Below are 63,172 nucleotides of genomic sequence, written 5' to 3'. Positions count from 1 at the left end.
CTCTATTTTATAATCATTATATGCTGGTTTAAGAGATCCATTAAACTGAAAAATGATGTGCATGGTTGGCGGTACGGATATCTTTTCCAACTTTCATCCTTGTTCAATTCGGTAGCTTACTTGAGAAAAGACAATAAAAAGAATATGGAGAGTTAATCATAGATTATGGTTATCTCATTCTGTTTAGGTAATACGTTTTTATTCCAATAACCTAAGCTAAGTGTTTTGGGTTAGGCAATTCTCCCACAGCTGCCCTGTATGCGTAAAAGAAATTGTAGCCGAATGAACTAACTTTCAGTTGCTTAGCATTTCCTTGGTCTAGGCAAAAATTAATAAATATGGATTTTGGCTGTGGAAAAATATGAAGATTGAGAGGAGAATATTAGCATTTCCTTGGCATTCAGTTTGCTGGAATTTTGACAGAATATTGATAGCTAGTGCAACCAAGTGCAGGATTTACTCATGAATTTAAGGCTGGAAATTTCGAAACTCTATAAATGTTCCCCTAAAAACATTTATAAAAAGGAAATCTTACCAAGCTTAAAATACATACACAAACATATTTAGGCTTTCATAACACTAACCTTTTTATAGGGATATCCAAGTCAGCAATATAATGGAGTGTAAAACTGATAAATTCCTGCACATTTTCAATCCATCAGGACAAGGAATTGATAAATATAGTATGCTAGAAAATGTTTTGTACAGAGTTTTAGTCTACCATACAACTCTATAACCTACACCCATAGCCATTCTCACTATCCATTATTACTATAGGCTCGCAGAAGAACAACTAATAAGATGCTTTACGAGCCACAAGACCATTCTCAGAAAATACATAATCGTAGTCATCAATAACTGCAAAGAGAAAAGAGACACTTAATAGTATAGTCATGTACATATGAAAAATTGTGAAGTAGACAACTGCATTTGGCCCTAATTTTGAGAACTATTGAAAACCAATCAGATAATGCTTATAAAGGTTAGACTTGAAACTCATTTATAATCCATAGAAAACATAATGCTTGATTGTCAAGGTTCATGACGAATATTCACATGAAAAATACATTTGAAAGCTAAGAACCAAAGTATATTTTTAGATCATGTTGAAACAAATGGAATAATCAAACAGATTTTGGGTTCCTAGCTCTTATAGCTAAGCAATTACCTTTCGAAGTTCCCGCATGAATTCTAACAGCATTGGAGTGACCACCTAGCATTTGAGTGGAAAAAGTTGCATCAAAGACAATTTCAAGCGGATACATGGAAATGTTACTTCCATGCAATAAATCTAAGAAATAACAACTTGCTTACATATATCCTATGCTGCTGTGACCATAATAATATAAACAATACAATGGAACAAAATTAGCAAGCAAAATGAATCAGAGAAGAAAATCGGTACCTTTCTTGGAGCAGTAAGGGTCCCATCCACAATATCACAACATCAAAATTATGTAAGACACCACCATTATACCACTAAAACTTTAATAACTAGACAACTAACCATATCCACAATAGATGACCAAAACACATAAGACCCAACTTATTCTAAAGCCAGCGCACCATCCCAAATAAAAAAAAAAAAAAAAAAATTAAAAATTAAAAATGCATCTTCTCCACTGTCACACCACCAAAACAAGCTTTAGCCAAAAAGCTAAAAAAATTCAACACAATCACTCAAAAAACCATAGCCTCATGTATGTTTAGTGTACATAGTTTTTATTAGATGCATTCTCTTGCTAGCGGCAGCTGAAATTAGCTCACAGTACAATTACCAAATGGGAATTTCAAGAAATGGGCATTGTGCTGAAAAAAGAGGAGCAAATTCTCAAAGGGACTGATTGGGAAATCAAGACTCGAGTAATGCGTGCAGGGAAATTCAAGAAATCTGAAATAAATAGGGATCTGTGTTGTAGATCGGGGCTTCAAGATAGAATTCTATGTAAATAAAGCTGTTAATCAGTTTGATTTGAAGGAGTCTCTAATGTCTTTGTAGTTTGTTGTTTGTCTGTAGAAGGTGGTCTCAGTTTGTAACAGTAGTAAATTTGTGCGCAGTAGCAGTAGGTAGTTGTGTCTCATAGGCGGTAAGTTTGTTTTAGTAAAATGATGCTCATTCATCCAAAAACAAATTTCTACAAATGGGGTTTATACAAGAAAAAAGAGAACATGGCAGAGGACAAGAAAAGGCAGAAATTTGAAGATGAAAAATCTCATAGAACAAGAACCCAAAAACTTAAATACAAAAACAGAGAAAAATAAAAATAACAGAGAGTGAGAGAGAGACTTGATCACCAGAAGACTGATGAACGGCAGTGCGGCAGATATTGCCGGCCTTCTTACCGGGGCACACGGCATCAACAGAGACTCCAAATGCCTGCAACGCTTGAAAAGGAACCATCGCCTGCAATCAAAAATCACACTGCAAGACATTAATCACATACATCGATTCAAAGGTGCGCCGGAGAGAGAGCTGTCGGAGAGAGCTTAGTGCGCCGGAGTGAGAGAGAGAGAGAGAGAGAGAGATTGAGAGTGAGAGTGATGAGGGAGGTGAGTGAGAGGGAGAGAGAGGCAGAAATTTCAGAAATTTGAGGGATTTTGGTGTTTTTGAGGTTTGGGGGGAAAAAAACACAGTGTCTGAAATTTTTGGTTCGAAAATTTCAAATTCTAAGCATAAATAAGCATTTATTCACACAATAAACTATGCATGCATAAGGAAACTTTCACTGGTTAGGTGAGCTGATCAGGGGTTCCATTTTCTTTTGTATTTCCTCAGTTTTCTCAGCAACCAAACAGAGAATTACAGAACCGGACAAAGCACAGCCTCAATAAACTTCAAAATAAGTGCCAGAATTTTCAGTATCAAAAATCCAGAAAAATTCACCTCAAAATACCGCAAATATAATTTCACCACAAAACATCTCCAATAAGATGTAGTTCAAATGGCACCCAAAATAAAATCCCATATCAAGAAACACACAAAATCAAATCAAGAAATTATCCCAAAATCAAAACAACACCCACCATTAGCGTTGACCCAATAATCCTCAAATTCCACATACTAGGGGCTTCTACAAAAAACAAATAGGGGCGGGCTTCTACAATTTTTCATCCCCAAATCCAAAATTAGCAAAATACTCTCAAATCATCCGTAGGTATGCCAACATGAAGCGTAAATTTCAGAAATATGCACCAAGATTCGAAATTAAACCAAAGCATGAGAAAACAGGGTTCCGACGAGAGAGAATTTCGGACAGTTACGAAAAGAGAGAAGACGAAGAGGAAGAAAATTTACCTGAAGCTCTTCTTTCTTCCTTGCTAAAATATATTTTCTCCAAAAATCTTTGAACATACTTGAATTAAGCTCTTCCTTAATTACTTAATTTCATACTAAACCATAAGTTATAACTCTATACAAAAGTTACATGTCTTTACTATATACAACAGTTACATACAAAAATTTTCAAGTTTGCTATTCACATGTACAAATTTTTTTTAACAAAAAAAAAAAAAAAAAGGAAAACTTCACTTAAACCCTTTAAACTTTCGATTCATTATATTGCTTTTACAATTTCTCTTTAGAAGTTCAAAAACTCTTAATTTAATGAATTAAACTTTTAAAAATTTGCAATCTCACCATTTCCATTAGTGTTTGAGGTTAAATTAGATGGTTAATGATGAAATGACCATTATACCCCTGTAAACTTTATGTAATTACAAAACTCTCTTAGATTACAATTAAAGTTTTTTTTTTAATTTATTTATTTTTATTTTTTAAATTAAAATAAAATGGTATTTTGGGAATTCCTCACCCCCTCTATTAAGATCTGACAAAAAATCTTAACAAAGGACTGAGATGGTGAATTTTTTAAAGTTTGATACAATAATTGAGAGTTTGTGACCTTTTTGGGTGAGGGGGGACGAGATTGAAAAAGCAATGAAGAATTTGGCATCGCCTTAGAATTATGTTTGACGACGATGTTTCATGGAATAAAGTTCATCTATTATATTTTTCGTAATAAAATATTTAGCAATTTATTCCTCAATCTTAACAATCTTTAGCAATTTCTTGAGAAAGCTAAAAATATCATCATTGCTGGAACCAATTATCATTGCTGGTACCATAGTAAAGAAAATTATATTTTTATAAGGACCTTAAATTTTTTTTTTTTTTTTTCAGGGTTGCCAAGAACCCTACTAAGCTAAGGGTATGTTTGCCCCTGGTTGTCTATAGGATTGAGGTAGCCGCTACCCATCTGTTCCACTGATAGTAGTCGCGTGGTCACTTTTTTATTTTTTTTTTATGGGAAAAACTCCACTTAATTCCCTGAATTTTCAACATTTTTGCAATAATTCCCTAGAATTTAAAGCTCTCAATTTAGTGTATCTGGCTTAAAAAAATTTGCAATGTGACCCCTATCACTAGGGTTTTGAGTTAATCAGAGAGTATAGTGAAATGACCATTATACCCCTGAATTCAAAAAATATTTAATTTTTTATATAATTAAAAATTCTATGAAAAACATGTAAAGCGGTGGGTGCCCGATAACAAATTTTTTTCTCTTAATTTTTTTTTTAATTATTTTTAAACAGGGCTATTCTGGGTATTTTTAGTGCTTGTTTCTTTGAAAACACAAAATATTTTTTATAAAGTTGACCAAACAATTTTCTTATGTTAACCCCATATGAAACACTTTTTCAAATGTTGATCATACTAAAAAACACTTTTCAAAACACGTGACTAAAAAAATTGAGATAAATTGTTTTTATACTAAAAAATAAAATTTAAACTCTGGATGAAGGGATCGAGCAAAATTGTCAAAGAAAAATTTAGTTATTTCATATGTTTTGCCATCAATTAAGTTAAACGGCTAATTTGGATGGAGGGATCGAGCAAACTGACATCTAAACTTTTAAAATAAGTTTGAGTTGCACTGAACTAAAGTTTTAAGGAGGTAAGTAATATATGAATGGTAAATTTAGTACATATATATTACAAACAAAATAGTCCATTAGAACCATCATGGATGGTTCATTTGAAGTACATTATGCACTAACAAAAAAAGTACAGGAAGTGAAAAATGTTCAAGGAGTGAGTTAAGTACTCAAATTCATGTTGATAATTTCAATAAAATCAATTGTTTCGTCCTTATGGCCCTCCAGCTTCCTGCGAGCCAATTCAAGTGACAAACACTCATTTAGTATGTCCACTACTTGAATCATAGTTGGCCTTTTTGTAGATGTTGGAGATAAACAATCCAATGCTATTTCGACAGCTTTCCAAGCAGAGTTGATGTTGAAATATTCATGCAACCTTGGATCAACAATACCTTTTATATTACCTTTCTCAAGCTCGGAACTCAGCCATTGACTTATGTGAGTCCTTTCTCGAGATCTTTCTATTGCATGCCGACTTGTGATTATTTCTAAAAGAACAACACCAAAGCTATAAATATCAGTTTTCTCCGTTAACTTGTTTGATATGTAGTACCTGCAAGTCAAAACATGTTACTTTTTAATAATTGTATCGAAGTTATTCTTGACAAAGCTTGTAATTTCCTTGATTTTAAATATATTAATGTTTGAGTTCGTTTTTAATTGTCTCATGGATCAAAATAAACATGTCACGTAAGGCCTAAATTCAATACATTTAATCTTATTTATCGACATATCATTTGTATTTCCTTTTCGTTTCGTAATGGGTCACATCTTTGTGGAATATAAATGTCACTCTTTTATTGGCATAGAAAATGAATGTCAAAGATCTTAAGTAAAATAATAATAGAAATACTCACTCGGGGTCTTGGTACCCAGGGTTGCCAACAACATTAGTTGACACATGGGTGCCATCATCATTGAGGAAAATTTTGGATAGGCTACAATCCGCTAATTTGGCACATAAATTTTCAGTTAACAAGATGTTTGTAGGCTTCACATCTCCGTGAATTATAGGTGGCTTACAACCATGGTGCAAATACTCCAATCCTACAAATTCATGACCACATCACTTGTAGAAAACGAGGGAAAAAAAAATGACGTTCAAAAGAAAGAATTATACAAATAAGCTCATTGCTAACCTTGTGCTGCATCTAACGCTATTCGGAGTCTATCTTCCCAATTTAAGATATTTGCCTTCTCACCTACATCCATTAATAAAATGCGTAAACCTTGATCTGTTTTGTTATTCAAATAAATTAATGTTGATTACATATATAGTACTGATCAATGTAATAAAATTTTTCTAATTCTATAATTAACTATAAAAAATTTCTTCTATAAGAAGGGTAAGATTTAATAAGCTTAACACTAGAGTACTTTTTGCTTAATATTTCAATTACGCCCATATATACCTGAAAGGTGTGCTTTTAAGTCTCCATAGGCCATGTACTCATAAATGAGTCCCATGTTAGTTCCTTCATAGCAGTACCCAACAAGGCTAGTTAAGTTTCTATGATGAAGCCCCATAAGAAGTTTAACCTGTAATTACAAATTATTACCTTGATTTTAATATACAAGTCCGATCATATATATTAATGATCATAAATATTTTATAAGAGTTACAATTACGTGCCTCTGATTGAAATTGCTGAAACCCTTGAACATATGAAGGAGAGAGTATCTTCACTGCTACTTGACGATGATCTAAGTTGCCGTGGTAAACTATTCCCACTCCGCCTTTACCAAGAATCCGCTCAAAGTTGTTGGTAATTTTTAAGAGCTCAGAATATGTAAATTGTCCTTGTATTGACTCCAATGTTGCATTTTGAATGTTGGATTTAGTATCTATCATTACAACTAGTAAAATCATCATGAGCATGGTAAGTGTGTATCTAAAGATTTTTTTGTGTGTGTGTGTGTGAATTTGAATCTTATGATTAGAATTTTACCTTTAGTCTCATCTTGATGTTTTCTCCTTCTATGTCCCAACAAGGTAGCAGCAACAATTAATGAGACGATCAACAATCCACCAAGTGATGCAACTATTGGAACAACAAAATTGTTCTTCTTCTTTTTGCACGAACGAGATCCACTTAGATTTGGATTGTCACACACACTAATAATGATAGTGTTGACGGTGTTAAAATAAGGCATGCAATTAAAAGTCAAAATAAATTTTTGGGGTTTCATTAGTAGTTGTGCGTAATTAACCGATGCTTTAGGTTTTCTTTTCTTTCTTTTTTTTTTATTAAATTTTTTTTAATTTTTTTTATTTCTTCAGATATTTGATAAATTTTTTATTTGATGAAATTTGGAGTGAATAAAAATCATATGGGAAACTATACATTTACCCATTCTAACTACTACTCCCAATCTAACATTAGAGTTACATTTTGTTTTTGTTTTTGTTTTCTAATTATTTTGGAAGCTGAACCGACATCACAACCCAATGGGGGATATCGAAGAGAATTAAAAACTTAAAAGAGAAATGCTAGATACTATATTTTATGCAACAAGTATACCACAATGCAGATGTGGCTCGACCAATCCTTTGATTTTTTTTCTAATAAAAAAATAATGATTAGTTTAAGGGTTGGTTGAGACTGTCACGTCAGTGTTGTGAGATATTTGTTGAATAAAATTAAATATAGTATCTAGTCTTGTCCAAATGAAGATATTGGGGAACATTGCAAATATGGTATTGGTAGTTTTTTTTTTTTTTAGGTATTGGTAGTTAGAGGGGATTGGGGGAGAAAATGCAATTTTCCTAAAATTATAATAGTAAGGGATATGTTGTATTTGACAAAAATCATACCTTAATGATAATGAACCATTCTCTGATCTTGCAATTAGATCAGTTGGAACTACACCGGACAACTGGTTTCGTTCTAAGTTTCTGCATGCAAATATAGAAAGGATATTTTTTTTCAACCAAGAATTTTGTAGCATGTGTCTTAAAATAAAATGTAACTTACAAGACCCTTAAGTATTGTAATTGAGATAGGAAATCAGGCACGGGTCCAGTTAAGCTGTTGTTAGATAGATCCCTGAAATAAGCGAATCACTTATATTTAATGTTGGGTTTTTGGCAATCATCATCATGTTTCTAAATTAATTATCTGATCATGTAAATTGTTGATACTTACAAATACTGTAACATTACGAGATTTGATATGTTGGTAGATATCTCTCCAACCAATCCACTTGAGGACAAGGTCCTGAGGAATTGAAGTTGTACAATAAGTTAAATTAAGAGTACTCAAGTTAAGTTGGAAAGTCATAAAGCTTATACGAAGGCATATATAGACTTACAAGGATGTGATTCTAGGAGGAGTATGATCACTATCGTAGCTACAATTCAGACCTTCCCACGGGTATCCTTTAGGGGCACACGGATCTCCTTGCCAAATTCTCTTTATTCCATACGTTGACTTGATTTTTGCAATGGCATCAACTAAAATTTCACATGCATCAATCCACTCATTCAAATATATTCGAACCAGGACATATAGTGAAAAACATATATATAAGTAATGTATGGAACAACGTACCATCTCCTCGGTAAGTTTCTGATTTAAAGAGATATTTCACCGAATATATTTCAATTGCATTGATGATAGGTGGAAGTGTTGAATTTTTCGTTTTGAAGAATGAAACTTCATATTTGGCTAATCCATTTTTGGCCCGTGTGCTATTCTGAGTGGTTGTCGATAAGTTCTGAGGAGAAATGGGTCCACCCCAATACTTCCCGTTGAGGGTAATGCTGAATGATCTGTACTGGTTGCGTTGGAGCTTTTCCACTTCAGTAAAATGCATGTACACATAATATTCAGTAGAATTATCTGAGTCCCAGGTGAAATTTAAAGGAGTGTTATCATCTGCCGGTTTGGCGGCAATACTCATGACAGTAGATGGTGGTTGATAATCATTGTGACTTTGGGAGTCAACAGTGGTAGAATTGGTACTTAAAGTTTTCCAGCTAGAGTTGTTATAGGGTACCCAAAAGCGATCATGAACATCGTCTGGATACCTAAATAAGACAGGAGGAAATTGAGTTTATGTTCTACAGAAAGACTTTAAATTGGACCTTTAAACTGACTCAGCTAGGCGGCTCACAGCTCAACCTTTTTTTTTTTTTTTTTTTTTTTTCCTTTTTTGATGAATAACTTAATTCACAGCGAGTATTGAAAATGAAAATAATTTTATTGTTTTTAGTAATGCAAATGACTTAATATCATATACAATATTGACTCACCTGTATGATTGATTTGATCCAGCATCCCAGCGAGAAACAAGTGCCAATGATCCAGATTTTGTCTTATAGGATGTATTTTTCAATGGTCTTAACTCTATTGCTGATATAAATGGTGTCCCGAGGCCCGTGTTTACGAGACAGACATGTATATAATTTAGAGACGGGACATGTATGAGCTCCTTGGTGACATTAATCGATGAGTTCTCCAATTTGATCGTGTCCCACATATTTGCTCCAAGATATAGATCAAATTGTGGTAAATTACCATTTTCATCATAATTCCCATGTAAGAAGGTTGTCCTGATCAAGTATCTAGTGCCTGCTACGACGTTTATGGTGTAGCAGTTGCGGATTCCTTGAGGAAAGCTTCTGAGATTCCGTAAGGATCGTTGATGGTAACCTTTGATTCCATCTGATATTTTCTTCCTCTTACCTGTGTCTATGAAGGTCGCGTCTGAAGTGTAATTAATTCTTGTTGTCTTCTCCGTAAAGCTATTATTCCTTGCTAACCCACAAGCTATGCTTATGAAGCCTGGGACCGCAGATAAGAAGGAATAATAATCGAAACAAATGTGATATATTCAAAGATTATAATCTTTGAACAGCAAGTATAAGATGATGATGATGATGATGATATATATATATATATATATATATATACATACCTGATTTATCCTGAGCATGAACAGCAAGTACAAGACCCAAACCAGCGAGCAATGCAAAGAAGAAATGTTTGAACCTCATCCCCATCTAACCTTCCTCTTCTTAATTAATTTACTGGAACAAGACCGCCAGCCGGCGATATACAAAAAAGAAATAACTATATGGTTTATACAGTTGCTTCAACCATATATACCTATCTTAGATATTACAGTTGCTTCAACCAATCATGAATCATTCAACTTGCAATGATTTGTCTTTTTCATTTCTTGTTAATTTCAATTTGACCGTTGTCATTTTTTCTATCATGACCCCATGGTACTATGACCTGTCCTACTAACCTATGTGAGCCCCAGATAGGAAATTATAAATGTATCTAATGTACAAACAAATAGGATTGTCTTCATTAAAATGGAGAAGATTCATTTTATAGTTAAGACTTTATTACATTGCATTTAACAAAATGTATTAATTGTGTCACTTAATTCATTTAACAAATAATAATTTACATTCATAATTTTGCTGGGGGGGGGGTTGGGAAAATTAGTTTTAGAAACTAGATAAATTTTATTTATATATGAATAATACCCTAAAAATATTATTCACCGTTAATTAACTCCTGTATAAGAGTTTATTATATAACCCAATTTTGTACCTAATACGAATCTAATGCGGAATTCAATGGGCAGCACATATAGATTCTTAATTTTATTTTCTTTCGTTTTGTACGTATGTTGAGATGATCAAAAAAAAATAAGGGTTATGATCTTAAGAACTCTTCCCTCCCTAGAGTTATCTTAAAAGAATTACAAGATCTCGACCCTGATATTCTATATTTATGATGGTTTAATTTGTTGTACTCATCAATTAATATGTTAAGCCTTATTAACACAGCAAGAAAAAACAAATATCTTCATTAATTGTATGGGCTTTGGTTTTTAATTTTTGACTCAATAATCTTTCACGAATCAAATATTGTAATGGGTCCGAATATATGATCACTGGAAGAAAATTAATCGCCAAATCCCATTCAAATGTTCTTTTTTCCATGTTTGATCCAGAAAATTCTTCCATTGATGTACCAATCAAAATAAATTGATCTTTTTGTCTATTTAGGCTGATGGTCGTAGTGCATATTTTCTCTGCCTCATCTTCCTTAAAAATCTGCTCAGACAGATTCCACCGGCTAATATTTGCGTCAATTTGCAGGCCCCAGGGATACGCGTTTTCCCACGTCCATTTCTACTTCATGGTTGGTTCCAAGAAATTGGCTTTCAGGGAAGGAATCTCAATACCAAGACAATTCCAGTCGTCTCTTTCTATCCAGAATTAACCTTTTTTTCTTGGGCTAGGCGTACGTCTAGAAAACGTTTTATAGAAAGAAATAAAAATCAACCCCGTTAAAGTTCTTTGATGTGAATTTGTACATTGCATGTTATATAAAGACAACTTTAATTTCAAGTAATGACATGTACCACGTGGGCATTATAAGATTGTAGGGCTTGAGAATAGCCTAAAGGCCCATGGCCCGAATGGCCTGGTTCGAATAGGTGCCAGACCATCAGCTCATGGAACACCGTGTACAAATAGCGAAGGGGAACCCAATGTACAATCTCTCTAATCGCCATCATCTTTTCGTCATCAATGGTGGGGATATGAGAATTCATATTAGGAGGAGCGGAACTAAAATAATACTTTTTAAAAAGTTTTTGAAAGGACGGGAGGAAGAGGAGGAGTAGAGGTTAGGTTAAGAAAACTAAAAAAATACATTACCCTTAGAAGAAAAAAAAATTCAAAAATTTTTGGAGGGGCGGCTGCCCTGTCTGCCCCCCCTTTATATCTGCCACTAAGTTGTCATTTATGACTTACACACTCTACCTTTTCCCTGCTAACTTGAGTGTCGGAAGGCTTCATAGGCAAGCGCTAGTGAACCACTCTAATCGTTCTTTCTTCTTGCTGGTCATACCCTTTAGCTAGCCGGCGTGGAGCTAGTGTGGTATGAGACACTAACAAAAAAAGTGATGTGACATATATAGTATTACAGCATTACTCTTAAATTTCAAAATTTGCATTTAATTATGATTTTTATATGAATATAGGAAAAAATATTAAAAAGGCCTCTCAACTAACGGCCATTTTTGAAAAAAACTCTTATGAAGTTTAAAGTGTGCCTAAAGTGATACATCAAACTATACCAATGTCTGCCAAAATATTAAAGAAACATTTTTTTTATTATATTTCTATAATACTCTTATTCTCTTAAAAACTAAAATAAAAAATTAATAAAATAAAAAACTAAATTAAGCTATTTTTTAATGCTATATATATATATATATATATATATATATATAAACGATAAAAAATTAAAAATTAAAAATTAAAAAATAAAACATTTTTATTGTTTATAGAATTTGTTTTATTATATTCCTATAACAGTACCGTTATTCCTAGAACAAAACAATATTTGCCAAAGGGGGAAAAAGATACTTTAATTAATACATTAGTCATCGTCCAAGTCAAAGGCAGGCCTCATTTTCCTAAAAAAAAGAATACTTGCTATAGGAGAAAGAAGAAAAAAATATCATTAAACTTGTATTTTCAGTAATAAACATTTCGATTCCACCCCTTTCCTTTCTTCCCTTATTTTTATTTGAATAAAAAAAAATAATTATTTTATTTTATTTTTATTTTTTTGAGAAAAATTGTACTTGTTATATAATATAAATCAAAAGAGGGAGTAGACTAATCCATCAAAATAATGTTACATATACAATATGCAATATCCTATTTATGACTTGTTTTGTTGTCGCCTTTGCCAAAACATGTGCCGCGATTGCAAGACCTTCCTCTGCGTATCCTCCACTAGCTAGGTCACTAAACCGACTTGAATTCCTTTCCTTGGATGTCACTGCATGCTTCATCACTTCCATCCTGTCTCCCCCCTAAATGAGATTATGCAATCCTAGTTCTTTGCAAAAATTAGCAGCATAAAAAGGAAGCTAATGCCTCCCCCTTTGTCGGCTCTAGTATACCAAACTTTGTGAGACTCTTTACCGCAATTACATATCCTTCATGGTAAATTTGTCAAAGTAAATTTAGTTATTTGTAGGGGTGCAAAGGCGGTTAGTAGCGAAATAGATAACCGCCCGCTAACCGCTTTTTCTAAAATTGGGCTTTTTTTTATCCTCATTTTTTTTTTCTTGTATTTTTAATATCTTCTTGGGTCCAATTGCTATAAAAATAGCCCATATTGAAAAATCAAAAATATTTGACCCAAAATTTACATTTACTTGTATTTTAAAAAAATTTCTTTAAATATTAAATTATAACCGGTTAACTTTTTTTTTTTTTAAAAAAAAAAAATCAACATAACATACAAAAAAAAGTTCAAAATTCAGACAACTGTCATGGACTCACAGTGAGAGACTGAGAGTTTGAGACTTGAGAGAGGCTGCTCAGGCGCTCAGCAACTTTGAGCGAGTGATTTTGAGATTTCGTGAGATTTAGGGTTGGGAAGAAAGAGATGAATATATACAGGTGCAAAACGACGTAGTTTTGCCTTCTATATAATTTTTTTTTTTTTTAAAAAAAAAAAAAGGTTAAAGGATAAAACTATTAACTATCAATGATTCAATTTTTAAAAAATTGTTACAAATGGTTCAAAAAATTCAAAATTGTTCAAAAAATGGTTAATTTTCTTTTCTTTTTTTTTGTTGCAAAAAATGCTTAAATTTCTTTTTCTAAAAAATGTTCAAAAAATACATTAATACTTCAATTGTGATTATAAGTAACACATTGTTGAATCTAATGTCAATTACTTAATTTGATATTATATAATCATATAGTCTCATTAAATTATATCATATGATTAATTATTTAAATTCTTATCATATTTACTTATAATCTTTTTTCTTTGAATTGAACTTAATATCTAATGGTAAATGGTAATGTTCAAACTCCTAAATCCTAAATTTCAAAAGTATCTAATAATGCTTTAATTAAATTGTAGACTTGTAGTTATAAGTAATATATTGTTTAATTCAATTAAATCAATTGTGATTATCATTGTACATGAATCATATGATTAACTTGTAGACTTATGACTTATGAGTTATGTCATATTAGAGCATCTCCAGCAGTGTAGCTAAAAGGGAGATATTAGCTATATTTAACTATTTTTGTCATTTTTTTTGCTCCAACAAAATAGCTTCATATTAGCTATTATACCTTAACTGCTACAGTGAATAGCTTCATATTGCTATTCACTGTAGCAAACTAGATTGTTGAATATAATATTAATTTCCACATTATTTTCTCTCTTCTCTCTCCCTCAACATTTCTCTCTCTTCTCTCTAACTCCCTCAATGTTTCTCTCTCTTCTTTCTTCTCTATTCATGAATTTATGATACAAATTCAAGTCTTTTGAATCCCTAAAAAAAAAAAAAAAAAAAAAAGAATAGCATGCATATAATTGGCAAATTAAAAATGGAAAAATAAAAATAACACACAGATATGCTGCCTGAATCAATTCTATTGCAATTTACAAGATGATGCAAAAGCGGTCGCGGATCCATAAAAAAAAAAAAAAAAGATTAAAAAATAATATTTAAAAAATAGATAGTGAAATAACGAATCTGTTGGAGTTGGTATTAAAAAATGAGTAGCTAAAATAGAGAATTGTGCTTTTTGGCTAGGTAGAATACCTCTTACTGCTGGAGATGCTCTTATATATGTATTATTTATTATTATATAATTCTATGATTTAATGATCAAGTCATCATGTGAATTAATCATATCAATTATAGTGATAATATATAAATTACTAAAATTATAATGATAATACATTAATACTTAAATTGTGTTTATAAGTAACACATTGATCATTGTTTAATCCAATGTCAATTATTTAATTTGATATTATACGAATCATATCATCATTGTACATTAATAATATGATTCACTTGAAGTCTTGAATAAAGTATTTGAATTGTCATTGAATCATATGATTAAGTATTGATATTATATATTTATATTATTCATATACATATATAGACTTATAACATATATAGACTTATAAGTTTATAACATACATTGGAAATAAGTCTCTAGATATTTAATTGTTGTATTAGTATGAATTGGTATACTTATGAGTTATGTCATATTATATATGTATAATTTGTTATTATATAATCAAATGATTTAATGATCAATTGATCATGTGATATAATCATATAAATTATAGTGATAATATATTAATACTCAAATTATGATTTAATTATATTTTTTAAAAAAATTGTGATTTAATAATCAAGTGATTATGTTATATGTATAAATATTTTTATAATTATAATTATAAAAATATATTATATAAAAAGGCGGTTAGCGGTTAGCGGTTACGGTTAGTAAACCCAATAACCGCTAACCGCTAACCGTTAGGTGGTTATAGCAGTTAGGCGGTTAACGGTTAATACGGTTAAGCGGTTAGAGCGGTTAGCGGTTAACGGTTAGAGCGGTTAGCAAAAAACGCCCGCCTTTGCACCCCTAGTTATTTGATATGTTTTGCCATCAAGTTAAACACCTAATTTGGACGATGGCAGCAAATCGACATCTAAATTTTAAAATAAGTTTCGAGTTGCAATGAATTAAAATTTAAGGATGTGAGTAATATATGAGTGGTAGTGAGAGTAAAGTATAACTTATTCTTTTTTTTTTTTTTTTTGGAAAAGATATTTTAACAATGAAGATAAATTTAGTACATATTACAAAAGAAATAGTTCATTAGAACCATCATGGATGATTCATTTGAAGTACAATATGCACTGACAAAAAATTAAAAAGAAAAGGAAAAAAAAAGTAAAAAAGGTTGAAGATCCAACATGCGCAATTTTCATTTTTTACAATGTTTTATCGTACTAAAGGAATGAGTTCAGTAGTTAGATTCATGTTGATCATTTTAATTGAATCTGTTGTTTTGCGCTCATAGCTGTCCTTCGTGTGAGCCAATTCAGTTGCCAAAGACTCCTTTAGTTGGGCCACCACCTGAATCATGGTTAGCCTTTTAGCTGAAGTTTGAAAAAACATTAATGGAGCTAATATGAAAAAAAGGCCACCACTTTTTGGTATTTTTAGATTTTCTGCCTTTTTGTTTAAATTTTTAATAATTTTAATTTATTTCAAAAGGTAATTTTTAAATAACTTCAAGGACATTTTGACATGCGGTGCTCAGCTGTGTAGTTCAGGGGCTCAGATATCCACAAAACAATACTTGCCAAAAGGGGAAAAAGATACTTTAATTAATACATTAGTCATCGTCCAAGACAAAGGCGGGCCTCATTTTCCTAAAACGAAACAATACTTGCTAAAGGGAAAATAAGGAAAAAAAAAAAAAACAAAAAAAAAAAACTTTAAACTTGTATTTTTGGTAATAACCAATTTAGGAGTGGGCAGATTAACCGGTTACCGATTACCGGCCGTGTACCGGTTTCGACCGAACCAATATTAACCGTAACCGATATACCGATATCCTTATTGGTTAATTTTTTTATACCGGTATGCTTATCGGTTCGGTTCAGTTCGGTTAGAAATTTCATATCGGTTAACCGTTTAACCGATATAAACCGTTAAGTAGGGATGCCAAAATGACATAGTTTTGGGATTATATATATACCTATGTAATCTTATCTTAATTTGGGTTTGGGTAGGTTTGATTTTTTTTTTAGTGATGGCATTGGATGAAATTTCTTTGCCTTTCGTGAAAGCATTTTTCATTAACTAGTTTTGTTAGTCTAATTAGCATTCATAATGTTAATTAGTCCATTTGCTTTGGAAAAATGTATTTTATAATATAAAAAAAAAGTTCTGGTAGATCAATATAAAAAAGCTTCAATTTTTAGGTCAAAAAACAAATATTTGGGTCGCAACAAAAAATATTTGGGCCCTAAAACAACTCATTTTTAATAAGTTATTTTAGCCCAACAAAAAGTATTTGGGCTCTCAAAAGTCAAAAAAACTCATTTTTTGCCCAACAAAATAAATCAATATAAAGCCCACGGTTAAATCGGTTAACCAGTTTAACCGTGTACCGTTATAACCGATAATTTCGGTTAAAATTCTTATTGGTTCGGTATCGGTTAATAAACCGTTTAACCGAAAATTATCGGTTAATAACCGATAAGAGCCAAAACCGGACCGTTTTGACCGATACCCAGGCCTAATAACCATTTATATTCCACCCCTTTCCTTTCTTCCTTATTTGAATAAAAAAATCATTTCATTTTGTTTTTTTGTTTTTAGAAAAATTGTAGTTACTATATATCAATCAAAAGAGGAAGGGAGCAAATTGACATCTAAATTTTAAAATAAGGTCCGATTTGCAATGAATTGAAATTTAAGGATGTAAGTAATATATGAGAGGTAGTGAGAGGAAAGTATAACTTATTCGTTTTTTTCTTTTATTTTTTTTGGAAAAAGATGTGTTGACAATGAAGACAAATTTAGTACCTATCACAAAAGAAATAGTCCATTAGAACCATCATGGATGATTCCTTTGAATTACAATATGCACTGACTGAAAATTACAAAAAGTAAAAAGGGTTCAACATTTGACATGCACGATTTCAAGTATTGACAATGTTCTATCGTGCTAAAGGAATGAGTTCTGTTGTCAGATTCACATCAATCATTTCAATTGAATCTGTTGTTTTGACCGCATGACCCTCCTTCATGTGAGCCAATTCAGATGCGAAAGATTGCTTTAGCTCGACCACTACCTGACTCATGGTTGGCCTTTTAGCAGAAGTTGGAGATACACAGGCCATTGCTATTTCGACAGCTTTCCACGCAGAATTGACGTTAAAATTTCTTTGCAACCTTGTATCAACAATACTTTTTATATCCCCTTTAGCTAGCATTAACCTCACCCATTGACTTATGTGAGTCATTTCCTTAGATTTTTCTATTGCAGGCCGACTTGTAATTATCTCTAAAAGAACGACTCCAAAACTATAAACATCACTTTTTTCAGCTAGCCGGTTTGACATGTAGTACCTGCATGTCAAAGAATGTTAAATATTTCATATTTGTAGAAAAGGCATTCTTGAAAAAGTTTATAACTCCATTGATTTCAAATATCTTAACATTTTTAATTGTCTTATAGATCAAAATAAACATGTCACGTATGGCCAAAATCAATACATTTTGTCTTTATTATTGCTAGATCATTTGTATTTCATTTTCATTTTATCATGGGTCACATATTTGTGGACTATAAATGTCAATATTGTATTGGCAAAGAAAATGAGTTTTGAAGATAATTGCAAGTAAACAAAATAATAATAAAAATACTCACTCGGGGTCCAAATACCCAGGGGTGCCAGCAACAACGGTTGACACGTGGCTGCCACCATCGGTGGGAAAAATTTTGGATAGTCCAAAATCAGCTAGTTTGGCATGAAAATTGCGATTTAACAAGATGTTTGTAGGCTTCACATCTCTGTGAATTATAGGTGGTCTGCAACCATGGTGCAAATACTCCAATCCTACAAATTTATAAGCACATCTCATTGATTAAAAAAAAAAAAAAAAAAAAAAAAAAAGGAGAGAGAGGCAAGTTAACTCATTGCTAACCTTGTGCTGCATCTGTCGCTATCCGGATTCTATCTTCCCAATTTAAGATGTTTGCCTTCTCACCTGCATTCGTTAGAAAATGCATAAACTTGATCCGATCTTTTTAGTTATTCAATTAAATTAAGGTGATCACATACTACTTGATCTAAAGGACTTTTTGCTTAATATTTCAATTACGCCCAAACCTGAAAGATGTGCTTCTAAGTCTCTGTTGGCCATGTACTCATAAATGAGCCGCAAGTTAGTTCCTTCATAGCAATACCCAACAAGAGTAGTTAAGTTTGTATGATGAACCCTCATAAGAAGTTTAACCTGTAATTACAATTTAGCTCATTAATTTGAATATACACATCTAAACCATATATGTAAATGAATTTAAATATTTAATACGAGTTTCAGTTACATGCCTCTGATTGAAATTGTTGAAAGCCTTGAACTGATGATGGAGAGAGCATCTTCACTGCTACTTGAGTGTCATCTATGTTGCCACGGTAAACTGTTCCAAATCCACCCTTACCAATAATCATCTCAAAGTTATTGGTAATTTTTTGAAGCTCAGAATATGTAAATTGTCGTTGAATTGACTCCAATGATACAGTTTGAATGTTGGATTCAGTATCTATCATCTCAACTGCAAAGATCATCATGAGCCTGATAAGGTTATATCTAAGGATAATTTTTCCATTGGTAATGTCAAAATGAATATTATGATTAAAATGTCACCTTTAGTCTAATCTTGTGGTTTTCTCCTTCTAAGTCTCAGCAAGATGACAGCAACAATCAATAAGAGGATCAACAATCCACCAAGTGATGCAACTATTGGAATAACAAAATTGTTCTTCTTCTTTTTGCACGGACGAGATCCACATAGATTTGGATTGTTTTCGTTGTTCTCCTCCTTTTTGCACAAACGAGATCCACATAGATTTGGATTGTCGCCCACACTAATAATGATAGTATTGATGGTGTACGTTAAAATAAGGCATGCAATTAAAAGTCAAAATAAATTTTTGGTGTATCATTAGTAGTTGTACGTAATTAACCGATGCTTTAGGTTTTTTTTATTATTATTATTTTTTTCTTCAGATATTTGATAAATTTTTTATTTGATGAAATTTGGAGTGAATAAAAATCATATGGGAAACTATACATTTACCCATTCCAACTACTACTCTATTTAAAATGTGCTCCAAATGTTACAAGTTTTGTGATATTCCCCCAATCTAACATTAGAGTTGCAATGTCTCATTCCACATCAAGAATGAAAAAAAATACCCTAAGATTAAAAAAAATCAGAAAACAAAATGAAAAGAAAAAGAAAAAGCAAAAAGCAAAAAAAAAAAAAAAAAAATTTTAAAAAGGATAAAAGAATTTAGAAGAAAATGAAAATAATAAAAATAATTTAGAATTTATTTAATTTTTATGATTTTTTTTTTCATTTATTTCCTAAAACCGTGCCTTTTTGTTTTGTTTTGTTTTTTTTTTTTAATTTTGTTTTTGTTTTTGTTTTCTAATTACTTTGGATACCGAATTGACATCACAACCACCCAATGGGGGATCTCAAAGAGAATTAAAAAAAATTAAAAGAGAAATGCTTGATACTATATTTTATGCAACAAGTATACCACAATGCTGACATGGCCCGACCAATCCTTGGATTTTGTTTTTTTAATAAAAAAATAATGATTAGTTTAAGGGTTGTTTTTTTTTTGACATGTCTACACAAAGGAAGGGGGATGAAAAATTCGAACTAGTAACCTCCGCTTCATGAGACTGCCACATCAGTATTGTGAGATATTTATTGAATAGAATTAAATATAGTATCTAGTCTTATCCAAATGAAGATATTGGGGGACATTGCAAATATGGTATTGGTGGTTTTTATTTTTTTATTTTTTTCATGTTCACACAAGATGAAAAAAAAATTGGAGAATGAGATTTGAACTAGTGATCTTCGCCTCATAGCTGACTGAGATATCCCTTGGGAACTATGGTATTGGTAGTTAGAGGGGATTGGGGGAGCAAATGCAATTTTCCTAAAATTATAATAGTAAGGGGTATATTGTATTTGACGAAAATCATACCTCAATGATAATCCATTCTCTGATCTTGCAAATAGTTCAATTGGAACTACACCGGACAATTGGTTTCGTTCTAAGTTTCTGCATTCAAATATGGAATGGATATATTTTTTTTCAACCAAGAATTTTGTAGCATGAGTCTTAAAATAAAATGTAACTTACAAGACCCTTAAGTATTGTAATTGAGATAGGAAATCAGGCACGGATCCAGTTAAGTTGTTGTTAGATAGATCCCTGAAATAAGCGAATCACTTATATTTAATGTTGGGTTTTTGGCAATCATCATCATGTTTCTAAATTAATTATCTGATCATGTAAATTGTTGATACTTACAAATAATCTAACATTACGAGATATGATATGTCGGTAGATATCTCTCCAAACAATCCACTTGAGGACAAGTCTCTGAGGAATTGAAGTTGTACAATAAGTTAAATTAAGAGTACTCAAATTAAGTTGGAAAGTCATAAAGCTTTTACGAAGGCATATATAGACTTACAAGGATGTGATTCTAGGTGGACTATAACCATCGTAGCTACAATATTTTAGACCTTCCCACGGGTATCCTTCAGGGTCACATGGATCTCCTAGCCAATCTCTTGCTATTCTATAGGTTGACTTGATTGCTTCGATGGCATCAACTAAAATTTCACATGCATCGATCCACTCATTCAAATATATATGGGAACTTGGCTTATAGTGAAAAGCATATATATTTGTGCGAGGAAGAACGTACCATCTTCTTGGTCTGTTACTGATTGCAAGAGAAATGTGTTATATTCAAAGATTAATAAGATGATGATGGTGATGATATATATATACCTGATTGATCCTGGCCATGAACAGCAAGTATAAGACCCAAACCAGCGAGCAATGCAATGAAGAAATGTTTGAACCCCATCCCCATCTAACCTTCCTCTTCTTAATTAATTTACTGGAACAAGGCCGCCAGCCGACGATATACAAAAATGAAATAACTATATGGTTTATACATTTGCTTCAACCATATATATATATATATCTCAGATATTACAGTTGCTTCAACCAATCATGAATCATGAATCATTCAACTTGGAACGATTTGTCTTTTTCATTTCTTGTTTCAATTTGACCGTACATTGTCATTTTTTCTATCATGACCCCATGGTACTATGACCTGTCCTAACCTATGTGAGCCCCAGGCCCCCAGATAGGAAATTAGATATGTATCTAATGAACAAACAAATAGGATTGTCTTCATTAAAATGGAGAAGGTTCATTTTATAATTAAGATTTTATTACAATATTGCATTTAACAAAATGTATTAATTGTGTCACTTAATTCATTTAACAAATAATAATTTACATCCATAAGTTTGCTAGTTTTTTTTTTTTTGGGGGGATCTGAATTTTAGAAACTAAATAAATTTTATTTATATATGAATAATACCCCAAAAATATTATTCACTGTTAATTAACTCCTGTATAAGAGTTTATTATATAAACCAATTTTGTACCTAATACAAATCTAATGCAGAATTCAATGGGCAGCACATATAGATTCTTAATTTTTCTTTAGTTTTGTACGTATGTTGAGATGATCAAATAAAAATAAGGGTTATGATCTTAAGAACTCTTCCCTCCCTAGAGTTATCTTAAAAGAATTACAAGATCTCGACCTTGATATTCTATATTTATGATGGTTTAATTTGTTGTACTCATCAACTAATATGTTAAGCCTTATTAACACAGCAAGAAAAAACAAATATCTTCATTAATTGTATGGGCTTTGGTTTTTAATTTTTGACTCAATAATCTTTCACGAATCAAATATTGTAATGGGTCCGAATATATGATCACTGGAAGAAAATTAATTGCCAAATCTCATTCAAATGTTCTTTGTTCCATGTTTGATCTAGAAAATTCTTCCATTGATGTACCAATCAAAGTAAATTGATCTTTTTGTCTATTTAGGCTGATGGTCGTACTGCATATTTTCTCAGCCTCATCTTCCTTAAAAATCTGCTCAGACAGATTCCACCAGCTAATATTTGCGTCAATTTGCTGGCTCCAGTGGTATGCGTTTTCCCACCTCCATTTGTACTTCATGGCTGGTTCCAAGAAATTGGCTTTCAGGGAAGGAATCTCAATGCCAAGACAATTCCAGTCGTCTCTCTCTATCAAGAATTAACCTTTTTTCTTGGGCTAGGCGTACGTCTAGAAAACGTTTTTATAGAAAGAAATAAAAATCAACCCCGTTAAAGTTCCTTGATGTGAATTTGTACATTGCATGTTGTATATATAAAGACAACTTTAATTTCAAGTAATGACATGTACCACGTGGGCATTATAAGATTGTTTTTTTTTTTTTTTTTTTGAGCAAAGATAGTTACTTCTCATTAGAAAATCACAAAACTAGAGCAGATTGCTCTAGTAATAACGTGTCATGAATACAAGTAGGAGGCATACCATGCCAAGTTTCAGAAATACAATTCATCAGAGCATACTTAGCTAGATTGTGAGCCACTTTGTTGCCTTCACGTTTCACAAAAGTAAGCTGCCAGTGACCGAACACCTGCAACTCCATTTTTATGTCGTCAATCATGTGCCCCATCCAACTCCTATCAGCTTCCGTGGAATTTACCACATCAATAACCCCTTTGGCATCACCTTCTAAATGGACGTTGGGGCCACCCAACTCGCGGCACAACTGGATGGCAAGTAACAAAGCCAAAGCTTCAGCACCTGCCGGGGCAAGGTTCCCCGTTCGTACTGCACACCGCGCCGCCATCATATTTCCTTGGGAATCACGCACCACCACTCCCAAGCCCAACCTACCAGAATCTTGCTCCACCGCAGCATCCCAATTCCCCTTGCACCAGTCCGGCGCCGGAGCTTTCCAGGCTTGAACAAATGGAACCTCACACGGAGATGGACACTGCTCCCCCCTTGTCTGAGCCAAAGAAAATTCTCGAACAGCTTTTGCGGTATTCTGCAGAATTATATTTGGATGTGAGAAAAACCCGCCATGAACGACATCATTCCTCCGTAACCAAATTCGCCGCGCCAAGCCCACAAACTGCACCATCTCCTCTTGATTACATTTGTTAAAGAGACCCTCCACAACTTGCATGAACCTCCTCTTGATTACATTTGTTAAAGAGACCCTCCACAACTTGCATGAACCTCAGACCAGTGAAGACGCTTTTCTGGAAAATAATGTTGCCCATACTCCACACATCCATAGTCGACGGACACTGCCATAGGATGTGGAATCCAGACTCCACTTCTAAACCACACAAAGGGCATGAAGGATCCGTAAGAATCCGTCTCCTACATAAATTCGCACGGGTGGGAAGAATGTCATTACACGCACGCCATAAAAAATTCTTTTCCACATTAGGAACCGGCATTATAAGATTGTAGGGCTTGAGAATCGCCTGAAGGCCCATGGCCCGAAGGGCTTGGTTTGAATAGGTGCCAAGCCATCAGCTCATGGAACACTGTGTACAAATAGCGAAGGGGAACCCAATTTACAATATCTATAATCGCCATCATCTTTTCCTTGTCAATGGTGGCGGATTTAAGAATTCGTATTAGGAGGGGCGGAACTAAAATAATAATTTTTTTAAAATTTTTGGAATGGCGAGAGAAGGAGGGGTAGGGCTTAGAGGGTCAAGAGAATTAAAAAAACTATCCTTAGAAAAAAAATATTCAAAAATTTTTGGAGGCGCCCGCCCCCCTTTATATCCGCCACTGCTCGTCATTCCTGGCTTACACACTCTACCTTTTTCCTGCTAAGTTGAGTGTCGGAGGGCTTCATAGGCAAGTGCTAGTGAACCACTCTAATCGTTCTTTCTTCTTGCAGGTCATACCCTTGAGCTAGCCGGCGTGGAGCTAGTGTGGTATGAGACACCAACAAAAATAGTGATGTGATATATTGTATTACTCTTTAATTTCAAAATTTGCATTTAATTATGATTTTAATTTGAATATAAGAAAAAATGTTAAAAAGCCCCATCAACTAACCGTCATTTTTTTTAAAAAAAACCCCATGAATTTTAAAGTGTACTAAAGTGATACATCAAACTACCAATGTCTGCCAAAAATGAAACATTTTTTTATTATATTCCTATAATACCCTTATTCTCTTAAAAACTAAAATAAAAAATTAATAAAATAAAAAACTAGACTAAATTATTTTTTAAAGTTATATATATATATAAACATTTTTATTGTTTATAGAATTTTTTTTAATTATATTCCTATAATACCCTTATATACCCTTATTCCTAGAAGGAAACAACATTTGCCAAAGGAGGAAAAGATACTTTAATTAATACATTAGTCATCGTCCAAGTCAAAGGCAGGCCTCATTTTCCTAAAACAAAACAATACTTGCTAAAGGAGAAAGAAGAAAAGAATATCGTTAAACTTGTATTTTCAATAATAACCATTTCGATTCCACCCCTTTCCTTTCTTCCCTTATTTGAATAAAAAAATAATAATAATTTTTATTTTTAGAAAAATTGTACTTGTTATATATATATATATATATATATATATATATATATATCACTACTAAAATTATGTGGGTTAGTAACAGTGGTTTAGTAACGTGTCACTAGGGTTAACACGTTACTAAATTTTAGTAACATGTATATAGTAACGTATCTGGCATGTTACGAATTTGATTGTTGCTAAATCCCGTTTAGTAACGTATTAAGACTGACACGTTACTACTTAGTAACGTGTCAATTTATTGACACGTTACTAATACTTAGTAACGTGTCAGTAAATCGACACGTTACTACTTAGTAACGTGTCGATTTACTGACACGTTACTATACTTAGTAACGTGTCATAAACTGACACGTTACGAATTTGTGCATGAAATTTTTTTTTTTTTTTTTAAATTAATTTCTCCAAATTTTGTTTATTTTGTACACACCTGATCATACATCATAAATTGCTCTCACCATGCATCATCAATTGCTATCAACATACATCCATTTCTCAAGTCCTATCCCAACATTCCCCACAACATATATCCATTTCATGTCCACAATATATACAACAACATTCCAATATATACAATATGTCCACAATATTGTATATGTCCATCAACAACATTCCCCACAACATTCCACAATATGTCCACAATATCCATTTCCTATCCCAATATATACAACAACATTGTTGTATATTACGTCATTGTCCACATCTCAAGTCCTATCCCAACATTCCCCACAACATATATCCATTTCATGTCCACAAAAATTGATATATATATACAACAACATTGTTGTATATTACGTCAGGCGTCTCACAAATAAATTATAACTATATACATATACATTAACAAAACCTTAAACATACAAGTTAAGTGATTCTCGAGTACATTACGTATAAACACCCCAACAAAAAATCTGGTGAACACCATCATAACGGGTCGATCTCTCCGCACTCACTGCAAATGATTACACAACAATTAGTTAGCAAACAAACACTCGAACAATCAATCAGGAATCATCAAGTCCTAAGCGATTAACTTCGTCAAACTATACAAACGTCATACTCAACAATATTTAACAGTAGTGAAGTGAATAAACAGACGATAAATAACTTCAACGCTATATATTATGCATCCTTAATTGCTAGCTACACGGTAGCTAGATGTGATAATCATGTCATTATCATATCTTTTAAACCATTTATTATGACTATTATTGGGTTTCTAATAAACTCCTTTTAATTTTCTTTCATAAAAAAACAAATTCTCATGTTCAATGATAGACACATTTCGATTATTTGGGTCTTTTAGTTTCTGTTTATATATGGAAATTGGAAGGGTAGAGAAAACATCCAATTTATTTGGGCATGAGCATTTCCACACAATGAATTATCACCTAATTAATTAAGCTTTTCTTACTGCAACTCAAAACTAAGATGCATGCCTGCCTATATATATATATATATATATATATATATATATATATAGAGGTTCGTCCAAATAATTGTAGCCTACTAATCTAGGGACATGTAGAGAAGAACAATGTCACACAAAATATAGAAGATTATGAAATATCAATCTTTTAGTGAGGTTCGTCCAAATCATTTCCTGATTTCTCTTTACTTAATTAAAATATCAATCGGAGGTCAATTAGAGAAGAATCTATTGGATCCCGAACTAGAACCCGAGTCTTTATCTATTTGATAGAGAGAGGCTCTTGTTAAAGTGACAAATAATGTAAACAAAGTGCAGATGATTCTACAAACATCGAAGCAGGGTCTTGCTGATGTGGTAGCCGATAAGGATGGAGTTCAAGATAAGAAGAAGGTTGTTCCTAATAACAGCAGTATAGCTTATCACCAAACACATATGAAGGACTTGAAGTTGAAGTCAAGAGTCATTAATTGGTTCAAATTGATAATGATTTCAGATAATATCATAGTAACATTGCCATGTAAATTTAAATTCTAATATTAGTATAGAGTTGTGGGTTTTGGAATGATCAGATGTCACCAATCTTTTTTTTTTTTTTTTTTTTTTTGTGAGTATTTCACCAATCATTAGTTTGATTGAAGATGAGGCTGCTGCCGGCAAGGTGTACATGTGTTAAACAGTAATAGATCAAAATAACTATTATATAAAAAAAGAAAAAAAAAAAAAAAGAAGAAAAAAGAGAACAAAATAACACAGATCCAAGCAAAAACAAGAAATTTGTTTGATTAATTAGAAAATATATAAATTGTTGTATAAACGGAAAGATACCTGAATTCTAGCAATGGCTGTAATAATTAGTCCAGGTTGGTATAAGGTTTTTTTTTTTTTTTTTTAAATAAGATTACTTGGTTTCATTTTTTTTTTTTTTCTTCCAATTTTGTATTTGCAATTTCTCTCCAATTGAGTTAATCATATAAACGGGGTTGTTGAGGTATATATATCCCTTTGCCTAGAGCATATAATTAAGGTAAATTAAACCTAGAAACTCTAATGACAAATTGATTGACCAACCCTATAATTTATTTTACTGTATAAAGAAAAAAATGTTGGTTTCTAAATTTTTCTGATGTGATCGAGGATGAAGACAATGATAATGATTATTTGTTAAGAATTATTGTTAGTATTATTATTTAAAATCATTGATATATTTTACTGCTTTGGAGCTGGAATGTGTTGTTCATGCCGGAAATCACAAATAAAAAAATGCAAAACAAGTAAGTCTAGAAGGCATGCAAGTTGGTGGACACGTTTTTCTTCTAGCATTTGATTTTCATTTCATAGCTTTAAATGTGTAGTCTTGACATTTGTGTGCTTGGTTTGACTTTTTGTGTTGAGAATTCCCTTTATAAGGGATGTATGGTGTGTACGTTTTTCATCAGCCAAGAGCTGATCCTTCTCTTCAATAATAAAGCAGCGTGTTTCAAATATTTGGTTCATCTTGTTTTAGTTTTTTCTTCTATTCTTTGTATGTGAGAAGTGTGAGCGAAAGGTGTGATAGTGTTTGTAAACTTATTACCCATTTATCTTGGTATTAGTTTGTAATTTATATACCAACAAATTGGTGTCAAAGCTGGAATATTGTTTCTAGTTTTATGATATGGCCTCCAATTTGATGCAAATCCAAGTTCCGCAATTGCAAAAAAGAAAATTATGGAAAGTACTGTGAAAATTGCACAAATATTTTTACTAATATTATAAGTAAAAATATTAGGTCTTGCTTAAAAGACCCAAAATAACACATAAACAAGGTCCTCCAGATATTTTTTCCCTTTCTTTTTATTATTTCAAGATTGGCAAGAAAGACATTTTTTGAACCTGAATCACAAACAAGTCGTAGTTTTTTCTTTTAGATATATAATAATCTCATAAAGCAGCCAGAAAGAACTAATTGAATTTCAACCCACAACAACAAAACACATCACACGAATAAGAACATGGTTCTCATATCTTTCTGCCTACATATCAACCGCTGTTGAAACCAGCAAATTTTGTCAGCTTTGCAAATTGATCAATCAAACAGACTCAATTCCACAAACGCAAAGCAAACTCAGAGAACCCAAAATGGAGTGCAATTAAAGAAAGCAACCAACCAACAGGCAACAACTATTAATCAAGGTGATTTTTTTTTTTTTCCTTTTCCTTTGCTTTCCTCAGCTTTCTTAGCTGCCAAACAGTAATTTTAAGATTCCTAAATCAATCAAACAATAATATCAAAAAAATCCCCTAATATGTCAATCACACAATAATATCAAGAAATCAAACAAAAGCCTAAAAATTAACAAATAATATGCCATTCAAACAATAATGGTTGCAGGAAATCAAACAAAAGCTAAACAAATTTGAGAAATTAAAATGGGTTTCTTTTCACTCCTATATCAAATTTCTCAAACATCAAATTTGAGAAATTTGAGTATATACCTGCAGTATAGTATTGGAGAGGGGGAGAGTGTCGGAGAGTCACCTGGGTTCGACGCCGCCGGAGTGACAGAGGCCGCCGGGATGGAGACAACGCCGGCCAACGTAGAAGAGAGGAAACGAGCGGGGGAGAGAGGAGCGAGGCAGGGCGCACACGTGGGAGGAGCTAGAAGCAGAAATGCAGCAACGCCGGAGGAGAACCAAACGGCCGGAGGAGGAAGAGAAAAAAAATCACTGTTTGGGAGGGGATACACGGTGCTGGCGCGCTGGACTGGAGGGAAAGAAAAGGAAGAAGAAAAAGAAGAGGGAAAAAAGAGGAGAACTTTGGGGGAGAAGTACTCGTGCAGGCCAGGGGAAAAAAGATTCAAAAAAAAATAATTATGTGGCAACTTAGTAACGTGCCACACGTGGCACGTTACTAAGTTGCTAAAAATAAATATATAGGATATTAAAAAGACCAGTTTTAGTCTGTGTACGATGAGGCTTGCTCTGTCTCTTGGTTTTTAAATTAGCAATAAATATTATTTATTTTAGGACCAAGCTAAGCACGTACCTATCTTATATATCTATCAACGTCCTGTTTTTTTTCTAGAACTAGGGACTCTTCTTAATTATCCTTCATTGAGTTCTATAATTACTCTATGGTTTTATTTTATTTTTTTTATCTTCACTTTCTTTTAAATTGTAAAGAGTTTTATACAATCACAACAAATTATTAAAATTTGTAATGTTGGTATTTCATGTTTCGGTCTTTTTTAATTTATATCTTAATGTTAGGGTTTTGCGTTAAATTAAACGGGTAATAAGTAAAAGATGCAATGATTCTTTGTAATGTTCTCCTAATCGTAGATATTGTTTTAAAAAAAAAAAAAAAAAACAGAAGAAAAACTTACCTCACCAGTTCCTTAAAAAAAAACAAAATATAATTTTCACATACGACTAAAAGAACACCTAGAAAAATTGTAGCATTTCTTTAAGTAAAATATCTATTACCTGTGTATAATTTATAAAAATACAAATTTACTCTTAACAAATTATTAAAAAAGAAATAATAACTAAAGGACATGGCCATGGGTGATCATGACAAACAACCTAAAAACATCAGCTAACCCGTGCGCTGGCAATGGATCATTAAATGTTTATAAGTTTAGTTTTATATATATATATATATATATATATATATATATATATATATATATAAACTAAACATTTAATGTATATATGCTATTTTTAATTACATAATTTTCATAATTTTTATATATATAATTTTTATAGATTAATTACATAATTTTTATATATATATATATATATATATATGCTACCTAAAAATATGGGTGATCCCCTTTTTTTAAATACATATATATATTTTTAAAATAACAAATATGTAACCAAATAATATTAATGGGATTAATTAATTTGACAAAAAATTAGTAACGTGTCAGTTTGACACGTTACTAATTAGTAACGTGTTACAAATTTGTAACGTGTCATTTTTGCACGTTACTAATTAGTAACGTGTCAAACTGGCACGTTACAAATTTGTAACGTGTCATTTTGGCACGTTACTAATTTGTAACGTGTCAAACTAGCACGTTACAAATTTGTAACGTGTGGAATTTCACACGTTACTAAAATAATTAGTAACGTGTCACTCTTTGACACGTTACTAATTTGTAACGTGCCAAAAAGTAATGAATAGTTAACACGTTACTAATCAACATAATTTTTGTAGTGTATATATATATATATATATATCAATCAAAAGAGGGGGTAGACTGCTCCATCAGAAATGGAGAGTACCCATTTAGGCAAAAGGGTGATAAAATTATGACAAAATTGTCCTCAACTTTAAAAGGTTAGACAATTTGATCCCACAATTTTGCCTAAATGGCTCGTCTCGATCTATTTTATTTGAAATGGAGAGGATCTTATTCCATCAAAATAACGTCACATATACAATATGGAGTTTCCTCCATCAATATCCTATCTATGACTTATTTTGTTGTCACCTTTGCCAAAACATGTGCCGCATTATTAGCAACTCGACACACATAACGACGATTCCAAATTGAGAGTGATTGCAAGACCCTCCTACGCGTATCCTCCACTAGCTAGGTCACTAAACCGACTCGAATTCCTTTCCTTGGATGTCACTACATGCTTCACAACTTTCATTGCGACTCCCCCCTAAATGATATTATGCAATCCTAGCTAGTTCTTTGCAAAAACTAGCAGCATAAAAAGGAAGCTAATGCCCCCCCCCCGTTTTGTCGGCTCAAGTGTACCGAACTTTGTGAGACTCTTTGCCGCAATTACATATCCTTCATAGTAAATTTGTCAAAGTAAATTTAGTTATTTGATATGTTTTGCCATCAAGTTAAACACCTAATTTGGACAAAGCCAGCAAATCGACATCTAAGTTTTAAAATAAGTTTCGAGTTGCAATGAATTAAAATTTAAGGATTTGAGTAATATATGAGTGGTAGTAAGAGGAAAGTATAACTTATGCTTTCTTTTATTCTTTTTCTTTTTGGAAAAGATGTTTTAACAATGAAGATAAATTTAGTACATATTACAAAAGAAATAGTACATTAGAACCATCATGGATGATTCATTTGAAGTACAATATGCACTGACAATTTTTTTTTTTTTTTTAAAAAAGTAAAATGGGTTGAAGATCCGACATGCACGATTTCAATTTTTGACAATGTTTTATCGTGCTAAAGGAATGAGTTCAGTAGTTAGATTCATGTCGATCATTTCAATTGAATCTGTTTTTTCGCACTCATGGCTGTCCTTCGTGTGAGCTAATTCAGTTGCCAAAGACTCCTTTAGTTCGACCACCACCTAACTCATAGTTGGCCTTTTAGCAAAAGTTGTAGATACACAGGCAATCGTTATTTCGACAGCTTTCCACACAGAGTTGATGTTAAAATTTTCTCGCAACCTTGTATCAACAATACTTTTTATATCCCCTTTAGCTAGCTAGCATTAAGCTCACCCATTGACTTATGTGAGTCCTTTCTTAGATTTTTCTATTGCAGGCCGACTTGTGATTATCTCTAAAAGAACGATTTCGAAACTATCCAAAACTATAAACATCACTTTTCTCAGTTAGCTAGTTTGATATGTAGTACCTATACGTCAAAGAATGTTAAATATTTCATATTTGTAGAAAAGGCATTCTTGAAAAAGTTTGTAATTCCATTCATTTCAAATATCTTAACATTTTTAATTGTCTTATAGATCAAAATAAACATGTCACGTATGGCCAAAATCCATACATTTCGTCTTTATTATTGCTAGATCATTTGTATTTCATTTTCATTTTATCATGGGTCACATATTTGTGGACTATAAATGTCAATATTGTATTGGCAAAGACAATGAGTTTTGAAGATAATTGCAAGTAAACAAAATAATAATAAAAATACTCACTCGGGGTCCAAATACCAAGGGGAGCTAGCAACAACGGTTGACACATGGCTGCCACCATCGGTGGGAAAAATTTTGGATAGTCCAAAATCAGCTAGTTTAGCATGAAAATTGCCATTTAACAAGATGTTTGTAGGCTTCACATCTCTGTGACTTATAGGTGGTCTGCGACCATGGTGCAGATACTCCAATCCTACAAATTTATAACCACATCATTGATTAAAAAAAAAAGAGAGAGAGAGAATGCTATAAAGAAAGAATCGTGCAAGTTAACTCATAGCTAACCTTGTGCTACATCTATCGCTATTTGGATTCTATCTTTCCAATTTAAGATGTTTGCCTTCTCACCTGCATTCGTTAGGAAATGCGTAAACTTGATCCGATCTTTTTAGTTATTCAATTAAATTAAGGTGATCACATAATACTTGATCTAAAGGACTTTTTGCTTAATATTTCAATTACGCCGAAACCTGAAAGATGTGCTTCTAAGTCTCCGTTGGCCATGTAGTCATAAATGAGCCCCAAGTTAGTTCCTTCATAGCAATACCCAACAAGAGTAGTTAAGTTTCTATGATGAGCCCTCATAAGAAGTTTAACATGTAATTACAATTTAGCACATTAATTTTAATATACACATCTGAACCATATATATAAATGAATTTAAATTTTTTATACGAGTTTTAGTTACACGCAAGACCCTCCGAAAAAAAAATATTAAAAAAAAAGAATCAACACAACATATAAAAAAAGTTAAATACAACATATAAAAGAAGTTCAAATAAAACATATGATATATATGATTATATGTATTATTTATTATTATATAATCATATGATTTAATGATCAATTCATCATGTGATATAATCATATCAATTATAAGGATAATATTACTAAAAGTAGAATGACAATACATTAATACTTCAATTGTGTTTATAAGAAATACATTGTTTAATCTAATGTCAATTACATAATTTGATATTATACGAATCACATTATAATTGTACATTAATATATTTAACTTGAATAAAGTATTTAAATTGGCATTGAATCAAATGATTAAGTATTGATATTATACATTTATACTACTAATATGCATATATGTGTAATTATAATTTATAACATATATAGACTTATAAGTTTATAACATACATTGGAACTAAGTTTCTAGGTACTTAAGTGTTGTATTAGTATGAATTGGTATACCTATGACTTATGTCATATTATATATGTATAATTTGTTATTATATAATCATATAAATTAGAATGATAATACATTAATACTTCAATTGTGGTTATAAGTAACACATTATTGAGTCTAATGCCAATTACTTAATTTGATATTATACGAATCACATTATCATTGTACATTAATAATATGATTAACTTGAATAAAATATTTGAATTGTCATTGAATCATATGATTAATTGTTGATCTTATACATTTATATTATTCATATGCATATATGTATAATTATAATTTATAATATATATATATAGACTTATAAGTTTATAACATACATTGTAACTAAGTCTCTAGATACTTAATTGTTGTATTAATATGAATTGATATACTTATGTGTTATGTCATATTATATATGTATAATTTGTTATTATGTAATCAAATGATTTAATGATCAATTGATCATGTGATATAATCTTATAAATTATAGTGATAATATATTAATACTCAAATTGCGATTTAATTATCTAAAAAAAAAATTGTGATTTAATGATCAAGTGATTATGTTATATGTATAAATATTATTATAATTATAATTATAAAAATATATTATATAAAAAAACGGTTGGCGGTTAGCAGTTACGGCTAGTAAACCCAATAACCTCTAATCACTAACCGCTAGGCGGTTATAGCGGTTAGCGGTTAATGCAGTTAAACGGTTAACGGTTAGCGGATATAGCAGTTAGCGGTTAGTGGACAGTTTCTAACTGCCGCATTGACACCCCTATGTGAGTCTCTTTGCCGCAATTACATGTCCTTCATAGTAAATTTGTCAAAGTAAATTTAGTTATTTGATATGTTTTGCCATCAAGTTAAACACCTAATTTGGACGAAGCCAGCAAATCGACATCTAAATTTTAAAATAATTTCGAGTTGCAATGAAATAAAATTTAAGGATCGAAGTAATATATGAGTGGTAGTAAGAGGAAAGTATAACTTATTCTTTCTTTTTTTCTTTTTCTTTTTCGAAAAGATGTTTTAACAATGAAGATAAATTTAGTACATATTACAAACGAAATATTACATTAGAACCATCATGGATGATTCATTTGAAGTACAATATGCACTGACAAAATTTTTTTTTAAAAAAAAGTAAAATGGGTTGAAGATTCGACATGCACGATTTCAATTTTTGACAATGTTTTATCATGCTAAAGGAATGAGTTCAGTAGTTAGAGTCATGTCGATCATTTCAATTGAATCTGTTGTTTCGCGCTCATGGCCGTCCTTCGTGTGAGCTAATTCAGTTGCCAAAGACTCCTTTAGTTCGACCAGCACCTGACTCATAGTTGGCCTTTTAGTAGAAGTTATAGATACACAAGCCATTGCTATTTCGACAGCTTTCCATGCGGAGTTTATGTTGAAATTTCCTCGCAACCTTGTATCAACAATAGTTTTTATATCTCCTTTAGCTAGCATTAAGCTCACCCATTGACTTATGTGAGTCATTTCATTAGATTTTTCTATTGCAGGCCGACTTGTGATTATCTCTAAAAGAACAACTCCAAAACTATAAACATCACTTTTCTCAGTTAGCCAGTTCGATATGTAGTACCTACAAGTCAAAGAATGTTAAATATTTCATATTTGTAGAAAAGTTATTCTTAAAAAAGTTTGTAACTCCATTAATTTCAAATATCTTAAGATTTTTAATCTTCTCATAGATCAAAATAAACATGTCACGAATGGCCAAAATCCAATACATTTCGTCTTTATTATTGCTAGATCATTTGTATTTCATTTTCATTTTATCATGGGTCACATCTTTGTGGACTATAAATGTCAATCTTTTATTGGCAAAGAAAATGAGTTTTTGAAGATGATTGCAAGTAAACAAAATAATAGCAAAAATACTCACTCGGGGGCCAAATACCCAGGGGTGGCAGAAACAATGGTTGACACATGAGTGCCACTATCGGTAGGAAAAATTTTGGATAGTCTAAAATCAACTAGTTTGGCATGAAAATTTTCATTTAACAAGATGTTTGTAGACTTCACATCTCTGTGAGTTATAGGTGGTCTGCAACCATGATGTAGATACTCCAATCCTAAAAGGTCATAACCACATCATTGATAGAAAAAAAAAAAGAAAAAAAAAAAAAAAGAGAGAGAGAGAATGTTATAAAGAAAGAATTGTGAAAGTCAACTCATTGCTAACCTTGTGCTGCATCCATCGCTATTCGGATTCTATCTTCCCAATTTAAGATGTTTGCCTTCTCACCTGCATTTGTTAGGAAAATGCATAAACTTGATCTCATCTGTTTTGTTATTTAAATTAAATTAAAGTGATCACGTAGTATTTGATCTAAAGGACTTTTTGCTTAATATTTCAATTACGCCCAAACCTGAAAGATGTGCTTCTAAGTCTCCGTTGGCCATGTACTCATAAATGAGCCCCAAGTTAGTTCCTTCATAGTAATACCCAACAAGAGTAGTTAAGTTTCTATGATGAACCCTCATAAGAAGTTTAACCTGTAATTACAATTTAGCACCTTAACTTTAATATACCCATCTGACAATACGTATAAATGAATGTAAATATTTTTTACAAGTTACAATTACACACCTCTAATTGAAATTGTTGAAAGCCTTGAACTGATGATGGAGAAAGCATCTTCACTGCTACTTGAATGTCATCTATGTTGCCACGGTAAACTGTTCCAAATCCACCATTACCAAGAATCCTCTCAAAGTTATTCGTAATTTTTAGGAGCTCAAAATATGTAAATTGTTGTTATATTGACTCCAATGATACATTTTGAATGTTGGATTCGGTATCTACCATCGCAACTGCAAAGATCATCATGAGCATGATAAGGTCATATCTAAGGACAATTTTTCCTTTGGTAATGTCAAAATGAATATTATGATTAAAATGTCACCTTTAGTCTTATCTTGTTGTTTTCTCCTTCTAAGTCCCAACAAGATGGTAGCAACAATCAATGAGAGGATCAACACTGCACCAAGTGATGCTACTATTGGAACAACCATATTGTTCTCCTTTTTACACGAACCAGATCGACATAGATTTGGATTGTCACCCGCACTAGAAATGATAGTATTGATCGACGTTAAAGAAAGGCATGCAACTAAAAGTGAAAATCATTTTTTGATGTATCATTTGTAGATATTGTAACCCATGCTTTAGCTTTTTTTGCGTGTAAAGAAGTTTTTTATTTTATGAAATTGGACTTAAGAAAATTTATCTGGAACACTACATTTATCTCCTCTAATTACAACTCTATTTGTAATGTTCTCCCAAATGTTTTAATTTTTGTGGTATCTCGGCGTCCTTTCGCACCCAAAATGACAATTCAGGAAAAATACACACACTTATCTGGAAAACTACATTTATCTCCTCTAATTACAACTCTATTTGTAATGTTCTCCCAAATGTTTCAATTTTTGTGGCATCTCGGCCTCCTTTCGCACCCAAAATGACAATTCAGGAAAAATACACACATATATATATTATGAAGATAGCAAAAAATTCAAAATTCAAAAAAAAAAAAAAAAAACCAAAAACAAAGGAAAAGACAATTCATAAGAAAATGAAAAATAAAAAAATCAGATTTTTTTTTCTGATTTTTTTTTTTTTAAAAAAATTTCTTTCTTGGAATTTGGCATTTTCTCGTTTTTTCTGATCTTATTTATTTATTTTTTAATCTTAAAGGTATTTATTTATTTATTTTTGGCATCAAGGGGAGTAGGGGATGTTGTAACTTTAATGTTAGATTGGGAGGGAGTGGTGGAAAATTACAAAAATTGAAACGTTGAAGAAACATTATAATTATAATATTAATAATTAAACCAGACAATATAATAGTAATGGGTTTATATATGGACGTCTTTGAAAAAAAAATCATACCTTAATGATAATAAACCATTATCTGATCTTGCAATTAGTTCAACTGGAATTGAACCAGACAATTGGTTTCGTTCCAAGTTTCTGCATGCAAAGGCTGAATGAATAGTTTTGTTTCCCACTTCTCTAAACATGAAATTTGTAGCATCAGTCTTAAAATAAAAGTAACTTACAAGTCGCTCAAGTGTATCGATTGAGACAAGAAATTAGGCACTAGTCCAATTAAGCTATTGTTAGATAGATCCCTGAAATGAGAGGATCACTTATATTTATTACTTTTTGGGGTTGAAAATGTTTACTTTCACCATCATCATGATCATGATGTTTTTGAGTTATTTAATCATGTAAATACTGGATATATACTTACAAATATTGTAACATTACGAGATTTGATATGTCGGCAGATATCTCTCCAACCAATCCACTTGAGGACAAGTTCCTGAGGAATTTAAGTTGTACAATAACTTAAATTATTTGTCGAAATAGTAAGTTGGAAAATCATAAAGCTTACATGAAGACTTACAAGGATGTGATTCTAGGAGGAGTATCACCATCATAGCTACAAGTTAGACCTTCCCACGCATATCCATTAGGGGCACATGGATCTCCTTGCCAAATTCTCTTTATTCCATATGTTGATTTGATTTTTGCAATGGCATCAACTAAAATTTCACATGCATTGATCCATTCATTCAAATATTTAGTGAAAAGCATATATATATATATGGGTAATGTGTGAAACAAACGTACCATCTCCTTGGTATGTGTCTGATTGCAAGAGATATTTCACTGTGTATACCTCAATCGCGTTGATGATGGGTGGAAGTGTTGACTTTTCAGTTTTGAGGATTGAAAAATCATATTTTGCTTTCCCACTTAGGGCCGATGGGCTAATTAAACATAGTGATTGTTTTCAACTAATTAGGAGCAACGGGTCCAAACCAGTAGTTCCCGTTGAGGGTACAGTTGAATGATCTGGCCTGGTTGGCGTTGAGCTCTACAACTTCAGCAAAGTGCATGTACACATAATATTCTGTAGTCGCAGCATCTGATTCCCATCAAATCTCTAAGGGAGCGGTATCATTTTCCGGTGTGGCGGCAATACTCATGACAACAGATGGTGGTTGGTATACACTTGTAGAGTCATCAATGGTAAGCGAGGTGTTTAAATCTGTCCACTCAGATTGGATATATATAGGGCTGCCAATAGCGATTATAAACATCGTTCCCATACCTAAATAATTTACACATCACAACCAGTACGGAAAATAATTTTATTGTTTTTAGTAATGCAAATGACTTGATATCATATAAAATGACTCACCTGTATCGTTGATTGCTTTTTGATCCCAGTATCCAAGCGAGAAAAGAGTGCCAATGATCCAGATTGTGTCACATATATAGGTCGTATTTTCCAATGGCCTAAACTCTATTGCTGATAAAAATGGTGTCCCGAGGCCCGTGTTTACTAGACAGACATGTATATAATTTAGAGATGGGACATGTATGAGCTCCTTGACGACACTATCCAATGAATTCACCACTTCGATCGTGTCCCACTTATTTGGTCCAACAGACAGATCGAATTGCGGTAGATTACCTTTTCCATCATAATTCCCATGCAAGAAGTTTGCTCGGATCAATTACTTAGTGCCTCTTCTGACGATTATGGTGTAACAGTTTCGGTTTCCTTGAGGAAAGCTTCTGAGATTCCATACGTATCGTTGATAGGAACCTCTGATATTAGGTGATACGCTCTTACTCACACCTGAATCTATGAAGGTGGCGTCTGAAATGTAATTAATGCCTGTTGTGTCCTCCTTAAAGCTAGAATTCGCTGGTGCCCCACAAGCTATGCTTATGAAGCCTGGGACGACAGATAAGAAAGAACAATAATGAAAACAAAAGTTATATATTGAAAGATTAAGATTAATATGATGATGATGATGATGATATATACCTGATTGATCCTGGGCATGAACCACAAGTAGAAGACCCAAACCCGCGAGCAATGCAAAGAAATTGAAACGTTTGAACCCCATCGCCAAAAAATCACCTAATCTCAAATGTTTCAACCAATATTTATGAATCATTTAATAAATAACTGGGGAGGATTTGAATCTGTCTTCTTTTCTTATATCAACGTGACGGTTGACCGTTGTTATTTTTTCTAGAATATGAATATTATACTTTTGCAATGACTCAGTAGTACTATGACCGCGCCCCTGTTCTAAGAAGCTTTAGTAGAGAAATTAAATTATCGTCTTTGAAATTGTCTACCTAATGTGTACAGCGAAATGGGATCAACTTCATCATCGAAATAGTACTCAACTGTTTGACGGTTAACAAAAAATTAATGGTGGTTGGGAGTTTGAGTACTTTTCGTTTATGGGGATTTTTGAGAAGGAATTAGATTGTTTGATTATCATGCATGGTTGGTGCTGGGAAGGAGAGTCTCAATAGTCAATAATAAGACAATTCCTGTCGCCTCCCTATCAAGAATTAGTCTTTTTCTTTTCTTTGATTATCATTTTAATTTGAATATAATAATAGAAGGAATTATATCTTAAACATCTCATACTAATAATTAATAAAACATCTCCTATTGATGATGCATGCATGGTATGATGTTGAAACGTACACCAAAGTTGATAAACAATTATAAATTTAGTGAATACTCAATGCTTTAATAGTGATATGTTCGTTGTCTTTGATTAGCCCTCTAAATGCTAGCTAGGAATAGTAATTTCAAATAATCTTTCTATGTACAAAGTCTGTATGCGTCATGATGTTTGCTCCAAAATTTGCTTGGATAAGCCAATCACAAAGAGTGGTAGGGGAAAGATATAAATTTGAGGAATGATTCATGTCAATATTTTTTTCTATCTTTTTCTCATTTTATCTTATAAATTTAATAAATCAATCATTAGATATATGAATTCATGTGAATCCTACACAAATGCAATGGTTGATTCATTTATTTATTATCAACTGAGTTGTAGGAATTTCTTTAATCGACAAGTTTTTAAAATTGTTATGTGTCGCTTGTGCATGCATGCATGTAAAAATTATTATTTTTTAATTAATGTTTATTAAAAAAGCATGTGAGTCGAAGCACATTACACAACATTTTTAGAGACTAAATTGAAAGAATTTTCTTACAACTTAATTTAAATGAAATTTATGTCAAAAAAAAAGGGACACAATGTTGAATATAAACTTTTGAACTTTTATTTTTTGGGTCTTGTTCTTAATGAATTTATGGGAATTTTGAAAAGTCCTATCTTTGCAATGGATGCACCATCAAGAGATAAGGCCGTATGAGGCGGCCGTACATGGAGGAGCTCCCTTAAAAAAGGTTTGGCTTACCTATAGTATGAAAATATTTTAATAAAGGTTTTGGCTTGAATACCAAAACTGTGAAGTATATTACTCAATATATAAAGCTGTACAGCTTAACGTAAAATCTTATTTGATGGTTACAATACAAAAATTAAATACATGATAACAAGATAAGATAATGTTATCTAAGGTTTGAATTTGAATGTTGTGGCTGATCTGGTAACTGTGGATGAGCTGGTGACTTGGTTGATGATTCAAATTCTTGAATATAAGGTTTATCTCTAACAGCCCCCCTCAAGCTAAGAGCGGGTTCAACCACCTGAAGCTTGTCACGTAGCAATGAAAACCGAGCTGATGTGAGACCCTTAGTGAAAATATCAGCCAACTAATCATGAGTAGAAATAAATTTAGCAATAATATCTTTATTGACAACTTTTTCCCTAACAAAATGGTAGTCCACCTCGATGTGTTTGGTGCTAGCATGATAAACCAGGTTGAATGTAAGAGCAAGGGTACCAATATTATCACACCATAGTATAGGTGGAAGTGTCAATGGAAGACGTAGATCTTTAAGTAACATTTGAATCCAATAAACCTCAGTTGTAGTAAATGCCATAGCTTGATATTCCACTTCTATGCTGGAACGAGTAACAATGGATTGTTTCTTGGCACACCACGAGACAAGACACCCTAAGAAAAATACCAAAACCCGTGGTGGATCGTCTACTATCCGGATCCCCAGCCCAATCAGAATCACAAAAGGCTTCTAAGTTAAGAGAACCTCTACGATAGAATAGGCCATGATCAACACTACCTTTGAGATATCTCAACACTCTCTTTGCAGGAATCCAAAGCAAAGATGTTGGGGAATGCATAAATTGACAAAGTTGGTTAACCGAATACGCAATATCTGGCCTTGTAATAGTACAATACTGCAAAGCTCCCACAACTTGACGATATGTTGCAGTGTCTGATTCAGATAAGGGATCACCTGCTGTAGTTGATACTTTGGAACCAGAAATAGAAGGTGCAGAGTATGATTTAGCCCCAACCATAGATGATTTGTGTAACAAATCAATGATGTACTTAGATTGGCGAATATGTAGACCTTGATCATCATGGTGAGCCTGCATACCAAGGAAATACCCAAGGTTGCCAAGATCTTTCATTGCAAATACCAATTGTAACTGCTTGATGATGGAGAATAACAGAGTTGTCAGTTCCTGTGATCAAAATGTCTTCTACATAGACTAAAATATATATTGTAACATCAGATTGAAAGTAAATAAATAGAGAAGTATCAACATCTGAAGAGTGAAATCCAAGATCAAACAAAGCTTGAGATAAACGAGTAAACCAGGCCCTAGGTGCCTGCTTAAGACCATAAATAGCTTTGTGTAACTTGGAAACATGATTGGGATGAGTAGAATCAACAAAACCTCGTGGTTGTTCCATATATATATCTTCAACCAAATAACTGTGTAGGAATGCATTCGACACATCAAGTTGTCGAATATTCCAATTGAAATGAACAACCAATGCCAAGACTACACGAATTGTTGCAGGTTTGATTACAGCCCTAAATGTTTCAAAGAAATCAACCCCACTTTTATGATCAAACCCCTTAGGCACCAATCTAGCTTTGAAACGCTCAAGAGAACCATCATGTTTTCATTTGATCTTATAGACCCAGTTATTGCGTACAACATTGTGATTTGCTAGTCGTGGGCAAAGGGACCAAGTCCCATTAGCCAATAGTGCATCAAACTCAAGGCCCATTGTAGCCCTCCATTCAGGTGATATCACAGCTTGACTATAACAAGAAGGTTCAACAGAAATTACAACACTAGATAAGGCTTTTAGTGGGTGTCGGGTCGAGTAGAAGGTTTTGTAATCTGGAAATGTCTTGGGTCGAAGTGTACCAGTACGGGATCAAGTGACCATACCATGTGAGGAGTGAGGAAGGGAACTAGAAGTATCGGAGATAGAGAAATCTGATGAGACAAGGGGAATTGAAACATCACAGGAGTCCACAGATGGTGATGGAGAAATACCATCAGATGCTGAAGAGGGAAAAATAGAGGAAGGCTCTACGGGTACTGAAACAGGGGAAGTAGAAATGTGAGATGGACTAAGAGAAGATGGTAAAGAAATAGTACCTGACATATCATTATAAGTGGATAATGAATGGGGTTGGATATCGCCAGGAATGAAAATTGGGGCACTTGTAGAAGATGCTGGAGCAGACAAAGTTGATGGGGCCTCTACCTTGGCTGGAAAAATCTTTTCATCAAAAACCACATGCCGAGTGATGAAGACTTTGTTAGTGAGTGGATCAAGGAACCTGTAACCTTTGTAACTAGAACCATAACCCAAAAATATACACCGCTTGCTACGAAACATCAACTTATGAGAGACATACGAACGAAGTAAAGGAAAACACAAGCAACCAAATGACTTAAGAATGGAATAGTCAGGTTGCTATTTAAATAGCATGTAATATGGCAAACATTGATTCAGCAAAGGTGTAGGTAAACGATTGATCAAAAAAGTAGCTGTAAGGAACGATTTAACCCAATAATTTTGAGGAAGTCCAGATTGAGCTATTAGAGAGAGACTCATCTCCACAACATGGCAATGTTTCCTCTCAGCTAGCCCATTTTGTTGGGATGTATATGGACAGCTAATTCTATGAAAAATATCATGGGTTTCTAAAAAGGAAGTGAATTGGAGAGAAGTAAATTCACCACCCCCATCTGATTGCAAAGTTTTAATACGAGAAGAGAATTGATTTTCCACTAATGCTTTAAATTTCTTAAAAGAAATAAATACATCTAATTTATTGTGAAGAGGATACAACCATGAGTATCGAGAAAAATCATTGATAAAAATTACGTAGTACCTAAAACCGCTAAAAGATACGACAGGAGAGCACCAAACATCCGTATGAACTAAATGAAGTGGTGCAGACGACACTCTAGATGACAAAGGAAAAGGAAGTTGTTTGCTTTTGGCCAATTGGCATGACTCTCAAACATCCTTATTTTGCAAAGACCCAACAAATGGTAACTTATGCTTTTTCAGAATTTGACGAACAACAGGAGAAGATGGATGACCAAGCCTTGAGTGCCACACACTAACAGTAGCCTTAACACCAAGCAATGCCGTGAGGATTTGAGATTTATGATGGACAGCCTTTGATGTACGAATAGGATAGAGGCCACCTTCACTCTTGCCTTCCAGTAGGGTTAGGCCCGTGAGACAATCCTTAATAAAATGGGAAGCACCAGTCAATATAAAGAAACAATTGTTTTCCTTACAAAACTGATTAATAGAAAGGAGATTAGCAAGGGCATTGGGACAATGAAAGACTTGAGAAAGCTGTAGTTTAGCAAAGGGAGAATGAAAGGAAGCAGAACTAGTCTGGGTGATTTGCAAACCTGAGCCATTGCCCACTGCAATGGAGTCTAATCCAGTGTACGGGTCAGTGAGTTGAAGTTTCTCAAGAGCTGGTGTTAAGTGATGATTAGCACCACTGTTCGCGAACCATGGAGAATCATCAGGTTGGGCAGTAGTCTGAGCCGCCATAGCCGCTAATTGAGCAAGAGGATGTCATCCTGGAAAGAATAATCCATCCTGCTGAAACAATCTAAAGCATGGTGATTAGACTTGCCACAAATCTGACAAGGAGACCGTGGGGCAGTAAATGATTGTTGAGAAGAGGATCGTGGCTGTGATGAAGCATGTTGAGAAAACTTATGTGGGGACCTCTTCTAAAAATTGTTGTGGCGAAATGGAGCTTTGTGAGGCAACTTGTTGGGAAAATTACTAAAAGTAGGCTTGGTAGATAGTAACGCAATAGAAGCATCTGGGCTAATTCGTTGTTGCTGTCAGTCAATGAGATAATCAAAATAGAGCAAATCAGCTTGAAATGTGTCAAAAGACAAAGCTGAATCTCTAGTAGCAAAGGTAAATGAGGTAACAAAATAATTGTAGGTGGGATTGAGGCCACCAATAACATATGTGATCAATTCTTCATCTTCAACTTTTTTTCCAGCAGTAGAAAGTTGGTGGGCCAGAAGCTTAGCAAAATTGAGAAAATCTGCACATGACTGAGAGCCCTGATGAAGAGTCTGTAATTCACATCTGAGTTGTGCAATCCGAGAGCATGACTGAGACGCAAACTTGGTTGCCAAAAACTGCCAAATTTGATAGGAGGTACAAAGACCATAAGTAATGGATAAAACGGACTCTGCTAGAGTAGCATTAATCCAACTGAGAATAAATTGATCATTTCTAAACCAAAGAGAATAAGCAGGATTCAATGAAGGTTCCTCCTTATCAGAGGAAGGAGGAAGAGTCTTAGGTGGGCACGGTTCGGTTCCATCAACGATGCCCATTAAATCATAAGTATTAAGGGTGGGAACAAGCTAAGACGTCCATGGAAGATAATTATTAGGACCACAAAGCTTGTAGGTCATGAAAGGGGAAACATTGGGAAAGGTGAAGGAAAGAGCTGAAGAAGAGGAAGCCATCGAATAGAAAATTGAAGCGTGGGCTTTAGTTTAGCTTTGATACCATGAAAATATTTTAATAAGGGTTTTGGCTTGAATACCAAAACTGTGAAGTATATTACTCAATATATAGAGCTGTACATCTTAACGTAAAATCTTATCTGATGGTTACAATACAAAAATTAAATACATGATAACAAGATAAGATAATGTTATCTAAGGTTTGAATTTGAATGTTGTGGCTGATCTGGTAACTGTGGATGAGCTGGTGACTTGTTTGATGATTCAAATTCTTGAATAGAAAGTTTATCTCTAACATAGTATACCAAACTACTGGAGTCTGCAGGTAAGCCAAATCCCCTAAAAAAATAAATTAAATAAAATAATATATTGAGAAGTAGTTGTGACAGACTGACAGTTGTGAATGTGAATATTTTGAAAGAAGATGCGCAGCCTTATAGCATATTTTGAAAGAAGATGCGCAGCCTTATTACCTGCTCTTTTCACGAAAGTCATTTGCCATTGATGAAACGCCTGGAGCTCCACCTTAATGTCCTCTATAACGTGTCCCAACCGGCTCCTATCCACTTCCTCACAATTGACAATATCAATAATACCTTTTGCATCTCCTTTCGGATGAACATGGGTTAGACCCAAGTTCTTACACTGCTGTATCGCCAATAATGCAGCCATAGCTTCAACCCCCACTGGAGCAAGGCCCCCCATGTGTACCAAACACCTTGCTGCTATCAGACTCCCAATAGGATCATGAATAACTACACCCAGATGGGTCAGCCATGCAATCCAACAAAGCGTCCCAGTTAACTTTGAGCCAGCCCGAACTAGGAACCATCCAAGAACTCAAGCATTGATTCTCCCTTATTTGCATGTCGTCTTCCCCATTGACCTGAGCCTTTTGGAAATCATCCAAAGCCCGTGATGCCTATAGCAAAATAGCTTGGAGATGAGAGAAAATTCCCCCATGAATAACATTATTACGTGGCAACCAGATACGTCTAGCCAACCCAGCAGAAAGGGCCACTTCCTCGTTATTACACTTATGAAACATACCCTCCACCACCGGCAAGAACCCCAGACTAGCACAATTGCATTTTTGAAATTTTACAGGTCCCATACCCCACACATCCATTGCAGCTGGGCACTGCCACAAAATATGAAAACTTGTTTCCATCATAAAACCACATATTGGACAAATAGGATCATTTATAATTTTTCTCTTGTGCAAATTCTCACGAGTGGGGAGTATATTTTGACGCCACAAGAAATTTTTCTCAATATTAGGTATTAGCAGAGACCATAGTTTTTTCCAAATCTCCTTACTTCCCCTGGTAGAATAGCATTCGGTGACAGCCCGTGTTTCTAGCTCTTTCTGCAAGTGATACGCACTTTTTACAGAAAACACTCTATTTGCTGTACCTCTCCAAATAAGCGTGTCTACCTGATTTATAATACTAAGAGGGATCGTTTGGATTAGAAGAGGTTCTTCTTTCGAAAAAATTCTTTCCAACAAATGCACATTACACCACTTCAGATCCTCATCATTTAACTCCCTTACGGTAACATCCAAATTCAAAACAGTAGGGGGGAACAAACACGATATGTATTCGGTTTTTGTTGCCACCGATCCTTCCTTATCCGAATCTGTGAGCCATTCCCAACACGCCAAATTAAGCCTTCTTTTAGCAAACCACACGAACTGTGGATACTCCTACATGCAAAAGAGGGCCTTCTACCCACCCTAGCCTCCAAGATAGAACCATCCGAATAATACTTGGCATGCATGATCTGTGCCACTAAAATTTTTGGCTGATTCCACATACGCCAACTTTGCTTTGCCAATAAAGCTTTATTAAAATAGCTAAAGTCACGGAAACCCATACCTCCCGAAGCCTTGGAACGACCCATCTTACCCCTATTCATTCATATAGGAATTTATTTCCGAACAAAGGGACTTTGGCAAAAGGAAAATACTCATACAATAGGTGGGAATAGCCTGAATCATCGCCTTAAATAGAATTTTCTTCCCAGCTTGGGATAAAAATTTTAGCTTCCAATCTTGTTAGCTCTTCCATACTCGGTCAATAATGCCTTTGAAAGCTGCCATCCGAGATTTCCCCACCAAAGCTGGGAGGCCTAAATATGTGTCATAGCATGGGTTGGCTGAAATCCCTGCTGTCGTCAAAATTGCCTCCTTCTCCTTCAAAGTAGTATGTCTACTAAAAAAAAGGGATGTTTTGTTGCTGTTGAGGCGTTGACTGGACGCAGTTTCATAGATTCTTAAAATATTCGTCAGATTTTCCCATTGTGAGATAATCACCCCTAGAAAATAGTAGGCTATCATACCCGAAAAAAATATGGCTTATCCGAGGGCCCCTCTTTGACGTTGACCCTTCTCCATTCGCTTTTTCGATCATAGAACTAAGAGCCTCTACATATAAGAAAAACAAATATGAAGAAATAGGGTCTCCTTGCCTCAAACCACTTTCTAGAATAATCTATCCACATGGCTCACCATTCACCACAACTGCATATTGGACCGTGGTAACACGCATCATGATATGTTGTATCCACCTTGGAGCAAAGCCCATTCTTTTCATGACAGCCTGAAGAAACCTCCACTCCACCCGATCATAAGCTTTGCTCATGTCAAACTTGACTGCCATAAAGCTCTTCTTACCCTGTAAACATGTGTGCATAGTATGGAGTGTCTCATATGCCACCAACACGTTGTGAGTAATCAATCTCCCTGGAATAAAAGCACTTTGTACAAGAGAGATAATATAGGGCAATAGATTCTTAAGTCTTTTAGCAGGTATTTTGGAAATCAATTTGTAAATAACTTTACAAAGACTTATTGGTATGAATTCAGTGACACTTGTGGGGTTCTTCGCTTTGGGAATAAGAGCAATATTTGTCAAATTCAGAAAAGGAGACATTATATCCGAGTTGAGTGTACCCAGAATAGCTTGACAGATTTCATCTCCCAAAATTTCCCAATTGGATTGGAAGAAGCCTGCAGGAAAGCCATCGGGGCCCGGGACTTTGAGAGGGGCCATATTATGAAGTGCCGTTCCAATTTCCTCCACAGAGAAAGGCTTTAACAGTGCACTATTCATCTCCTCCGACATACTATTATCCAAAGATTGCAAATACTGCTCTATATCACCTGCACTTTTAGTAGTAAATAAACCCATAAAATAGTTAACAAAGGCTGAATGTACCTCCTCAGAGGACGAGCATTGAACTTCGGCAGCATCTAAAATGTTTGAGATGCGATTTGATTTCCTACGAAGATTGGCACAAGCATGATAGAAGCGTGTGTTTCTCTCTCCACGCGTCAGCCATTCGGATTTTGCTCTCTGTTGCCACTTGAAGTCTTCTTTCTCTAATAATAGTTTTAGTTCAGACTGAACAACTTTAATCTCATCATAATTCCCTCCCTCCTCGCATCCCCAGAGCTCTCTAAGTCTCTTCTGTAGGTGGACAATATTTTACTGCATGAGCCCAAGTTGATCCTTTTGCCACCTCAAAAAATCATGCTGGCAACTTCCCATTTTTGCTTCAATATTCACCCAGCTATTTCCTTCATTGAGAGGTTGTAGCCATGCCTCCCTCAAGACCTCTTTGTAACCCCTGTCCAGCCGCCACTTAGCTTCATATCTAAATCGGGAGTGCACCCTTCTAACCTCCTGCCCCTCCGTCAAGCAAAGTAACAATGGAGCATGATCAGAACAAGTAACCACGTCCACAAATACCTCGGCTAGCGGAAATAAATCCCTACACGGAGCGCTTGCCACCCCCTATCCAGATGCTCCTTAGTGAAATCAAGCACATTCTGACAATTATTCCATGTAAATTTTGTACCCTAATATCCCAAATTAAAATTCACAATACTCTAACGTTTGTTGGAATGCAACCATTTGGCTACTCGGACGTCCTCTACCACCCCATTTTCCAAATTGCACCACCATCTCATTAAAATCCTCAATGCACACCCACGGGATAGGAGTTAGGCGAGCTAGATACCTCAATAAAGCCCAAACTTCGTGTCGTTTTGGTACTTCCAGGTGACCATAAAAGCTGATGAATTTCCACAGCTCTTCTCCCTCAGAATTTTTAACCAAACCATTTATATGGCATTGGCTAAAATTATGAATCTCCATATGAACTTTGTCTCCCCAAAGCAGGGCCAACCCATCACTCCTACCCATACAATCCACTATGAACATATTGGAAAAACCCAGCTTCTACCGTATGAGCTCCATTCTATCACTACATAACTTGGTTTCCATTAAAAAGACCACAGCGGGTTTCTTTTGCTTCACCAATCAGTAAAGCTCCTGAACTTTCTGTAGGTTTCCAAGTGCTCGGCAGTTCCAACTTAAAATCTTTATTGTGGTCGGCGGGGCCGTGCCACAGCTACCGCCATCCCCGAACCATTTAAAATATCTGCTTGATCACTCACTTTTTGTTACTTAAGAGCTGGACCATTCCATTTAATCTCCCCCCGTACATCCTTTTTCTTACGTGGTCCGTGAACCTAGTAGGTCAAGTAGTCATCACAATCCCCCTGGGCTTTCCTTATCCAAGTTACCATTGTCTTTCCTGATCTTCCGGAGTCTCCAGTATCAAGTTGATTAGCTTGCATTGTACGTGCCACATCAGAGATCATTGGTCTAGTGTATGACGAACTTGGGCTTTCAGCCAGGTCTCCTTGGCCCACGATATTCCCACCCTCCTCTTCTTTTCCTTACTAGGCCCAATATCTGGCAAAGCAATAAGGTATCCGTTGTATGGAAAGAAGCCAGATTGCCATCATCCGATTCCATTGCCTTAGAATAACTACGAGAATCACTCCCTTCAATAAGAGAATTTCTAGCCGTCGCATTCCTATCATTATTAGATAAAGTTTCCCCATCCAGCTGCCTCCTTCCATTACTCGAATCCTCATGATTTCCTTGATATCCGCCATCTCCTTGATTACCGCCCGAAAAACCATACTTTCTATGTTGGGAATCAGGTTTCCCCCGTCCCTAGGGATCATTAGCGCCACCCTCCATCTCATCAAAATATGCACCAATCATATTCCGGTTATCCTTCATTTTGCTGCTTTTGTCACGTCGGTCTCTATCCCCCCATAGCCGGTGTAGTGGGACCCCTCTTCAGAGCAAACCAATTTTGGTTTCTTTTTGCTCTCCCGGGTGAAGCAACTCTTAGCCATGGCCCATATTCATTTTTCTCTTGGTTACGCAGCATGCTCTTTTGTAGACACCCTCCTTTTCCATGTCTAATGACCCCACATAGGAAATAAAACTTAGGAAGGCGTTTGTATTGAAAATTAATTCGACACAGATTGCCATGAATATTGAGTTTCCTGCCTTGTGAAAGAGGTTTTGTTAGGTCTAATAGGATCTTCACACGAAGGAACTCACCCCACCCGATCCCATCAGCATCCGTATCCACCACTTCCATTGTTCCCATGCTTTCACCAATCTTTCGACCAATCTCTTTTCCCATGCAACCCAATGGAAGGTTAATCATTCTCACCTAGAATGCCACTTTCTTGAAAGTGTATTTTGATGGCGGTATGGTACCATCAAAATCCTCCACAAGAAATAGGCTTCCATCAAAAACCCATGACTGCTCCTCCAGAACACGCTTCTTTTCGTCCACGTTCGTAAAATCAATTAAGAACAAATTCTCCCCAAGGATCTCGAAGGCCATATTGCCCAGAGGCTTCCACCACTTCAAGAGTGTCGATTTAATCGTCTCCTTTCTCACCATTCTATCCACAATCATTTTTCCCACAACATATGCACGACCAGAAGAAAACACATCATGCAATTCAAATTTTTGGATTTTCACCTTTGCACATTCATCTTCCGTTAGTGATAGGTTGTCCCACAGTGCCGGTAGCTCCTCTGCCATCCTACAGACAAACTCCGACCCACCACACGATACTTTCACATACTAGAAACGCCTAGAAAAACTTCTACTTCTCCTCTAGGGTTTTGCTTGAGAGAAAACACCTCAAAATGATATTTCATGTTGTGGATGTGATTAAAATTTATAGAAATCATCATTCAAATAATTAGATGTAATATATTTTCTGATTTTTATTTTTCTTCATCGAAAAAGAGAAAAGAAAAGAGAGAAAAAGAAAAGACAAATATATAAGTGAAAAAAATTATTGATCTAATTTCTCACTTTAAAAAAAAAAAAAAAAAAAAAAAAAAAAAAAAAAAAATTGGAGATGAATCCTATCATCAACTTTTTATCCATCAAGAACTCTTTTGAAATCAAAAAAAAAAAAAAAAAAAAACCTTTTCAAATCACTTACCAATCATATTTTAATAAAAAAAACACTTCTTAAATTTTTATTACGCAAAAAATATTTTCAAATCAAAACTCAAAAAACAATTCTAAAGCAGTTGAGATAAAAAAATTTTATAGCTAAACAAAATTAAACTGAGGATATTATTTGTTCAAGAAAGTTTAGTTATTTCATATGTTTTTCCATAAAGTTAATTTTTGCTGAGTTGTCACTCATCCATTATTGCAACATGCCAGATTACAAAAAGGCATTTCTCTTTGGGTAAAAGTTGTTATTGATTCTAAAAACATTGAAGTTTTGCCACTATAGGACGAGTTACCATGAGCAGTAGAAATAAGACATTTCAATGTACATAGATCAACTTCTTTTTTTTTTTTTTTTTTTTTTTTTTATAAGAATTGATTTAAAGATCAATTTAGACTACCTAATTAGTAGTATAAGATAATTATTAAATAAAAATATAATTTTCACTATTCTTGTACATAGCATGTTCTATCAAAACCAAATTCAGGAGAAAAGAAATCATAATTCTATAGTTTAATAAATTAGTCATCGTCAAAATCAATTGCAAGCGTCATTTTTCATTTTTCCTAGAACAAAACAATAGTTGCCAAAGGAAGAAAAGATACTTTAATTAATACATTGGTCATCGTCCAAGTCAAAGGCTGGCCTCATTTTCCTAAAACAAAACAATACTTGCTAAAGGGAAAAGAAGAAAAAAAAATCTTTAAACTTGTATTTTCAGTAATAACTATTTCTATTCCACCCCTTTTCTTTCTTCCTTATTTGAATAAAAAAAAAAAAAACACATTTCAATTTTTTTTTTTTTTTTGGAGAAAAGTTGTAGTTGTTATACATCAATCAAAAGAGGGAGTAGACTCCTCCATCTAAATAACATCACCGATAAAAATCTGGAGTTTCCTCCATCCATATCCTATCTATGATTTGTTTTGTTGCCACATTTGCCAGAACATGTGCCACATTATTAGCAACTCGACTCATATAACAACAATTCCAAATTGAGAGCGATTGCAAGACCCTCCGCATATCCTCCACTAGGTAACTAAACCAACTTGAATTCCTTTCTAAAAAACTAATTGACTCAAAGCTACACCTAATAGAATAGAAAAGGTGTTTCACAAAATAATATATGAAATATGATCTGACCTAACACATAATAATCAACCAAATACAGACATGTAGTGAATCTTAAAGAACATAGATATTTAGTTACGAAGAGGAAACCATTTAGAGAACTCCCCGGGGCAGTCAAACCTAGGAAATCACTTCACTATAGAAAAACAAGAATTTACACAATGTCAATCTTACAAAACCTTTGCACGTGACAATCCAGTGTACTAGACAAGCGACCCACTTATCCGTTGTCGCAGTAGTTCTTCCAGAATGTGGTGTTTCTTCTTCGTGATCTCCTTCACGAGAACTCCAGTTGGCTTTATGTGTTGATCATAAAATAGTGGATGAAATTCCCCACCTTTACTGTAAGAGAGATAAGTCACTCAAGTTCTATATCTCTATCCCTCTCTTAGCTCACAGTACTATTCGCTCTCTGAATACATACTTCACAATGTGCATACCATGTGGTATAAATAGAAATTCACACAGCAATTAAAGCAGATGTGTCCGGACAGGGTTAAGTACGTGTCCGGACATGGCTAAGGTTACATACGTGTAAACCCTCAATATCCGAACATGACATCCCAGTGTCCAGACATGCCAAGTAAATTGAACTCTTTGGAATTCATGTTCAGACATGTTCCCAATGTGTTTGGACAGGTCTTGTAAAATAAACTCTCTGGAATTCTATTTGGAAATGGCTTCTAGCTGTCCGAATATGTCTTCAAAAATGAGTTCTCTGGAAATACTATCCGAACATGGCTTTTGGCTGTCTGGACATGTCTTCAAAATGAAGTCTGTGGAAATGTTGTCTGGACCAGTATTTTGGGTATCCAAACATACTAGTCTTCATGCAACCCTCATTTTCAACAGAGTACAAACATATCACCGAATGAGCCAAAAATAAACTAACACTTTCCTTGGTTGTCATTGCTTCACCACTTTCATCGCATCTCACTCCTAAATGAGATTCTGCAATCCTAGCTAGCTCCTTGCAAAAACTGGCAGCATAAAAAGGAAGCTAATGCCTCTCCTATTGTCGACTCAAGTATACGAAACTTTATGAGACTCCTTGCCGCAATAACATATCCTTCATAGTAAATTTGTCAAAGTAAATTTCGTTATTTGATATGTTTACCATCAAGTTAAAAAGTCAAGTTGAACGAAGGGAGCAAATTGACATCTAAATTTTAAAATAAGTTTCGAGTTGCTATGAACATAAATTTAGTACATATTCCAAAAGATATAGTCCATTAGAACCACCATGGATGATTCATTTGAAGTACAATATGCATTGACAAAAACTTACAAAAAGAGAAAAAGGTTCAAGATCCGACATACGCGATTTCAATTCTTTACAATGTTTTATCGTGCTAAAGGAGTGAGATCAGTAGTCAGATTCATGTCGATCATTTCAATTGAATCTGTTGTTTCGTGCTCATGGCCCTCCTTCATGTAAGCCAATTCAATTGTCAAAGACTCCTTTAGTTCGACCACTACCTGACTCATGGTTGGCCTTTTAGCAGAAGTTGTAGATACACAGGTCATAGCTATTTCGACAGCTTTCCATGCAGAGTTGATGTTGAAATTTCCTCGCAACCTAGCATCAACAATACTTTTTATATCCCCTTTAGCTAGCATTAAGCTCACCCATTGACTTACGTGAGTCCTTTCATTAGATTTTTCTATTGCAGGCCGACTTGTGATTATCTCTAAAAGAACGACTCCAAAACTATAAACATCACTTTTCTCAGTTAGCCAGTTTGATATGTAGTACCTGCAAGTCAAGGAATGTTATATGTTTCATATTTGTAGAAAAGTTATTCCTAAAAAAGTTTGTAACTCCATTGATTTCAAATATCTTAAGATTTTTAATTGTCTCATAGATAAAAATAATCATGTCATGTATGGCCAAAATCCAATACATTTCGTCTTTATTATTGCTAGATCATTTGTATTTCATTTTCATTTGATCATGGGTCACAACTTTGTGGACTATAAATATCAATCTTTTATTGTCAAGGAAAATGAGTTTTTAAGATGATGGCATGTAAACAAAATAATAACAAAAATACTCACTCGGGGTCCAAATACCCAGGGGTGCCAGCAACAACAGTTGACACATGAGTGCCACCATCGGTGGGAAAAATTTTGGATAGTCCAAAATCAGCTAGTTTGGCATGAAATTTTTCATTTAACAAGATGTTTGTAGGCTTCACATCTCTATGACATATAGGTGGTCTGCAACCATGGTGCAGATACTCCAATCCTACAAATTCATAACCACATCATTGATAAAAAATAAAAAAAATAAAAAATAAAAAATAAAAAGAAGAGAGAGAATGTTTTTAAAGAAAGAATTGTGCAAGTCAACTCATTGCTAACCTTGTGCTGCATCCGTCGCTATTTGGATTCTTTCTTCCCAATTTAAAATATTTGTTTTCTCACCTGCATTCGTTAATAAAATGCCTAAACATGATCTGATCTGTTTAATTTGTTATTCAAATTAAATTAAGTTGATCACATAGTACTTGATCTGAAGGACTTTTTGCTTAATATTTCAATTTTGCCCAAACCTGAAAGATGTGCTTCTAAGTCTCCGTTGGCCATGTACTCATAAATGAGCCCCATGTTAGTTCCTTCATAGCAATACCCAACAAGAGTAGTTAAGTTTCTATGATGAACCATCATAAGAAGTTTAACCTGTAATTACAATTTAGCACATTAATTTTAATATACCCATCTGAACCATATATATAAATGAATTTAAATATTTTATACGAGCTACAGTTACTTGCCTCTGATTGAAATTGTTGAAAGCCTTGAACAGATGATGGAGAGAGCATCTTCACTGCTACTTGAGTGTCATCTATTTTGCCATGGTAAACTATTCCAAATCCACCCTTACCAAGTATCATTTCAAAGTTATTTGTAATTTTTAAGAGCTCAGAATATGTAAATTGTCGTTGTGTTGACTCCAATGATACATTTTGAATGTTGGATTCTATACCTATGATCACAATTGCAAAGATTACCATGAGCGTGATAAGGTCATATCTAAAGATAATTTTTTCCTTTGGTAATGCCAAAATGAGTATTATGATTAAAATGTCACCTTTAGTCTTATCTTGTTGTTTTCTCCTTCTAAGTCCCAAGAAGATGGCAGCAACAATCAATGAGAGGATCAACAATCCACCAAGTGATGCTACTATTGGAACAACAATATTGTTCTCTTTCTTTTTACACGAACCAGATCCACATAGATTTGGATTGTCACCCACACTAGAAATGATTGTATTGATCATGATGTTAAAGAAAGGCATGCAATTAAAAGTGAAAGTAATTTTTTGATGTATCATTGATAGATGTTGTAACCCATGCTTGAGCTTTTTTGCATGTAAAGAAGTTTTTTATTTTACAAAATTGGACTTAAAGAAAATTTATCTCGAAAACTACATTTATCTCCTCTAACTACTACTCGATCTATTTGTAATGTTTTCCCAAATGTTTCAATTTTTGTGATATCTACGCCTCGTGTTGCGTCCGAAATAAGAATTCACATAAAAAAAAAAAAGAAAAAAAAATATTATGAAGAAAGCAAAAAAAAATTTTTTTAAAAAATCTAAAAAAGGGAAAGACAAAATTCATAAGAAAATTAAAAAAAAAAAAAATCATATCTTTTTATTATTATTTTTCTGATTTATTTTTTTTTTTTTGAATTTTTGCCTTTTGAATTTTTTTTTTTAATCTTAACCGTATTTATTTATTTATTTTTGGTATGGAAGGGGAGAACGGGATGTTGTAACTCTAATGTTAGATTGGGAGGGGGCTAGGGTTGGGAAACATTGGAAAAATTGAAACATTGGAGAAACATTATAAATATAATATTAAAAATTCAAGTAGACAGTATAATAGTAATGGCTTTATGGACGTCTTTAAACATAACCGTACCTTAATGATAATAAACCATTATCTGATCTCGCAATTAGTTCAGCTGGAATTGAACCAGACAATTGGTTTCGTTCTAAGTTTCTGCATGCAAAAGTAGAATGAATAGTTTTGTTTTCCACTTCCCTAAACATGAAATTTGTAGCATCATTAATTACTCTTAAAAATAAAAGTAACTTACAAATCGCTCAAGTGTATCAATTGAGACAAGAAATTAGGCACCGGTCCAATTAAGTTGTTGTTAGATAAATCCCTGAAATGAGAGGATTACTTATATTTAATATTTGTTGGGGTAGAAAATGTTTACTTTCGCCTTCATCACCATGTTTGTCAATTATCTAATCATGTAAATATATTGTGGATACTTACAAATATTGTAACATTACGAGACTTGATATGTCGGCAGATATCCCTCCAACCAATCCACTTGAGGACAAGTTCCTGGGGAATTTAATTAAGTTTTACAATAACTTAAATTAAGAGTACTCAAAATAAGTTGGAAAGTCATAAAGCTTATACCAATTAAGGCATATATAGACTTACAAGGATGTGATTCTAGGAGGAGTATCACCATCATAGCTACAATTTAGACCTTCCCACGCATATCCTTTAGGGGCACATGGGTCTCCTTGCCAAATTCTCTTTATTCCATATGTTGACTTGATTTTTGCAATGGCATCAACTAAAATTTCACACGCATTGATCCATTCAATCAATATATATATATATATATATATATATATATATATATATATATATATATATATATAGGTAATGTGTGGAACAAACGTACCATCTCCTTGGTATGTGTCTGATTGCAAGAGATATTTCACTGTGTATATCTCAATCGCGTTGATGATGGGTGGAAGTGTTGACTTTTCAGTTTTGAAGATTGAAAAATCATATTTTGCTTCTACTTTTAGGGCCGATGGGCTAAACATAGTGATTGTTTTGTTGTAATTAGGAGCAATGGGTCCAAACCAGTGGTTCCCGTTCAGGGTACAGTTGAATGATCTGGACTGGTTGGCGTTGAGCTCTACAACTTCAGCAAAGTGCATGTAGACATAATATTCTGTGGTCGCAGAATCTGACTCCCATGAAATCTCTAAGGGAGCGCTATCATTTCCCGGTGTGGCGGCAGTACTCATGACAACCGATGGTGGTTGGTAAACATTTCTAGAGTCATCAATGGTAAGCGAGGTGTTTAAATCTGTCCAGTCAAATTGGATATAGGGCTGCCAATAGCGATCATAAACATCGTTTCCATACCTAAATAATTTACACATCACAACCAGTACCGAAAATAATTTTATTGTTTTTAGTAATGCAAATTACTTGATATCATATAAAATGACTTACCTGTATCCTTGATTGCTTTTTGATCCAGTATCCAAGCGAGAAAAGAGTGCCAATGATCCAGATTGTGTCACATAGGTGGCATTTTCCAATGGCCTAAACTCTATTGCTGATAAAAATGGTGTCCCGAGGCCCGTGTTTACTAGACAGACATGTATATAATTTAGAGATGGGACATGTATGAGCTCCTTGACGACACTATCCGATGAATTCACCACTTCGATCGTGTCCCACTTATTTGGTCCGACATACAGATCGAATTGCGGTAGATTACCTTTTCCATCATAATTCCCATGCAAGAAGTTTGCTCGGATCAAATATTTAGTGCCTCTTCTGACGTTTATGGTGTAACAGTTACGGTTTCCTTGAGGAAAGCTTCTGAGATTCCATACCTGTTGTTGATAGTAACGTCTAATATCAGGTGATATGCTATTATCTATACCTGAGTCTATGAAGGTGGCGTCTGAAATGTAATTAATGCCTGTTCTCTTCTCCGTAAAGCTAGAATTCGCTGGTAACCCACAAGCTACGCTTATGAAGCCTGGGACACCAGATAAGCAAGAATAATAATCAAAACAAAAGTTATATTGAAAGATTAATAAGATGATAATATATACCTGATTGATCCTGGGCATGAACCACAAGTAGAAGACTCAAACCCGCGAGCAGTGCAAAGAAATTGAAATGTTTGAACCCCATCGCCAGAAAATCACCTAATCTCAAATGTTAAAGTTGTTTCAACCAATACTTATGAATCATTCAACTGGGGAGGATCGGATTTGCATATGTGTCTCTTTTTTTTTCTTTTTTTTTGAAAAAAATTCTTATATCAACTTGACGGTTGACCGTACGTTGTTATTTTTTCTATCATATGAATATTAATTATACTTTTGCAATGACCCAGTAGTACTATGACCGCACCCCTGTTCTAAGAACCTTTAGTGGATAAATTAAATTATCATCTTTGAAATTGTCCATCTAATGTGTACAACGATATAGGATCATCTTCATATTTATTTTATAATTAAGATTTTATTTTGTTGCATAAATTAACAATTTAAATTAATTTAACAAAGAATATATTACATAAAATTGTTAGTTTACAAATAAGGAAATTTCTGTCCTACAAATAATACTCCCAAAAATATTATTCACTATTGACTCCTGTACGGCTGTACTTTAGTTTTTTGTATCCCACTAAATTGTGTGTTATATTAGATGATCAAATAATGGTTTAATATCGACCCTAATATTCTATTGTGTAGGTAATTATAATGGTTTAATTTGTTATAATCTAATCTAATAGGTCCCGCTTATTAAATAAGCGGAAAAGCAGAAATATCTTCATTGTATGACTACAATAAATTTGGTCATTAGCGATCACATTTTTAGCAACGACTTTTGAGAGTATCGATAATAAGACAATTCAAGTTGCCTCTCTATCAAGAATTAGTCTTTTACTATTGTTTGATTATCATTTTAATTTGGATATTATAATAGAAGGAATTATATCTTAAACAACTCGTAATAATTAATAAAACATCTCCTATTCATGATGATGCATGGTATGATGTTGAATGACCAAAGTTAATAAAAAGTTATAAATTTAATAATTTAGTCAATGCTTTAACAGTAATATGTTGTCTTTTATTAGGCCTCTAAATGCTACGAATAGTATTTTCAAATAATTTTTTGTATATACAAAGCCTGTATGCGTCATTGATGTTTGCTCCGAAATTTGCTCAAATAAGCAAATCACAAAGAGGGGAAGGGAAGGATATAAATTTGAGAAATGATTCACGTCAATATTTTTTTCATTTTTTCTCATCTCATTTTATAAATTCAATAAATCAATTATTAGATTTGTGAACTCTTGTAGATTTCATACAAATTGAATGTTAAATTAATCTATTTACTCTCAACTAAGTTGTAAGAATTTATTTAATCCATAAGTTTTTAAAATTGTCTTATGTCGCTTGTGCATGCATGTAAGAAATATATATTTTTTAATTAATGTTTATTAAAAGAGCATGTGAGAGGTACATTACACAATAATTTTAGAAACTGAACTGAAAGAATTTTCCTATAACTTAATTTATAAGAAATTTATGTCAAAAAAAAAAACAAAAAAAAAAAGCAAGGACACAATGTTGAATATAAACGTTTGAACTTTTCTTTTTTAGTTCTTGTTCTTGATGAATTTGTGGGGAGTTTGAAAATTACCATATGTGCAGTGGATCCATCTAGGGATTACAATTTAACTCGCAAACCTGATATGAACACGACACTTAGTTTTAGGGTTTGGGTTTAGGTTAAACGGGTTCGGGTCATAAACGGGTCATTAATTAATACACGTGTCGTGTTCGGGTTTGACATAAACGGGTTAAAAGAGTTTGCAAGTTGACACTTTATACAATTTATTTTTTTTTTTCAAATTTTATTTTTATTTTTAAAGTAAATTTTAAGTTTAACTTAATTTAGAGTTGACAATTTAACTCGCGAACTCGACATGAACAGGACACGTAGTTTTAGATTTTAGGTTGAACGGGTTCTTAACATAAACAGATCACCCATTTATAATCTGTTCAATAAATATATCGTGTTCAAGTTAGCAGATTAATTGAATTGACACAAACACAACACATGAACACGTTTTGCTAGCCCCACATCCTCCCATGAGGAGATAAGGCTCTATGAGGCTGCGGGTACGTGCATGGGGGAGGTCACCTAAAAAATACAATATTGAAAAGTTGTTGTGACAGTTGTGGATGTGATTAAAATTTATAAAAATCATTATTGAAATAATTAGATGTAAAAAAGTGAAAAGTGAAAAGAAATAATTAAGAAATAAAAATCATTCTTAATCAAAAAAGTGAAAAGAACACAGAGAAGAAGAAAAGACAAATATATAAGTGAAAAAAATATATATATATTGATCTAATTTCTCACTTTTTTTAAAATATATATATATATATAAGATTTTTTTTTTTTCAGAGTAGTTTTCTGACGTACCAGGTGTCGCACATCAGAAATTGCACGTCAGAAATTTCTGACATGCGACACATGGCACGTCAGAAATCCCCTCGATACCCGATATTCACATATCATAAAAAAATTGGCGGGATTTTAAAATTTTTCCCTCTTCTTTTTCCCTTAAACTTTTTCACTCTTCTTATTCTTTCCCTCTTCATTTATTTTCCCCACACTCTCTCTCTCCTCTCTCAATCTCCCTTCTTTGCAGACTGCACGGCAGCTCCCTCTAGATCTAGAGAGAAAAAAATGAAAGCAGTAGATCGAAGAAGAAGAAAAAGAAAAGGAGAAGAGAAGAAGAAAAAGAAAAGGAGAAGGAGAAGAGAAGCTGGCCGGAGAAGAAGAGAAGATTTTTGGGTTTTTGAATATTTGTTGGGTTTGACATTTGGGTTTTTGATTTTTTTGAAGATTTTTTTGGTTTGGGTTTGGATTTTTGAAAATTTTCAAAAATCCAAAAATGGAGATAAAAAAGAAGAGAGAGGGAGAGTGAGAAAATGGAGATAAGGGACATCTCCCTTTTCTCTAGAGTTGGCCGGAGATAGAAAAGAAGAGAGAAATAGAGAAAATTGGAAAAGAAGAGAGGTGCAGAGAAATTCTTAAAATTAAAAACCCAAATGGTGCAAAGAAGAGATTTTTTATTTTCGTTTCTCTGCACCACTCGTGGTGCAGAGAAATTCCTTAAAAAAAAATAATTTAATTGAAAACTAATTTAAATTAAAAAAATTTTAATTGAAAAAAAAAAAATCTAGAAAAAATTTTAAAAAAATTCCACATTTTCTGACGCGGCAGAATTCCCACATCAGAAATTTATGACGTGGGAGTTCTGCCACGTCAGAAAATTTTCTGATGTGGTATCTCTACCACGTCAGAAAATTCTCTGTCATGGCAGAACTCCCACGTCAGAAATTTCTAACGTGGAGACATTTACCACGTCAGAAAATTATTCTGACGTGTGCTACAGTAAAACTTCAGAAAATTCTGACGTTCTACCCACTAACACGTCAGAATTTTTTTTTTTCTGACACCTATGCTTCTGACAATCAACACGCGTCAGAAACGACACGTCAGAAAAATTTTCTGACGCGTCGGACACCATAAAACGTCAGAAATTTTCAGTAAAAAAAAAAATCTTTTTTTTTGTAGTGGCTGCCGTCCATAACAGTAGTGGCACAACCGAATCCAACCTCGGGTGACCCACACCACTAATAATGTACGTCTTGGAGTGACCCACCATTAGGGAATGGTTGCGCCGGTCACGAAACCATTAGATCCAAAACCCATATAATAACACATACATTTGACCATAGAATAAAGTCTATATAGTAAACCCATGACCGTTATACCATACATACCGATGTACCATGTCATACAATACATCTTATCAACCAGTTAATTAAGCAGTTACCAAGTAGTTGCAAAATGTAGACATGCTTATATCATATTCGTGGTTAGTCAACAGACATATCCCACGTTTTTAAGGAAAGAGTTCATAAGTGTTTACTTACCGAGTATGCTGGCTTGAATCCTCCAACATTGCTAAATCCTGCTATACGAAATATGACACATCATTGTGCGTAGTTCTAGAGGACCCTTGCTAGTAAGATACTAAGCCTTATCTAACAAAAGGATTGCTAAACTCTAAAATAGACGAGAGTGATGCTTAAGGGCAGATGCCTGGTTTGCTAGCCGTACGTACGGGCTCGAGGGCGAACATCCGGTCAATGAGTTAGACAATCCGGCAAAAAGCTCAAAACTGTGTTTTAAGGTTTCTATAAAATCTATCGGCTACTATATCTCATTCTAGGCTATTGAATAAACACATGCATCGTAAGAAAACTCAACATCATGCGATACAAGGAATCAAAGAAACTTTTAAAACTCTTTTGGAAACATTTCTTAATTTCTAAGAAAATGAGTAAAAGCTTGACATAACGGCTCTTGAAAACTCATAATATTAGGAAAAACAATAAGAACAACATTGAGAGTATAAAAA

At 33.7% G+C, this 63,172-nt stretch overlaps 3 protein-coding genes and 2 pseudogenes across 8 annotated transcripts; all 5 read right to left on the bottom strand.

Annotated features, from left to right (window-relative positions):
* Nucleotides 1–4,967: 4,967 nt before the first annotated feature.
* Nucleotides 4,968–9,943, bottom strand: LOC132187827 (LRR receptor-like serine/threonine-protein kinase IOS1). Its single transcript, XM_088517517.1, has 13 exons — nt 9,859–9,943; nt 9,194–9,776; nt 8,490–8,968; nt 8,251–8,392; nt 8,085–8,156; nt 7,914–7,985; nt 7,754–7,834; nt 6,888–7,054; nt 6,572–6,795; nt 6,351–6,477; nt 6,078–6,140; nt 5,796–5,985; nt 4,968–5,491 (listed from the first exon to the last, which is right to left on the bottom strand). Exons 1-13 carry the CDS (start codon nt 9,941–9,943, stop codon nt 5,098–5,100), a joined length of 2,679 nt encoding a protein of 892 aa, XP_088373643.1. The 3' UTR covers nt 4,968–5,097.
* Nucleotides 9,944–17,487: 7,544 nt separating this feature from the next.
* On the bottom strand, nt 17,488–21,323 carry LOC132187826 (putative LRR receptor-like serine/threonine-protein kinase At2g28960; annotated as a pseudogene).
* Nucleotides 21,324–22,945: 1,622 nt separating this feature from the next.
* On the bottom strand, nt 22,946–23,626 carry LOC148584832 (uncharacterized). The gene has a single exon (XM_088517516.1). The coding sequence runs from the start codon at nt 23,624–23,626 to the stop codon at nt 22,946–22,948; it is 681 nt and encodes a 226-aa protein (XP_088373642.1).
* An 8,046-nt stretch (nt 23,627–31,672) lies between these two features.
* LOC132188586 (LRR receptor-like serine/threonine-protein kinase IOS1) lies at nt 31,673–39,542 on the bottom strand (annotated as a pseudogene).
* Nucleotides 39,543–54,210: 14,668 nt separating this feature from the next.
* On the bottom strand, nt 54,211–58,866 carry LOC132187825 (LRR receptor-like serine/threonine-protein kinase IOS1). Of its 6 annotated transcripts, none has more exons than XM_059602262.2 (13): nt 58,767–58,866; nt 58,153–58,690; nt 57,587–58,062; nt 57,337–57,475; nt 57,163–57,234; nt 56,975–57,046; nt 56,797–56,877; nt 55,961–56,127; nt 55,644–55,855; nt 55,422–55,548; nt 55,231–55,293; nt 54,925–55,114; nt 54,211–54,622 (listed from the first exon to the last, which is right to left on the bottom strand). In XM_059602262.2, the coding sequence occupies exons 1-13, from the start codon at nt 58,846–58,848 to the stop codon at nt 54,211–54,213; spliced, it is 2,631 nt and encodes an 876-aa protein (XP_059458245.2). In that variant the 5' UTR covers nt 58,849–58,866. The 6 variants fall into 6 exon arrangements, with proteins under 6 accessions (XP_059458245.2, XP_088373492.1, XP_088373489.1 ...); XM_088517366.1 differs by having other exon boundaries at nt 57,587–58,071; nt 58,767–58,848; XM_088517363.1 differs by having other exon boundaries at nt 55,644–55,867; nt 58,767–58,848.
* Between the last annotated feature and the right edge of the window lie 4,306 nt (nt 58,867–63,172).

Source organism: Corylus avellana, chromosome 6 (assembly GCF_965113065.1).
Source record: "Corylus avellana chromosome 6, dhCorAvel1.hap1.2, whole genome shotgun sequence".
NCBI classification, from domain to species: Eukaryota; Viridiplantae; Streptophyta; class Magnoliopsida; order Fagales; family Betulaceae; genus Corylus; species Corylus avellana.
The sequence above is the reverse complement of the archived record's forward strand: the minus strand, read 5'-3'. Positions and strand labels throughout refer to the sequence as shown.

Coding starts and splice junctions, on each gene's coding strand:
- LOC132187827 (XM_088517517.1), bottom strand. CDS start 9,943: ATGGGGATGAGGTTCAAACATTTCTTCTTTGCATTGCTCGCTGGTTTG. Junction 8,969..9,193: donor GGATCAAATCAATCATACAG/GTGAGTCAATAT, acceptor TGTCTTATTTAG/GTATCCAGACGATGTTCATG. Junction 7,055..7,753: donor AATGGTTCATTATCATTAAG/GTATGATTTTTG, acceptor TATCATTATTAG/TGTGTGTGACAATCCAAATC.
- LOC148584832 (XM_088517516.1), bottom strand. CDS start 23,626: ATGGTGCAGTTTGTGGGCTTGGCGCGGCGAATTTGGTTACGGAGGAAT.
- LOC132187825 (XM_088517362.1), bottom strand. CDS start 58,848: ATGGGGTTCAAACATTTCAATTTCTTTGCACTGCTCGCGGGTTTGAGT. Junction 57,476..57,586: donor AGACACATACCAAGGAGATG/GTACGTTTGTTC, acceptor GTGAAATTTTAG/TTGATGCCATTGCAAAAATC. Junction 55,850..55,960: donor ACAACAAGATAAGACTAAAG/GTGACATTTTAA, acceptor TCATAGGTATAG/AATCCAACATTCAAAATGTA.